At 46.0% G+C, this 72,089-nt stretch overlaps 1 protein-coding gene and 3 pseudogenes across 1 annotated transcript; 3 read left to right on the forward strand and 1 right to left on the reverse strand.

Annotated features, from left to right (window-relative positions):
* Nucleotides 1-18,521: 18,521 nt before the first annotated feature.
* LOC125521382 lies at nt 18,522-25,113 on the forward strand (annotated as a pseudogene).
* A 4,876-nt stretch (nt 25,114-29,989) lies between these two features.
* Nucleotides 29,990-37,906, reverse strand: LOC125521380 (annotated as a pseudogene).
* On the forward strand, nt 37,686-41,239 carry LOC125518100 (cysteine-rich receptor-like protein kinase 44; the record flags this gene model as incomplete). The annotated part of the gene is made up of 8 exons (XM_048683038.1): nt 37,686-37,952; nt 38,668-38,769; nt 38,880-39,077; nt 39,122-39,182; nt 39,926-40,148; nt 40,258-40,381; nt 40,766-40,978; nt 41,054-41,239. Coding segments are annotated over exons 1-8 (1,374 nt in total), but the record flags the coding sequence as incomplete, so codon positions are not given.
* A 1-nt stretch (nt 41,240) lies between these two features.
* On the forward strand, nt 41,241-44,974 carry LOC125518101 (annotated as a pseudogene).
* Nucleotides 44,975-72,089: the final 27,115 nt, after the last annotated feature.

The following is a 72,089-nucleotide window of genomic DNA, read 5'->3' on the forward strand; positions in this document are numbered from 1 at the left end:
AATTTAGACACCCGAAAGTAAGTACTAGCTATAGTAGCATTTTAAGCGCATCTACTAGTCATTCAAGCGCTAGTTTCATCAATACCATTTGGCATTCTTGCTTATCAGTTTGATTAACCTCTATTTCTTGTAAAGTGGTTGTGGCAGGAACAAGGGAATGATTTCTGTGGATACTATGTTTGCGAGTCCATCCGCCACACGACCTGTGAGCGGGGCTACACTGACGAACAATATGAAGTACGTAAATAACAACATTCACAATTTTATTTTATTACCATAATTTGTGTTGAGTTTCATTCATTCATATATATATATATGTATTGACCCCCTTCTTTAAATTAGATGTTTCGGAAGCAGGATGAACTCCTAGCACCAGCTCGCATGCGAGGAATTCAAGAGGAATTGGCGGCATTCTTTCTTGACCACGTGATCCCTGAAGACGGAGAATTCTATGTTGACCCTGAGTCCGTATGATTATATTTGTAAGAGATAATTACTGTATATATGTAGCCGGTAGTGTCAGATAGATATACGAGAACTTGTTGTTCGACCAATCTCTCGGAGAAAGAGAGGTGGTCGATATCACTTCTCTCTGTATGCATATATGTTCATCACGATCTTCTGTTTCCTTCGTTTGCTTACTAGCTAGCCAGCGTGTCTAGTCCTCTCTATACGTATGTATAGTACGTAGCGTCGACCAAGCACGGACATAAGAGAGGACACTTCTCTCTATTAATTATAGCTAGCTAACACAATATATGAAACACCTAAATTAACCCCCCAAAACCCCCAACCCCCCCCCCTTTCAAAAAAAAACAAAAACCCCAGCCACAGAAATGCTGACGCGTGGATGCCTATTGGTCCCGGTTGGTGCCACCAACCGGGACCAAAGGGTCTCCTGACTGGGCTCTGCGCACTGCCCACGTGGAGGCCCATCAGTCCCGGTTCTGGATTGAACCGGGACTAAAGGGTCGGGGCATTAGTACCGACACTTTAGTCCCGGTTCAGGAACCGGGACTAAAGGCCCTTACGAACCGGGACTATAGGCCCTTTTTCTACCAGTGAGGTTGATCAGATTGAATTTGCAGCCGGTTTTGTGAAGCAGAGTTGGCAAAGTCAGTGGCAGCCATAGAAGATCCCGAGCCGACCACAACCGATCCCGAGGCAGATACCTGGGACGGGTCAGCGAGATGCAGCGCTGCCACCCGTGGTGAACTGCCAGTTGGCAGATCCGGGCTGGATGCTGGAGATTGCAGCGGCGGAGAGGCGTCCAAGCCCGCACGCGCCACACCCGAGCCGCCACGTGGGTCGTGTGGAGCCGCAGGAGCAACCCGACCAGGAGCACGAGGGGGTGGCCCGCCTGGCCGCCCGCCTGATGCGTCTGGCGACGCGGATCCCGGGGCAGATTGCGCTGCTGCTGCTGCGTCAAGGAGCGATCCCGAGGAGATACTCCCGCCCGAATCCGTTCCGGGGGCTGCGTCCGGATCCTCTGCAACATGTGATCTTGGCTGCATAAAATCAAGATCATTTTCACCCATTTCTTCACTAATTTCTTGGCCTGTTTCCTGCACACTTTCAACAGAATGATCATCAAGAGTATTAGATATAGACATAGGGCCTGCAGCTGCATCCACTCCTTGGAGAAAATTAGGTGGAAGAAGATGAGAAGGTAAAAGAATAAGTTCCTTGCGGAGTTGTGCACCGGCATTTGAATGAAGTTTAGCAAAGGGAAAGACTTGTTCGTCGAAAACAATGTCGCGAGAGATATAGACACGCCCGGAAGAGATGTCAAGACATTTGTACCCCTTGTGAAGACTACTATAACCCAAAAAAGCACATTGCTTAGAGCGAAACTCAATCTTGTGCTTGTTGAAAGGGCGTAAGTTGGGCCACACAGCGCACCCAAAAATGCGAAGGAAAGTGTAGTCTGGTTTGGTTCCAAAGAGACGTTCTAGAGGAGTTTGATTTTTAATAACACGACTAGGAACACGATTGATAAGGTAGACAGCTGTGAGGAACGCTTCGTCCCAAAACTTGAGTGGCATGAACGCATGGGCCAAAAGGGATAGACCAACTTCCACGATGTTTCTGTGTTTTCTTTCTGTAGCTCCATTTTGTTGATGGGCATGAGGGCAAGGGACATGGTGAGTAATGCCAATGCGCTCAAAAAAAGGGTTGAGCTTTTGGTATTCACCTCCCCAGTCTGTTTGCATAGAGAGAATTTTACGATTGAAAAGACGTTCAACATGAGCTTGAAAGAGGTGAAATTTCTCAAACACATCAGATTTATTTTTGAGCAAATAGATCCAACTAAACTTGAAATCATCAATAAAACTGACGTAGTACTTTTGTCTGCCTACAGAGACGGGTCCATGACCCCAAACATCTGAATAAATAAGCTCTAAAGGAGCTTTGGACTCACTATTGGAACGGGAATAAGGTAGCTGATGGCTCTCGGCCATCTGACATGCATCGCAAACCAAAAGATGGTCTTGTTTATTTGACACAGGAAGATGAAAATCTCGAAGAGTTTTCTGAACTACCGGAAGGGAGGGATTCCCTAAATGCTTGTGCCACCGAGATGTGGATGGTGTAGTTGATGCAAGCACTTGATGTTGAGGAGCACCTTACCGACCAGTAATAGGAAAGAAACGCCATTTACTCTTGTTTTGAAGAATGGTTCTCCGGGTAGTCTGATCCTTGACAAGAAAAGTTTCAGGGTGAAGCTCAATAAACACATCATTATCTTTCATAAGCTGATAAGCAGAAAGAAGACTATGTTCGGCACTAGGGACATGAAGGATGTTGTTTAAATTAAAGGAGCCAGAGGGAGTGGACAAAACTGAATGGCCAATATGTGCAACATCTATATCTTGACCGCTCGCAGTGTGAATTTGTTCGTTGCCGGTGTAGCGATCACAGACGTGCAGTTTCTCTAACTCGCCGGTGATGTGAACTGTAGCGCCGGTGTCAAGATACCAATTGGTATCCACGCCATAGGAGTGGGCTGCATTGGCAGCGCGAGGTTGGCCGCCGCCGCCGCCATTGCTGCCGCCACCACCACCACCAGTGATGTTGCGGACGTTGTTGTTGTAGCTCTTGTCGTAGCGCTTTCTGCAGTGCCACGCCCCATGGCCTTCCTCCTTGCAGATCTGACAGCGTTCGCGGTCACCCCGGTCACCACCATGTTTGCGCGGCGCACCACCAGAGGAGCCACCGCCGGAGTTGTCGTTGTAGCGTGGTGGCCCGGAGTTGTTGTAGCCGCCACGTCCACCGCCGCCGCCACTATTGCCGCCTCCACGGCTATAGTTGCGGCCACGGCCGCCACCACGCGACGCAAGGTTGGCGGAGTGGTTGGGAGAACGCCGCCTGCTGAGCGGCGATGCGGCCTTCAGCCGCCAGGAACAACGAGAAGAGCTCAGTGAGCCCGATCTGTTGGTCCGTGGCAGTGCGCGTGGAGATAGCCGAGACGAAGCCGTTGTAGTCCGAGGCCCTGAAGAATTTGGTCGACGAGATCGTCTTCTCCAAGAGGCTTCCCGGCGGCTGCGAGTTCATCAGCAATGCCCTTCATCTTGGTGAAGTAGGCTGCTGCCGACATGTCCCCCTTGCGTGTGTTACCTAGGGCAGACCGAAACTGGAGAGTACGTGCCCTAGATTGCGATGAAAAGCTTTGCACCAAAGCTTGCCAGATGCGAGCAGAAGTGGTATGGTTCGAGATTTGCATAAGAACATCACGAGAAAGAGATGCAATCAAGAACGTAAGCACCTGTTGATCCTACGTTTCCCAGACGGCGTGCTCGGGGTTTGGCGTGGTGACAGTTTCCTTCTTCCCGTCGGCGATGTCCCTCTCCGTGAGAAGAACGGCGTCCGGCTCCTTGCACGATCCATCAAGGTAGCCCATCATGCCTGCCGCTTTGATGTGCGGCAGGACTTGCGCCTTCCATACCAGGAAGTTTTTCCTGGTCAGTTTCTTGGTGATTGTATGACCAAGGGATGCGAGGGAGGGGGAGGCCATGGCGACGGGGAAGGAGGAGGACGACATGACCTAGATGCGTTGGAAGGGATTGACTCTGTATACCATGTGAAACTTGAGGCTAAAGCGTATGCAATTAAGCACGGACGCGTACGTGTTATATACAGGCAAAGATTACAAGGAGGTTAGGTGGTTAGGGCTGTGGATTGATCTACAAGAAACTTAGCTAAGCAATCTCAACAGCCCTACCTATCCTAACCCTTCGGTTACAATAACACGCACGCCATATATCTACATACGGTTTATACAAACACCGTAGAATACAATGCTTGACACCCCTTGCGTGCATACCAGGCTCAGTCAGATTGTTGCGAGCGGCGGTGCTCAATGCCAAGTCTGCACACTACGGTTCAATTCCACTATGAGTGCGTATTGGCATGCTAGCTGCAGGAAGCAGGCACTGCTCGCTTGAAGCAGGCGCTGGGAGGAACTGAAAATTGAAAAGCTTCAGGCCCTGTCAGAAGCTTCGCCATTTCCGGCCAGTGCCACATAGGTCCCTGCAGGCCAGTAATCTACAAACTAGCACCAAGCTGTTATGTCTCGAAACGTTCATTTCTTTAGGCTTAGGATTATCCTCGATGGAGATTTTTTTAGATGTCTGATATTTAGGAACTAAGGTAGTATTTTTTTATGTGCATAATTATATAGCTCAGCAAGGAATACGGGTCATCCATGGCAACTAAACAAGGTGCACTAGTAGAAAAAGGGTCAAACGTGAACAACATTAGTGCCGGTTTGTAAAAAAACCGGCACTAATATGATCAATAGTACCGGTTCGTGGCGGCGATCAATAGTACCGGTTCGTAATGAACCTTTAGTATCGGTTCGTGCCACGAACCGGTACTAAAAGGGTGGTGGCAGGCTGGCGTCAGGCCAGGGCCCCACGAGCCCCTTTAGTGACGGTTTGTGACACAAACCGGTACTAAAGGTCTAACCTATAGTACCGGTTCGTGCCACGAACCCACACCAAAGGGGACAAGCCTTTAGTGTGGGTTCGTGCCACGAACCCACACTTAAAGGGGGCAATTTTCAACTCTACCCCCCTCCCCATCGTATCGCCATTTTAGTTTTGAAAAAATCAAAAGAAAATGATAAAAACTTCAAAAAAATAAAATCCTTCGAGAGGTAGTTATATTACTACATCTACTAGTTAGGAAAATTTGAAAACTTAAATTTGGACATGTTTTGCAAAAAATGTAGGGAAAATGTAAAACGGCTATACTTTTTGCATACGATGTCGGGAAAAAACGTATAATATATCAAAAAATTCAGCACGAAAATCCGCATCCGATGGAGACCGCCTACGGCCTGTTTGGAATTTTTTAGAATCCTCAAATTCCAAAAGGAAAAAAAGATATGGTCAAATTTTAGTTTTTTTAAATTTTTTGGTTAAATCTGGTCAAACTACTTATTCAAGAAGTATTAATGTTACTACATAATTATTCAAGAATATTAGTGTTACTAAATAATTATTTCAATTTTTTGAATTTTGGTCAAATCTGGTCAAACTATGGTCAAACTATGGTCAAACTTATTCAAAAAATAATAGCGTTACTAAATAATTACTGTTTTTTAGAATAATAGTTTCAAACTCAAACGGTGAAATGTGTGACTTCATGCTCAAGCTAAACTCCTGAGGGTTAATAGGATTGACATCTTACTATTGTTAGGAAAAGAACAAGTGCAGACTCGGAAATGAAGGAGAATAGAACCCGAAAGTTAAGCGTGCTCGGGCTGGAGTAGTGAGAGGGATGGGTGACCGGTCAGGAAGTTAGATGATTTAAAATGAGTGATCCACACTTGAGCAGTTAAGAGAGGTGATTAGAGACTAAATCATCAAATAATTCAGAAAAATTAAAAATCGAAAAAAGATCAAAAAAAATTTCAAAAATTTCAAAAAAAAATTTCAAAAAAAAACCTTTAGTACCGGTTGGTAACACCAGGGCGCCAACCGGTACTAAAGGTCCCCATAACAGGGCGCGAGCTCACGCCACGTGGTGGCACTTTAGCGCCGGTTCGTGCCGAACCGGTACTAAGGGGGGGGGGGGCCTTTAGTGCCCACACTTTAGTGCCGGTTTCATAACCGGCACTAAAGGCCCTTACAAACCGTTTTAAAGCTCCGTTTTCTACTAGTGGTGGTAGCAGGTAGCAGTTTCTGTTTTGTTTGATCTGTGGGAACTTGTAGGAACATGATTGGAAATTTCCTGCTACGAACAAAATTAAAGCCACGTAAAAATTATTACACATGCTGACCACCAGTTTTACTGTTCTGAAACAAACAAGTGTGTTAGTCCAAACATGTCTCTCCATCGGCTCTTTTTATACATCTCAAGTTGCTTCCTTTGCTTTATTTGACTGACTTCATTCCGCGAGGTTGGTGAGTTCCAACGTCTATTAGATTATGGTTTAAGCTAATTATTGAACCTGTGATGATAGCTATCTCCAAGTACTGGCCAACTCTGAACAACAGCAAGTGGGTTGGATTGGGTGGCATGGCCTAATTATTCTATGTCTTCTTCTTCTTCTACCTCTGGAAAACCTCAATGTCAGTGCAAGGATTTGCATGGGGCATATCCGTCGCAGGATGGATCATGTCGCCTATTATCTCCAAGTTTCTGGACAAAGTCTTGTCCTACTGCAAATTCGACAAAGAAGAGACGATTCATCGCCTGTTGACCGACGTTCTTCCTCGGCCGACGCTTAATGTGGAAGCCGCGGAGGCCATTAATCATAGGCTATTCTTCGATGGGGTAGTGAGGAATCTAAAATCTGCTTTATATGACATGGAAGACATCCTTGACGATTTGGAGTATATTCGTCACCAAAAGAAGCTGGACAAACAGAAAAGAGCACTGCTATGTGCACGATAGCAAGCAGACGATTTTTGGACGACAAGTAAATCAGTCCGTCCATGCATAGCAACAGAAGGCAACACACCGCTTGATGGACCATCGTGAGGTGGTCGTGGTCACTGTCAGATGCCCAAAATTGCTTCAGATGCTGAAGCTGTCCCATCAAACCAGGTCCTTTCTTGTTGTCCTAAGTTTTTAGATATATAAATGCATACTTACCCATCCCTGCAATATACCTTTATCCTCCACATGGATTGTGGTTCTACTAATAATTAACTAAGGGAGCGTGCAGGTATGAACGTGCGACAAACATTATTAAGTAAGATCGACTTGCAAATCAAGTGAGTCCCAGTTAAGAAACTCGTCGATCGATGTACCCTTTTGTTCACTCTAACCGAACATGGAGCATTAGTGGAGAGATAGTATAATTAGTGAACAATCAACTGAATGCGCAAATTAATCATACGCAGGCAGGCAGGAGTAGTTTAACAAGGGAGGGCCTCACTCATCTTAAGACGACCGCCCACTCCAGTCCACTCCAGTCCGGATGCCACATGCAAGTCGACTGATACCAACAACCACTCCACCAACCACGGTACTATCGACCGACCCACGCAGGAGATGATAACATGTAAGATGAGATTAGCATTTAGTATTCAAATACCCACATTCCTACGCCTAACGTGTAAACTAAACTATTCATATTTGGATGCAGATCTACATCTCACATCACCTCCCCTCTCCTTCCCCTCCCTTATACTTACTGCTTCAGAAGGCTAGCTTAGATAGGCAACATGTGGAACTCGTTGATTCACTACTAGGCGGATCTCCAGCCAGGTAACTGCCATCCTTCTCTTCTAGCACCTCTCTGCTTAACCCTGTTTAATTTTTTCCAGCTAGTGGCCTCATAAATTATCCGTGTGTTCTTGTTTCAAGCTTAGCTAGAGTAATTACTGTGCGTGATATAACTGGAGTGGTAAATCCATCTCCAAGCTCTCTGCTTAATTGTGCCTATTCAGTTAGGATCCGTGCTCTGATTCATTGTGGGGGCTTCATGCTTGCATTTTTTTCCATCACTTTGCTGCAAAATTTCCTTTGTTATTTAGTTACCTAGCTACATCTTGGTACTAGTAGGACAGTGCTTGACACAAACGGCCAACTAACCGTTAAACTTTTTTTTTCAAAATGGCAATTATCCTGCATTCATTGAGAAGAAAAGAGTTGCTCGGTTAATTAGGGAAAACCGAGTGAAAACCAGATTGCCCAGTTAATTATGGAGAACCGGACAAAACAATCATAACCACTGAGTGGCACATATGAGAAACCCAACGCACACCACTCCAAAGAGGGTCTCTCGAGACAGCACGCACGCGTCATCGTCATCACTCCTCCCCTAAAGCCGTCATCGCCATCCCTACACTCTGAGCGACGACTCCGACTATATGGAAGATATGTCGTTGCCATCTGCACAACAGAAGATGCATCTTGTTTTGTTGGGAAATTGCGAAGTTCATTTGGTGTAGTTACTAGTTAGGGCATCTCCACCATATTCCTTACAAGTTATTTTTGAGGGAAAACATCTTTGTTTAGGGGATTAAGTGGCATCTAGCAGATCTCTTATATGAATTACTCCCCCTCCGCCCCCACCCACTTGATCATTATAGTCCAGCCATGCACATTCTCAGGAAAAGCCGCGCTGCCTCCCGCTCGCCAGCAGCTTTCTCGCTCACTTTTGTTTCAAGCTTTGATGATGGGGACGATGACTTCGTGGTCCGCTGGCTCACAAGGTCTTGCCTCCGAGCTCAAGATGAGCCGGCAGTTCTTCAACGCCACTCCCCTACTTAGCACTCTTCCTCTACCGCCCTTCCGCCCAGCAACACCGGCCACCGGGCCTAGGTGCACTTTCACTACCGGAATAACCCTATATGCCTACGGCCTTATCTATGCCGACGGCTTTTTGTCGGGGCCGTCGGCATAACTCGAGCTATGCAGACGGCCTGGGAAAAGCCGTTGGCATAGAGAAGCCGTCGGCATACCTCCATCTATGCCTACGGCAGCCGTAGGCATAGTTAGGCCGTCGGCATATATCGATCTATGCCTACGGTGGCCGTAGGCATAGTTAGGCTGTCGGCATAGATGTGGCCCTGGTGGCCCAGGGACAAACGGCGGGCTGACGCCGTCAAATCTATGCCGACGGCCCTGACGGCGGCCGTCAGCATAGATATTATCTATATTTTTTTACTAGGAGCTGCCACATGGCAGATCTATGCCGACGGCGAAGCCGTAGGCATAGTTTTCCATCTATGCCTACGGCCTTGCCATAGGCATAGCCCCGCCACGTGGCACCTCCTGGCAGCCCCTGGCGGAGAACCATGCCGTAGGCATAGATATTATTTGTTTTTATTCTAAATTATTTTTATTTTTAAGTTAAATTTTGTTTAATTTAAATCTAACTTATCTAAACTTAAACATACACAAATTATACATCGATTTAGGGTAGAATTTTCCATAGATTATGAATATCCAGTTTGTTTTTGTTTTTGAGTATGTTAGAAATGTGGCCTCCTGTACTTTTGCATATAGGTCCTTCTGCTTTATTAAAATCATAAGTAATTGATACTTGGATTGATTTTGACGAAATTCATATGGTTTTTTATCAGAATCTTGAAAGGATTATGTGCTATACTATGTTTCAAATTTGAACAAACTTAAATCATGTTTGCTTCATCAGACTGTTTCAAGGATTGTGGTGGCGGGTGCAAAGGCAACTGGCTCAGGAGTGTGACCCTTCATGGACGCCGATGCCGTTGTCACTTGGAGGGAGGAAACGGCCATGTCGGGTTGACACGAAGGGAATCTTATGGTGGGTTTGTCCCAGACCTTGTTCTCAAGTGTTCCTATGGGCCGACCTATCACAACCAGGTGAAAACGTCCATTGGTCAAAGATCGTCCGGTGAAAGTCAAAGGCGTAGATTTCCGGGTCAACTTGTCCAGGGTTCGGCTGACCGGGGGCCTTGGGGGGGGGACAATGCCACCAGAGCATCGCGCCGAGTCCTCATACATGTCGAAAGATGTGGTGCCATGTCTAAAGAGGCAATACGCGGCTCCGGTGTGAGGTTTGCCCTCATGAACGGCGATGCAATCGAAGTAATCCTTCTGCGGTTTTGGCGTTGCATGAATATTCCTGAACACTTGAAGCGTAATCAATTCATGAGATTTTTACACAGTGCAGACACATATGATATAATATGTGTGGCAATTTCTTATATTTTTGTAAGATGCAGGAGTATGTGAAAAAATCCCCCACCATGGATTGTTCTTCGCATGTCTACGAGTGTGGTCGGGGGCCTTTGGGGGCTAGCTATGCCATCAAATCTTGCGCCAGGTCCTCTTACATGTCTGGAAGTGTGCTGTCAGGTGCAAACAAACGACACGCGGCTCCGGAATGTGACCCCCTTCACGGAAGGCGCTGCCACCGACACTTGCAGGGGGGGAATGGCCGCATCGGGTCGACAAGAGGGGGGGTCCGCTGGTGTGTTGGGCCCAGACCTTGTTTTGAAATGTTCCTATGGGCTGACCTATCACAACCAGGTGGAAAAGTACGTTGGTCAAAGGCCGTTCGGTGAAAGTCAAAGGCCTAGATCTTCGGGTCAACCGGGCTAGGATTAGGTCGGTCGGGGGCCTTGGGGGTATCAATGGTACCCAAACTTGCATTGTGTCTTAATATATGTATACAAGTGCGATGGAGGGTTGAAATAGCCAATGGAGGAACGGGCAACGCATTTCATTCAGAAACCAGACACGTTCTCTCTCGATAGCTAGATACTAACTCGAAGATGCTGCAGTTTACAAGCGGCCTCCGGTCAGGCTTTTGCGGAACGCGCTCAAACTTTTACCACACCCTACAAGGGGCATATGAAGACATTGTGCCCGGTCCCGGGGATTTCCGGCATCGTATAATTTTCCACAGATTTTTACGGCTTGATCTGGCATGCCACCAAGGTACATTCGTCCCCCAGTTGTGGGGCTCCTCCTTCTTTGGTTGCACTAGGCCTATGCATGCTGCAAAGACATCATATATGATTTTACAAACCACTTCTGGACATCATTTCAGGTGGCCGTCATGCAGATCTGCAATTCCCCGCATTGAAACCCTACGGATGCAGTAAATTTCTCAAATAATCCAGGCGGGCCCGAAAAATGCCATGTCCTGGCACGTGTCATAAAATGGCCCCCTTTGAGAGCATGAGAATTTTTGAGGTCAACGGAGCAACAGGCAGCACAGTTCCTTCACAAACCGAAACATTCTCTCTCTATAGCTAGATACTAACTCGAAGATGGTGCAGTTTACAAGTGGCCGCCGGTCAGACTTCTGCGAAACGCGCTCAAATTTTACCACACCTTACAAGGGCCATATGACGACACCGTGCCAGGTCCCGAGGATTTCCGACATCGTATGATTTTTCGTGGATTTTTACGGCTAGATCTGACATCTCGTCGAGGTACATTCGCCCCTCCCCGTGGTGGGGTTGCTCCTCCTTTGGTTGCACTAGGCCGACGCATACTGCAAAGACATCATATATGATTTTACAAACCACTTTTGGACATCATTTCAGGTGGCCGCTGTGCAGATATGTGATTTCCCGCATTGAAACCCTACGGATGCAGTAAATGTCTCAAATATTCCAGGCGTGCCCGAAAAATGCCATGTCCTGGCACGTTTCATGAAATGGCCCCCTTTGAGAGCATGGAAATTTTCGAGGTCAACGGAGCAACGGGCAACGCAGTTCCTTCACAAACCGAAACATTATCTCTCTATAGCAAGATACTAACCCAAAGATGGTGCGGTTTACAAGTGGCCGCCGGTCAGACTTCTGCGAAACACGCTCAAATTTTTACCACACCTTACAAGGGCCATATGACGACACCGTGCCAGGTCCCGAGGATTTCCGGCATCGTATGATTTTCCATGGACTTTTACGGCTAGATCCGACATGCCGCCGAGGTACATTCGCCCCCAGTGGTATGGCTCCTCCTCCTTTCGTTGCACTAGGCCTACGCATACTGCAAAGACATCATATATGATTTACAAACCACTTATTGACATCATTTCAGGTGGCCGCCGTGCAGATCTGCATTTTTCCACATTGAAGCCCTACAGATGCAGTAAATGTCTCAAATATTCCAGGCGGTCCCAAAAAATGCCATGCCCGGGAACGTGTCATGAAATGCCCCCCTTTGAGAGCACGAGAAGTTTCGAGGTCAACGGAGCAACGGGCAACACACTTCCTTCATAAACCGGACACGTTCCCTCTCGATAGCCAGATACTAACTCGAAGATGGTGCAATTTACAAGTGGCTGGATCCGGCATGCCGCTGTGATCCTCCTCTCCCCTCGCAGATCGCCGGCAGCCGGGTCCGCCGGACCTCATCCTGCCGCGTCCATCCATGCGTCAGGATCCGCTCCTTCCGTCCACCCACAACCCTACCTCGTGGCTAGGGTTTCGATGGCCTCCACCTCTAGCGCTGCTCCGATGGCGGCGAGGCCAGAGGACGCCAGACCCTTCACCGGCGTGGACGCGGTTAGCACTTGCCCTCCTTCAGCGGTCCAAGAGAGTAAAAAAATTTAGAAGAAAAACAAAAGGGAGAACACAATTGCATGAGCTTGATTCCTATTGGTGGAAACGTTTGTGCCACGGATCGATGACGTGGCGCATATCCATCCATCTAGCTCTCCACCCCACATCCATCCAGCCATCCATCCATCCATCTAGAGAAAAGGACAAAAAAAGAGCCACGAGATAGAGCCCACCCAACTCCACCGAACGCCTCCTCCCTCTCTGTCTCGCGACCTCGCTCCTCTCTCCCCCATGAACCCCTCTCCCTCGCCGCCGCCACCACCCACGCCGGCCTATTCCGGTGAGCTCCGGCGACGGGAAGCACTCCCCCGAGCTCCCCAAGCTCCACGCCTCCTTCCCCTCCGTCCAGAATCGGCGCTCCCGCCCTCCATCGTCCCCCGTGCTAGCTAGGGTTTCGGCCACCACCTCACCTCCGGCGACGGCGAGGCCAGCGGGCGGCGGGTCAGGCACCGGCGAGCTCCCGAGCCCCTCTCTCTCGATCCCGAGCCCCTATCTCTCGATCCCCTTCTCTCTTTTGTCGCCTCACATCGCCGCCTCGGTCGCCGGCCGATTCCAGCCTACTCCGGTGAGCTCTGTCGCTGAGCTAGCTACCCAGGGCTCCCCGTTGAGCCGCTCTACCTCCTCCACTCATTCGATTCGCTTCTCCCTGCCGCCCGTGGTCGCCCCCATCGGTTCTCCCTCTCTAGGGTTTCGGTGGTGGGGAGAGGTTTGTCGTCGGCGTGCTCTTGCTCGTGGATCTAGTCGCCTGTGCCACCTCCCGTGCCTCCTTGTGCACCAGCGCCTCCTGGGTTTTGCCTGTGGTGCTACTGCCCCAGATCCGTCAGCCTCGACTACCTTATCGCCTGCCACCGTGCGACGGTGGTGATTTGGCCACGCCGCAACCATGGTGGTGGCATTGCTTATGGTAAGCTCCTCAATCCCTCTGCTCCCCTGCTCGTACTATTCTCTTCGGGCATGTCATGGTCGATTTGATGCTGCTCCGTGTGTCCTGTTAGTGCTTGGTGAAGGTTGGCTCACCTATTATTAGCTCAATTGATTACTGTGCTATCTTTATGGATTTGGCAATGTGGACTTTGGTCTACTTATGCTCCTGCTGCTTTACATGTTCATATTCTAGTTCTAGTTCATGTCTATGGACTGATTACAAGAAATTCTATGCTACTGTTGGTCTATCACTGCAATTATCTTGGTCTTATAGATGTTATTGTTCCTGTCCTATAGCACATGCTAGTTTCTTTATTAGTTGGCTGCTGGTTCTATTTATTCATATGTACAAGTGCTACTGTTTCTTTGTTATCTTATAAAGGATATAGTCCTTCATTTGTATATAGCTGTAACTTTCTTATTGATCAACATATACTGATTCATCTCTTTACTGCAATTACTCTGTGTTGTTCATGATTTGCTCCTGTAGTGGTATAAAATTATAGTTTCTCTTTCAAGCTGGTATGTGTGTTTGATATATACTAGTCTTTATCTAAATACCATGTATTGGTATTTCTTGTATGGTTTAGTACATCATCTACTGGTGGTTTAGTTGTATATTGTACAGGATATAGTCCTCATGGTTGCATGTAGTGTTAACTCTTTCTTTGCTTTAGCTATTTCAGATTTTTCAGATGATTTTGATGCATGCTTATACTCCTATCTATACCAGGTCCATGTGTTGTGCTTGTGTACCTATATACAGAATAGTACCCATGTGTAAGTGTGTGTATGTGTTCTGCACTTCTGCTTACGGCAGATGTTTAGTAAATGTGCTATCAATGGCCTATTTATTCTTGTAGGTTATGGACTGTATCTTTCCTTGCCAATTCCCTCTCTTAAATTTGATTTGAACAGATGCTACACTGGTCTCTTCACTTTCTTTCTCTCTCTCATACTCTCACTGATAAGAACAGGTGCTCCTTAATCTTGCCATGCCAATGATGGTGTCCTGAGGCTCTCACCATTACTTAACAGCAGATGCTGCACTACTTGATCCAATGATGCAATAGTCCTAGCACTACTAGGTTGCCTGAGGACAATCCCTACTTCAAACCCTACCTCTGGGTTAGTTGGTTAGTAGTGGATTAGTTGGATTTCATCTGAAAACTAACCCAAGCTTAATCGAGGGATCCCCTAATCATGGAGTTAGTGCTAATTTGAGTTGATCTTTGGGTTTAGCTTTGATCTATACTTTGCTGGCTTTACTTCTCTATTGGGTTATTCTTTACTGCCAATTGAACCTATTCCTTTTGGCCTTGCTGGTTACTGTTCCATTGGCTCCATTTATGCAGTGTTGGCTCTCTTCTAATGTTTCTTTTATCAACTTAATCTGATTGGGGTTTGACTAATGTTTCCAAACTCCTAAGTGCTAGCTCCTACAGCAAAGGCATTTCCATAAGGGGAATGCTACATTTTAACCTTAATCAAGTTTTTCCTATTTGTTGTTTCTTGTTTTGCAGGTTGATGAACTAGAAGAAAGAAGCAGAAGATGAAGTAGATAGTTTAGTATAGGTTTAGTTTAGGACTTTTCCTTTCTTCTTTTATTTCCTTTTCCTCTAAGTGTAATTCCTGAATGCTTGTAGTTGACATTCATATTAATAAAGTCTATTGTTTATTATTCAGGCCAAATAATTGCAATGCTTCATTTATTATGAATATAGTTTCTTTTATTCAGTTTTTGCAATATCACTTGTCTTATTTATTATGAATATAGACTTTTTATGCCTACAGCAAAGCCGTAGGCATAGCTGAAAATCTATGCCGACGGCTTTGCCGTAGGCATAGCCCTACTGCCAGGAGGAACCAGGAGATGACATGTGGCATAGATATGCCTACGGCAAAGCCGTCGGCGTAGATTCATCTATGCCTACGGCTTTGCTGTAGGCATAGCCCTACCACCAGGAGTACCAGGGGTTGCCACGTGGCAGAGGTATGCCGACGGCGAGCTCTGCGACGTGGCATTGAGTGATTCGTCAGCGCTTTTGACAGCGCCGTCCGTTGCCGTCAGACGAAAAACACTGCCGACGGCTATACTATGCCGACGGCTGACGTCAGGCCGTCGGCATAGGCCCCTATGCCGACGGCTATACTATGCCGACGGTCTGGCAAGACTACGCTGACGACATCTACGCCGACGGGCCTATGCCGACGGCAACCGTAGGCATAGATCTATGCCGACGGCTTAGGGGCCTATGCCGATGGCCCGTGGCCGTAGGCATAGACCGTGAGTCCGGTAGTGTTTATTGGTCACTGCAAAGCACCCCACATGTCCTATGCTTGCTCCCCTGGGGGCGGCCTTGCTCACGCCCATCTCCGCACACAAGCATAGACGCCCCAACCCACTCCCTAGGTTTCCCGGAGGCTCGCCGGTGGTTGCTATGGTCGCAGCCGACGACGACACTGGAGGTTTGAGGTGTTGTGCTGCATTGGGTTGAGGAGAAAGGTTGTGTGACGGTGGGGTGGGGGTGGGCCGACCGGTAGGGTGAAGGGCGGCAATGCCTGGCTGGGGCATGGCGGCGCTTTGTTGGAGTCGGGGAGGAGGTGGAGGAGAGGTGGGGCCTGTGGGGAGGGAGGGCTCCGGGAAAGACGATGGGGCTTGCCTGCTCCCACTGGCGTGCTCCCATCGGTGCTCTCGGCTGCCCATTTTATATCCAACGGCCGCTACAATTCTGCTCCTTATTTCCGTTCAAAGTTTTTTCTGGTCAAAAGAAAACACAACAAAATTCCGTATTTCCGTTCCTTCTTCCTGCGAGGCATTGGCAACCTTGACGTGCACGGCGGTGTGGCCGGCACTTCCACTTCTCGGATTGACGCCGAGATGACTCTAGCTGCGTCAGGAAGACTATTGTGCACAGCCAGAGCGTCATGGCTAGCACAGCTAGCGACGTCACTGTTCCGCGCGTCGATGCCGGAGATACCTGGAACGCCGCGTGCTAGGACGCTAATGAAAGTTGCACTGCGCCATGGATGGCGGCAGCCTGAACCACGTTCGACGCAGTTCACCGCTCGACTGTAAACCGAGCGGCGTCCTTGGTGAAGTGAACAGGGCCAAACCTGAAGTGCACGAGGACGGAGTGCGCGTTGACAACCGCGACGACGTAGTAGCGTGGCTGACATAGGTAGCGGCACCGGCGGTACCGGCGGTCGATGTCCGATCTGACTACGACCGCCGTGCATGTTATGACGTTGATGGAGGCTGCACTGAGCTTAACATGGATCGTGTGACCTATACCAAAGCACCCCGTGCAACACCACTGCTCCGAGCGGACAATGATCCCTCCGAGGGCGGCGGCGGCAAGGCTTCCCGGTGTTCAACGGCAACGGAGGACCGGCCGGGAGAGAAAGGGGTGGTGGTGGGAGGAGATCAGGCCGGCGGCTCGATAGGCGCTACTGCCTTCATCCACTCGAGGAGGAGAATTACCTGACCGTTGGATTAAAAAATGGCAGACGGGAGCATGGATGGGAGCACACCGAGGGAGCAGGCAAGCCCCGTCCCGGGGAAGAAGGCCACATGGGTGGGATGGGACCTTGAGGGGTGGGCCCTCCATTTAATTTAATGGCCAACACCATTTGTTTTGAGAAGTTTATGCCACTCAACATATTAGGCTGGTTGTAATGGGGAGTATCATATACTAGTATCATGCATATGATACTAGTGTATGATACTACCTCCCTAATGCATAGTATCATGTAGTACTCTATTTATTGCCATGCATGACACAAAGTAGCATATCATTTAATATGATACGGTATCATGATATGATACTACATCCTCTTTTCTTTTATTTAATGCTATGACACATCATCAAAATTGCCTAGTTGGCATGCATGATACTAGCTATGATACTACCATTACGACCAGCCTTACAGGCGAGCCCAGTTGGTCAGGATCATCATTAAAATGTGCTAATTGCGTCACTAGTGTTTATTGCAAAAAAGTACACCGATATCGGTTGATTTTTTTACGGTATTTAAAAGTGGTGGTGATTTAAAACCATAGACAAGAATGTTGTGGTTTTATGCTATTCACCGAATCTGGAGTAGTAGCTATCATCAATCGAGATGTTTAGTATGCTAAAAAGAAAAGGTCATAAGATATTGCAAACGAGGAAACTGTTAAAACCAACACACTTGTTTCATAATTAGTACTCCCTCGGTCTCATAATTAATATAAGATGTTACTATATCTAACATGTGAATATATTGGATGATACGAGTAGGACGTTTTGGTGCCCAGGCTCATTTGCACCCGGTTAGAAAACAATTCGTAAAAAATTCAAAAAATTTCAAATAAAATTTGTGTGGTAGACAATTTGATGCATGAGGCCCGGTCCAAATTTCAAGTCATTTGGACATATGAGCAGCTCTCAGCAAAAAAGACAAATCGGGCCAAAATAGTACATGAACAGTCAACATTTTTACAGACCCCCAATTTGTCTTTTTTGCTGAGAGCTGCTCATATGTTCAAATGACATGAAATTTGGAGCGGTCCTCATGCATCAAGTTGTCTACCACACAAATTTTATTTGGAATTTTTTGAAATTTTGTTTTGATTTTTTTCGTCGGCGCGAGTGCAGATGAGCTCGGGTGCAGAAATAGATTTTTATGTAATAATGTCTTATATTATGAGACTGAATGAGTAGGAATTTTTCACCCGTGTTACTACAAGTTCACCACAAGTTCTACCTCTGCTGCCACCTTGGTTTGAACATCCGCCTGGTGGCTACCGGCACCTGATTAAAATACATACCAAGTTCAGCTTTTAGCTATCAACATGCATTATAATAGGTTCTACGTATGGTACGCATCTACAAAGCAATTCCACCCGCATTATTAAACTAGAGACATCTACATGCTACCCTTACCCCACACGGACCATGAACGAATATACTCCCTCCGTCCCATAATATAAGAACGTTTTTAACACTAGTGTAGTGCCAAAAACGTTTTTATATTATGAGACAGAGGGGGTACTCACAAGGTCGAACAGTGGAGTGGACCTGTGATTACTATTGCCAAAGCTCGTCTTCCTCCATTCTCCGCACAGCCTTTCTCCCCTCCCCCTCCGCCTCCTCACCCTCATCCTTTTGCCAAGTTCTTCTCCGGCAAGGGCACCGCCCCCTCTAGGTCGTGAGGTGATCCTGTATCTCCAGCCATCCTCTTCATCGAGCGGCGACCCTGGCGCCGCTTCTCTAGCAGCGAAAGAGACAAAGGTAAGACATGAAGATTGTGATGTAGAATTGTAGACTAATCCTCTGTTATTTAGTGCTAGATTCCTACTGTACCATAGATATAATTAGGGGCAGGGTTATCAAAAGAATTTCGATACCATTTCCGTGCGATGTTTGCTGCTAAATGCTAGTGGAGAAAAGGCCTCTCTCTTTCACACCACCTATAGATAAAGTTTTTTTCGCGCATGGCTAATTAACAACATTAGTACATGATTGTTTAGAAGTAACGCCTATTAACTTCCGCTGATCAGGAGTTGTGTCCAACACCGAGATGGCAGACCGTAACCAACACAGTGAGAAACTTGCTGCCCTGGACAAGGCATTGCTCGACGAGAGTGTGGATCCAATCGATCTACCTTTCTCACTTCTCAGGTCCATCACAGGGAATTTCTCCGAAGCTCAAGAAATTGGCAGGGGTGGTTTTGGAGCAGTCTATAAGGTGACACACGCGGACCCTCCGTTCTGAATTAACGAGACAGCACAATCAAAATTAAAAACAATTGATACCTGACATGATTCATGTGAGCTGCAGGGAGTGCTTCCAAGTGGTCGCTCCATTGCCGTGAAGAAGCTCTTTGAGAGGTTCGAGATCCTGGACAAGAATTTCGAGAGTGAGGTCGCCTGTCTCATCGGAGTCAAGCACAAAAACACGTCGCGATTCCTCGGATACAGCTCTGAGACACAGCTCGTGATAATGCCATACGACGGAAAGCTTGTATGTGCAGAAGAACGGCAGAGGCTGCTCTGCTTCGAGTACCTGCGCAAAGGGTGCCTAGCTGGCTACCTCTCTGGTAGAATCAGATAATCCTTATAGCCCTCTCCTTACATTTCTACTGTATAGTTAGGCTTAGTAGCACATTTCTACCAACTTTAATCTGTAGTAATTTAGGATGCCGATAAGTTCCAAAAGTTCGGGATTTGACCATGGCAATTCAAACGTTTTTTTTGTGGCAATTTATATTTGTTGACATGACCGTGCCAAGCTTAGTTGGTAAGCATGGCAAATCCGTCCTTAGTTAGTTTTTTGCCGGAAAATTGTCATGTGTGCCAACTAAACCTGCCATCGTCGCATCAACTAAAATTGTCATAAAAAACATTCAATTTGCCATTGTCAAAAATCTGACATTCGGATTTTATCATTTCTGAAAATTTGTTTGCCGCTCTTATGAGTTTTGTTAGTTATTTTTGGAAGCTAAATGGTAGTTTTTTTTCTGCGATGGAACGAAATGGTAGTTTTGATCTATACTTTTGTACCACTCAAAATATGCACTCTTCTATCTGGACATATTTTGGATTTCTTGTCCTCTTTGCCGTAAAAGGGAAGATTTCACTAACAAATATGTCACGAAAACATAAGTGACATTTCTGTGTGTGTAGAGCTTAATCAATTGACCAAAAGAAAATTTCGAGCATCTCCAATATGTTGGCAAGCCTACATCTTGGCAACCTACAAATCTTTGGCACACACTTTATTCACTAATCGAAAAACTACACCAATTTTTATGCAGGGGATATATGGCACCGGAATTCTTAAATAACGGGGAAGTCACCTTCATGACAGACATATATAGTTTGGGTGCTATAATCATGGAGATCCTTATGGGACATAAGGAATGCTGCAATGTTAAGAAGGTAATTCTATTATATATGAGTAAGGTTCAAAGAAAAATATTTTAGACATGTGTTTAGCAGAGACCTGAATGTTGTTGAACAAACATGCAAGGGATATTCAATTAGAGTATCTAACTAACAGTAGATTTTGCAAATGACAAGATTTGAATGTTGTCTTTGTTCCGATTTTCCACCAAAAAACTGTAAAATAAAGTTGGTTCTGATTTCTTATGTCATAATCCATTGAAAGATTAATAACACTAAAATTGATCAAGTACTAAGTTAATATGGCTCTGTGTTTTTGTTTTCCTATTCTAAAATGGATGCCGTTCTTTTTCGTGACTCGCTATGGTTGTGAAATTGGCAGGTAGTTGGAAGTTGGACGAACAAGTTTGGGGCATCAAAGAACGAGACATCACTCGAACAAGTAAAAGTATGTGCTGAGATAGGGATTAAATGCATGAACCATGACCCAGGGAACAGGTCTCCTACATGGTTTATCATCCATGAATTTGAAAAACTGGATGTACCAGAAATTACAAGCTGGTCTGTTAGAAGTGATGTAGCTATAACAGAAGGGCAATCTACCGTTCAACAGCGAGTTGGAAACAACAGCATCCTTGATGAATCTCGCTTATTCACAACATATGATATATCAACTGTGTCTGGTGAGTGTTGCTTGATACATCTCCCTACCTTGCATAGCTAGCCCAATGCGGCAGGGTGGTCCGGTAATAGTAATATTTACATAAATTTATTTATTTTCAAGGAATTATATTTTACTATACTATATGTTAGCTATGGAGAAATTCCAGGGTGGCCCATGGAACACCTTGTCAACCCCTAGCTACGCCACTGCCTTGAATTCTCTTAATATCTCTGTTTGTCTTGTGTGTGCTTGATTAAGTAAATGGCCCGTTAGAGTGCTTCGTTGGGCACCATGGGACGCTTGTCATGAAACCCGACATGCTGCTAACTCCTGCTCAGGAATTCATTAGCTTGCCCAAGAGGATCATGGATCGGATGCACCTTCTCAAACATGATATTAAAGAGATAAGCTCCTACCTTGATAAACTTGCAGAGGTGGAGGATCCTCCACGATGGCCAAGTGCTGGATAAATGAGAATCCTCCATTCTCTCATATGTGAGCTCTAACATAACCATAGATCATAACACCAATGCGTGGTTGGCTATTGCACGTGTTTGTATTACCGCAAGGCTTCAAAGCATATCCTCGCAGACCACATGAGGAAGATAACCCAACAACAATTAACTTGGATACACAAGTAGCTATCAGCTAACACCTCCAAATTTGTATCCTAGCGCCGTGCATGATCTCTAGCGCAGGTTGTCAGCAGGTTCGTTGGCTATTCAACTTCTATCCATTCCTGCCTACTATGCTAATTAGTTCAGTTACTTGATTCATCGAAACTGTTTATTAATTTGCTCCTCATTCGTCGTCAAGCTAGGTTAGCTAGATGCTAAAATTGTTGGTGTCTACCCTTAAACCCTAGCTCGCCCTGACCCTCTCTAGCTCCCACTCTCTCTCTCTGTGGCACGAACCGAGGAGGAAGAAGGAGGAAGGAGGAAGGAGGAAGAATACGCATTACACAGGGAGCGCACGAACGCCCGCTGCGCGAACAACTTTTCCCGAGCACGAACTCGACACACCACCGTTACAAGGAGCCCCGCACGTACTCTTGTACCTTGGGCTGGCGCTGGGCACGACCCGCACGCCTCCCACCCAGCCAGGCCACGACCTGGCCCGCTCTAGCCGCGCCCACGACGCGCACGCACACATCTGGGTTGCGCTGAGCCCGCACTGGTCTAACCCGATCACACCGCCCCGGCTCGCCAAAGGCCTCCTACAACTACGGTGCACCACCTGCACACACACGCACACCCATGCACCACACACACACCTATGCCGCGGACCCGACGCGCCCGACGCGTCCGACCCGTCGCCGCGGCTTATTCTGGCCAACACTCACCCCCTTAAGCCACGGCTCAGAGGAAGCCGTCGTCCTCGACGCCGACGTCTGCCAGCAGTGCCCGCTCTGCAGCCGGCGCCCTCCGCAGCCTGGCACACTCACACTTGAAGTGGCCGCGCTCGCCGTAGCTGTAGCAGCGGCCGTGCCGGTTCCCGCCGCTGCCCGACGCCACGCTCTTGCCGTTGTCCTCTTCCCGTGCGTCACCGTGTCGCCGCTCCCGCGCTGCCCACTGCACCGCCGTCATAAGCAGCTGCTCGCTGCCGTCTTGTCCGCGACGCCTCGTCCGCTCATCGAACGCACGCAGCTACCCGAGCGCCTCATCGAAGGCCATCTCCTCGACGTCGCAAAACTGCTCGATCCCGGCGACGGCAGGGTACAGGCGGTCGGGGACGGTGTCCAGGAGCTTCTTCATGAGCGCCGCGTCGTCCAGCATCGCTCCCAAGCTCGTGTACCGCGCCGTCATCCCCGCAGACCTCCCGGCGTAGGCATCCAGAACCTCGCCGTCCGCCATGCGCAACCGGTCAAAGTTGCCGCGCAGCGTTCCAAGCCGGGCCGCCCGCACCCGATCAGCGCCGACGAAATGCACCTTCAGGGAGTCCCATACCTCCCTAGCGGTGAGCTTCGTCGCCACCTGCAGCAGCACATCCTCCGGCAGCCCACCGAGGATCATCGCACGCGCCGTCTTGCACTTCTTTCCGTTCACCGCCGCGTCGCCCGCCGGCGTCACCGCCTCCCAGAGTGTGTGAGCGTCGAGGATGGCCTGTGCCTTGATCGCCCACGCCGTGTAGTTGTCCGGTGTGATCATCGGCATCACCATCGACACCGAGCCCCCACGTGCACCGTGCGGCATGATCGCCATCGCCGTCGAGTAGCTCCCTTAAACCCTAGCTCGCCCTGACCCTCTCTAGCTCTCACTCTCTCTCTCTCTGTGGCACGAACCGAGGAGGAAGAAGGAGGAAGGAGGAAGAAGACGCAGTACACAGGGAGATTTCACCGGCGCACGAATGTCCGCTGGGCGAACAGCTTTTCCCGAGCACGAACTCGACACCCCAATGTTACAATGAGCCCCACAGGTGTTTTTTTACCCTGGGCCGGCGCTGGGCACGACCCGCACGGCCCCCACCCAGCCATGACACGACCTGGCCCGCTCTGGCCGCGCCCACGACGCGCACGCACGTGTCTGGGTTGCGCCGAGCCTGCACTGGTCTGACCCGATCACACCGCCGCGGCTCGCCAACGGCCTCCTACAACTACGGTGCACCACCTGCACGCACACGCGCGCACCCATGCACCACACACACACCTACGCCGCGGACCCGACGCGTCCGACCCGTCGCCGCGGCTTATTCTGGCCAACAAAAATTTCTACCCTATTTGCTGTGGGCGGGTAGCAAAAGTGAAGCAAACTGATTAAAATCTTCTTGATGCATCATAGATATTCAAAACAATGCTTGGTAATTAACAACGAATATTGTTTCATCTGTAGTTAATGTATTCACTGATGTGCGCGTGCCTCTGCCGAATTGATATGTACTAATTGCTTGTGTGTGTGTTTTGTGTGCAGAGGAGAACTTTACGATAAAGGAGCTACTAATTGCTTGTGCTAAAGCCATCGACGACGACAAGGACACCAACATCTTTTGTTCAAGTATCACTAAGATGACAGTCGCAGAGTTAAGGGAAATGGTTTCAGTGTCCGGTGACCCACTCGAGAGGTTGGGAGCCTACATGTTGGAAGCGCTTATTGTCAGGATTTTCTCCTCATGGCACTCAGTCTTCCAAGCCTTGGAGTGCGGTTTTGAACCTGCTGCTACAAACCACACCATTGACTTAATCTCATCCAGGAATTCCTTGTACGAGTGCTGCCCCTACTTCAAGTTTGGTTACATGTCGGCGAATGGCGCGATTGCAGAGGCTGTGAAGAAAGAAGACAGGATTCATATCATCGACTTCTGTATCTCAGATGGGGCTCAGTGGGTTAGCGTCCTGGTCTCCTGGAGGCACTTGCGACACGTCCTGGTGGTGCACCAGGTGTGAGGATCACATGCATAGATGATTCACGAGCCAGCAGCAACCTAGAGATAGTTGGAAGTAGGCTGTCGCATATTGCCCGCACATGCGACCTCCCCTTTGAATTCCATGTGGTTGCCATCTCTACCAGCCAATTGGAAGCGGGCCACCTAGGTGTCATCCCTGGTGAAGCTGTCGCAGTGAACTTCACCCTGTGGTTGCACAACATCTCTGATGATGATGAGTCATCTTTGAGCGAGCGAGATAGGATCCTGAGGATGGTCAGAAGCTTGTCACCCAGGGTGGTCACCCTTGTGGAGCAGGAGCTAAACACCAACGACGCCACCACTTTCGCAGAGAGGTACACGGAGACGCTTGACTACTACACCGCTGTCTTCGAGTCCGTTGACTTATGGCTCCAGAGGGGTGACAAGGATAGGATGGGCATAGAGCAGCACTGCCTGGGGAAAGAGATGGTGAACCTCATTGCCCGCGAGGGCACGGAAAGGGTGGAACGACATGAGCTTTTCAGCCAGTGGAAGGTGCACCTCATCAAGGCTGGCTTCACACCCGCTCCGCTCAGCTCGCTTGTAAATGACGTCATCAGGGAGCTGCTGCGGAGATACAGTCCCTACTACCGGTTCCAAGAGAGGGACGGTGTGCTCTACCTCGGATGGAAGGACAAACCACTGGTGGTTACGTCCGCGTGGCATTGATCTCAATTGACCAGCATGCTTATATATGCACTATGATGGATGACGTTCGTGGCCACACGATGGTACTCCCTCCGTCCCATAATATAAGAACGTTTTTGACACTAATGTAGTGTCAAAAACGTTCTTATATTATGAGACGGAGGGAGTACTAACTAATTCACATTTCCTTCCAGGCTGTATTTATAGACAATTTAAGAATTTTATTATGCTTGGTTGGTAGATTACTACTAGTATCATTCGTGGCTACACGGAGGGAGTAGTATCAACCGCGAAATCATTTATCATGTAAGTAATACTATCTTTCAAATTATTACTTACATGATAAATGATTTCGCTCCATATCCTAGTCTGCCAAAGTGTAGTCAACTTATGTAAGTTATCAAGGTGCATTTACGGCACTTTGATGATATAGCATCTTACTAATTTGCAATCAATTGTTAGTTATTTTTTTCAGATTCTTAAAGAAGAAGCTGAGTTCTATTGCAGGCGAAAAATGCTACAGCTACAGGCAATTGTTTACTGGTTCAAGTTTACGGAAAGATGTGGCACTAAATACTTGGCCTGCTGGAAATCAGGGGGGCCCATAGAGTAAAATCAGGGAGGAGTTATTGGTGGCATAGAGTAAAATCAGGGAGGAGTTATTGGTGGAAAACATCCCGTAACCAGAATCCATAAGTAATTGTCCATAAGTCTAGCAATTTTGATTGCAGGCAGCTGGCCTTTTTGAATTATAAGATATCACAATCCAACACACATGGCACCTACATAGTTCAAATTGTCAACAGCCTATATGTTTTCACATAAAGATATTGCTTCTGAGGAAGCTGTTCAAGTTCTCGCAGAAGTCATGGTGAACCTCACCACGCATGGCATGGAGCTCCACCACATTAGCAACAGAGACACAGTCCGGATCCTGTGAATGGTAATTAAACAGCCAATCGCAAGGACTGCCTAACTAGCTGAAATATCAACTGTCCGCTACGGGCGAGCTAATCTAATTCACTTGCAGGAGAAGACCCATCAACATCCAGCAATTTGGGAAGGTTGCACAAATAGCATATCTCAACATAAACCAGAAACATCACAACTATTTGCAATAAATCATCAATCTGAGGAAGTTGCTATGTGAGTCCACAAACGTCTTTGACTGATAACTAGTGGGTAATTGCACTAGAGAACCGAGCATTCACCAAAACCTTCATACTTTCTGTGTATTCAAACCAATATAACCTCACCAGAGCACGCTTAGCCAGGTTGGTGGAAGATCAGAGAAATATATGCATGCATGAACAAATTTACTCCCAAGAGGGAATTGCTTTAGCTATTTAGAAACGGAGGGGAGTAAGACATCACAACAGCCAAGATAGCTTCAACAGAGCTGACGAGTGTATTCCGATCTCCATTCTTAGTGCAAAGGTAATCATCAGGCTGGCTGAGCACACGATGTTCCTGATTTGATTAATGAGATATTCTTGTCTTGCTTCTCATCATCTGCTAATCTTGCTCGTGTCAAAAGATGTAAAGTACTTTAATTCACGAATTCGTCATGCCTTACCTATGAAAGGACTGATCAGATTCCAACAAATCTATCCAAGATGGTTTGAAGAGCAAAACCTCTAGCAGTAAACCATGGATAGTGTGAAGCCTCGAACTAATACATAGGGCCATCAAGCACAGCGGGCTAATGGGATTCAACGGAGAAGTAGATTCAGATCTCTGTTCTTGACGCTAATCATCATCAGGCTTGGCAGCTCAGTGTACCCCCCCCCCCCCCCTACATGAACAACTGTCAACTGTCAAGTGCCTCAGATTAAGCATTCTTATTGCAAAAATGCTTCTATCTTATTCAACACAGTTAGTTACAGGCACCAAAATCAAAATAACATAAGAGTGGAGACAAACAAAATGCAAGAAAAAAAACATAAAAGGGAAGTGAGAATAGCATCGGAAATTCCCCTACAATAATGTATCATTCGTGTCTCTGATTTGAAATCGGGAACGGTGCAGTCCCTATCTTGCTTGTCGTCATATAATCATCATGCCACCAGAAATAAAAACTAGAAACTCTGAGCGATCAAAAATGAAATATAACCACACTGAGATGATTTCAGCAAAAACATGAAACGAAGTAATAACCCATGCTTACATAACTACACCCATCATTAAAAAAAAGGAGTACCCAGTGCCGAAAACTCCAATCATCGTAAGACAGATTGAGAGAATAATCAATTGATAAATAAAGTTGCATTTTCACTAATGTAGTGAACATGCATGGTGGATGAAACAAACAGAAATAAGGATGCATTCATTCTGAAACAAAAGAGCAAGATCACCAATATACGCTTGCTGGAGAAGAACACATGAAAGCATAAATCGCACTGCAAAAAGACCCATGACAATTCGGCATCAGTGTTGCGCAAAACAATAGAAAAATGTACATAGCTCAATATATAAGATGGTAAGTTGAGGCATGCTTCCGATCTGCCAAGCGTTCGTACTTCCAACAGCATATTTGTTCCCTGGGGCCCACTTAGCCAGCCCGGCACAGGGAAATTAAGAGTTCAGGGGGTCTCTGACTCACTATTTTTTAACCTTCGAAATTATGTGCAAAAGCATGCAACAATGCAACATAGAACTACAAACCAGCTATAGCTACAACTCATTCATAGATTCATTTATTCATAGATTAAACAAGCTAGAACTACATCCAGGAATAAAATTTACATATACCACAAACTAATCTATCTGCTCCTTGTATGAGGGGATCGGGATCATCGCTTTGCCGAAACAACCATCCACGTGGTCATTGGCGGCATGAGGCATCTGCCCATCCTCATTTGCAAAGGTCTTCTCCCGCTATCGGTCATGAATGAAGATCTTCGGCGGTTCGTCAACACCACCCGCTCATCCTCGATGGACTCAATGATGGCGTAGGCTTCGCCAATGAGGGACGTGTTAGCATATAGCTCGACGAGGGCTATAGTGTCCGACTGCACCGCCTCAAGCTGCACCTCCCCCTCGAGGTGCTCCTTCCACCATCGAGAGGCGGAAGTGCTCCCGCGCGTCCTCCATTAAGAGGTGGGGGTGATGTCGGCCCGTCGACAAGGGCGTCCACCATCTCCATCCTGGGGCCAATTAGGTCAACTGCCAAGACCACCTCCTCTGAGACATCTCCCTCCGAACCCGAGCCTTCTCTAGAAGTTTTTTCCACATCGCTTTTGAACTTTCCACAAACTGGTTTTTCAATTTTCTTCTGTTTTATTTCTTTTTGTTTTTATTTTTCTTTCTTTCTTTTTTCACATCACAAACTTTTTAAATTCGCAATTTTTTTAAATTCAGGTACTTTTATGAAAATCGTAAACAATTTTCAAATTTGTGAACATGTTCTAAAGCTTGTGAATATTTTCTTGGAACTCACGAACAAAATTTTGATATTCGTGAACAATTTTCAAATTTGTTAAGATTTCCAAAACTTATGAATATTTTCTTGGAACTCACAAAATAATTCTTGATATTAGTGAAAACTTTTTAAACATGTGATCTTTGATGTTAGTGAACATTTTTTGAACTTCATGAAATTTTTAAAGAAGTGAACAGTTTTTGAAATTGTGAACATTTTCCTAATTCATGAATATATATTTTCAAATATTGAACACTTTTTGAAATTTCAGGACCTTATTTTTAAATTCATAAACATTTTTTCAATTCTTGATGTTTTATCCACAAACAGGTTTTTGCTGTTGCAAACATCTTTTGAAGTTCTTGGACATTTATTGAATTCGTGAACATTTTCTCAAATAGCCAAGCATGTGTGTTGAATTTGGGAACTTTTTTTGAATTCACGAATATTTTGGAAAATCACAAATAATTTTGAATGCACTGACATTTTTTGAAGTTCAAGAACATTTTTTTTACTCACGAGCACTTTTTCAAACAAAGAGCATCTTTCAAATTATTAAACATATATTTTCATTTTTTTTTTGGGTTTGAAATCCTGAACAATATGAAGCCAAACAAAAAAATAGAAAAAGAAAAGAAGAACAAACAGGGGCGCAACTCGCCCGCACATGGGCCAGCCCAAATTTTGTGCGGGAGGGAGCGAGGGGTGCGCCTTTGTGCACGAGACCTCCCGCGAGAGCTATGTCTCGCATTAAGCGAGATGGAAGGAGCTCTCACTGATGGATCCCCACGCTCGCCACAGTACATACAGGGCCAGACCCATTCGTTCGATCACTCATGTTTTCTTCACTGGTTCTTAGCTTCGGTTTTTTCTTTTTTCGCTTTCTTTTGTTTTTTTTTTCTGTTATTTTCTGTATTTCGTTATTGTTTTTCTTAGGTTTTTATTTTCTCTCCACTTGTTACAAACAGCCGTGATCCAATGCAGATCATGAAGCGCAGTCTCAGTCTGTGAAAACCGCGCCCCATTCAACCGGGTTAACGACACTCTGTCTCTATGAACTCTTTGTATTGACTTCCTTCACATGTTTTATTAACATAACACCCAAGTCCTTGCATCTCGGTCTGCTTCAACTGTTTGGCCAAAGTTGAATGGGAAAATGAGATGTTCTTGTTCGCAGCTTTTATTATTTCCAGCTTTTATTAGGTGATATTTGAACTGAACCCGGTTGTGAGATGGCAGCAAAGTACTACAAAGAAAGGGGTGGACTTAAATATGCAGGGCAAATCGAGAAAATAGTTTCTGCTCTCATCGTTTTCCGCCTCGCTTTGTAATTCTGAAGGGATTACTAAGATCTATGTACTACTTTGTGTTCTTTGCACTTGACTACGGATAATTAACATGTGATGTCAATTCTTCTCTCCAACAAAAATGCAGCCTGAATCCTAGGATTACCTTTTTCAGGGCGATTAGGAGGAGCATTCATTAATCATCAGGATTGCAGCCATTACAGAGAGGCAGATTACAAGAAAAACAGAGATCTTGATCCATAATCACCATTAGCTGTCAAAAACAAAGATTCAGAGGACACATTGGCAGTACAACCACATCAGGAAAAGTTAAATACATTCGTGGCAAGCTCCTTGATCCAGCGGACACACATAAAGATCAGGAGCACCTTAATCAGCTGCCCCTTTTCACTTCTCCGGCAGGGCTATGAAAGATAGACATAGTACGATGCATGCAGGAATTATGGTCTGCTATGAACTTCGACGGAAGGGCGGTTCGGGTGCATCAGCAAGGCCTCCTTGAACACATCCTGGGCCTCATTTAACGTATAGCTATAGCAGTAACGCAGGAACACATGGATCTCTTGGAGGTGTAACAAGTGCTCCATGCCGACTGGTACAGTGCCGCCCCAGTCAGACGCACTGAACAAGAGTGTTCGTAAACTGGGCACAGCACCTGCCTCAAAGCCCAGGTACGCCGTAGTGTCTTCCATAGACCAGAATTCTAGGTACTCCAGAACTGGGAATAGCCCTGTGCCTAACATAGCTCTTTCATCAGGGATTTCACATGCTCCGAATTCGAGGTGGACGAGAGAGGGAAGCTCTCCAAGCAGATAAACATCCTGAGTTGATGTCTGTTCAACAGATAGCTTAAGGAAGCGCAGGCAATGGAGACCACACAACCATTTTGGAACTCTCCACAACCGCCACCTATGCAATTCAAGACGCTCAATATGTTGAAAAGGATTGGATAATGAGCCCAGCTGCTGGCTATCCTCACACTCAACATGAATGCCAGAGATGCTCAGATATTCAAGGTTGCCGAGCATTCCAATGGAGCGGGCCAAAGCATCAACTTTTGGCAACCCCAAACTACAACCTACTTACATATCCAGTTCCCTCAGATTGGTCAGCTCGCTGAGACCCATAAAACACTCCAGCGAGCTCTTTTCCATCTCAAGCCCTCGCAGAGTGTGCAATGATTTCATATTCTCGATACCTTCAGGCAGGTATGTAAAAACTGGAAGAAGCAGAGACGACAGGCGGGGCAAATGAACTATAGCTGAGGGAATGCTCTCCATCAGTTCACAGTCACACTCATTTATGTCCAGCGTCTCCAAGTAAACAAGCCCACCAAGTTCAGTAGGGAGCTCTACCCACGAAGCTCTAACCATCAGATACCGCAGCAGAAACAATTGGCTAGCAGCGGTGAGGTCAACTATCTCCCCGTCCCAGTCATTAAAAATGATTAGCACCCTGAGGTACTTGAACCACAAAATAGGGAGTATAGTGTTCTCTAACAGTAATGATAGAACTTGTGAAAGCCTAGTAGCAATAGCAGTGTCATATGTTGCTCCACCAACAGCCACGGAGCACAGGGATAATCGGCGAACCTTGTATTTGCAGAGATGCAGCAGTCTTGCCATGTCCTCAGAATTGTGTGCCACACTTACAAAATTATCTTCTACACACTTGCTTAAGATCAAATCAAGCATCATATCGTGTACTCTGCAACACAACACCTCTCCATACTCATTTTCATCATTTTCTGCCGGCTGAATCATGCTTCTATTGATAAGCTCATTGAAATAACTCCTGCCAACATGCTCCAAATCTGGTCCATGCAAACTGCTGACAAAGCCTTCACCTATCCATTGTTTAACCAGATCATCCCGTGGTATGATGTGGTCCTCAGAATACATACCAAGGTACAGAAAACATGGCCGGAGATGAAGAGGAAGATGGGTGTAGCTAAGGTTTAATATACTATTCATCTCTTTCAATGAAGGATTTGTAGCAGAATGGGCACCCAGAGATTTCCTTATGCTCTCCCAGTGTTTCCTTGATCTCACTTGAGTAGCTAGTAGGCTAGCTATAGTGATAATTGCAAGCGGCATACCACCACACTTCTTCAGAATTTCAGCCGCAACATCTTTAAGATGGGGTGGACAAACAACTTCAGACCCAAATACTCTATTGGAGAATAACATTCTTGAGTTCTGATCACTGAGGGGCTTCATTGTGTAAATGCACCCACGGTCATTGTGACAGGCCATGCCAGCCACATCTTCCACTCGTGTGGTTACAATTATTCTACTCCCGTTTCCATTTTCTGGAAAAGCGCAACTAATAGTATTCCATGCCGATTGATCCCACAAGTCATCAACTACAATAAGGTACCTGTTGAAATGTTTGCACATGTTATATCATTGCAGAATATGACTGTAAGTTGAAGACAGAAGCATACAAAATAAAAACAAACTTGATGCAAGCAAATCTATTGCTCGGATGGTTGGTCCCTCCCTCTCTCCCCCTCTCCCTCCCTCCGTCCCTCCCTCCCTCACTCACAAGACTATTCCAATAAACATCTTAGCAATTTTTTTACACTTCGTGTAAAAAGTGCAATACTTCAATCAGTTTTTTTCCAAAGATGTATAGAGTGGGATCTGCTAAAGAAGCATTATAGAATAGCACCCTTTGATGAGAGATATGAGCAGGAGGCTTCAAGAAAACTTGTGTTTTCAGAATTATGTGAAGCCATTAAAGAAACAAAAAATCCATGCGTATTTGAACCCGAGTACCCGGGAAAAAGGCAGAGTTTCTGCTCCAACATGTTTTTGTAATTTTGAATCTATATCACAAACGTAAAAACAAGAAAAAAGTCAAACCTCCCACATGCATGGACAAACAAGCACAACCAGAACATGCACTGACCAATTACTTGCTACTTCAAATTTAAGATGAGTAGCCATTGCAAATGAGTATAAAACGTAAGTAATTACCTTTTATCCGTGAGATACTTCCTTAGCTCTTCAATGATGTCGTCAAACCCACAATCGTGAGAAGAGACATTTATCCCAAGTTTCAATTGTAGGCGATTGAGAAGCACTCTCAAATCAGGCATCTGCGAAACTGAAAAGAATGCCACACAATCAAAATGCCCTTTGACCTTGTCAAACACCTGTTTGGCAAGTGTAGTTTTACCCAGGCCTCCAAAACCAACAACGGACACAACCTTTACTTTTTTCTGAGTATTCATCAACCAACTGATAACCTCTTCTCTCGGGCCTTCAATGCCCACAAGGTTGACTGCCTCCTGGTAGACCGCTCGCAGGCGAGCGTCGACAGCCACAGGGCCAAAGCTAGGCTTGCAATCATCAATCTTGTAACTCTCACGTCGAGCATTTGCTTCTACCACAAGAGTCCTAAGCTCTTCCATCTGGTTGGAAATTCGATGAAGCTCGCACAACCTCTTGTGAAGTTCAGCAGCCTCCCAGAAAAAACCAACCTCAACATACTCACCCCCGAATTGGCGGATGAAGTCATCAATGCAATTTTCCATGTCATAGGAAATCTCCCTGAGATCATCCCTCCAATTTTTTACCCCTGGAGCAAGCTCATTCATGAGCTCCGGCAGCTCAAGAGCAGCGTGTATGGCGCTCAACTCCTTCTCAAGGAACGACGCCTGCTTCCTTACCTCTTTGCACTTATTGTACTCATCGTTGATGAAAGTGGTAAGCTTGCCACTAAGGGTGCTCATCACCCCGGTCGCCACACACACGGTTGATGTCCTCCTCTTCTTCTGTTGGCTCACTTTGCCATCCTCCTGCTCCACCTCCAGCGATGATGGTTGCAGTTGGAGTGGTGCGACATAATCATCCATCAACTTTAGTTCATCCGCCATCTTGGAGAAGCTTATCTGCAAAAAAAAATTGAAAACAAGATTAGGAGAAATCGCTAAATAGAACATATTGTACAAGCTGCCCAAGAATGTGGTAAGCTTGCCACCGAGGGTGCTCATCACAACAGTAGGCAAACTCATGGTTGATGCCTTTCTCTTGTTCTCTTGTCTCACCTTGCCATCCTCCTTATCCACCTCCAGTGCCAATGGTTGCAGTTGGTATGTTGTGTTAGAATTATCCATCAGCTTGCCACTAGCGACAGAATTACCCATCAACTTCAGCTCATCCGCTAGCTTCGAGAAGCTTATCTGCAATAAAAATGAAAACATGTTTAGAAGAAATCACTAAATAACGCGTATTGTACTCGGTGCCCATGAACGTTGTAAGCTTGCCATGGAGGATGCTCATCACCCTAGTCGCCACACTCACGTTTGATGCCTTCCTCTTCCTCTCCTGGCTCAATTGGCCATCGTCCCGCTCCACCTCCAATGTTGATGGTGGCAGTTTGGATGGTGTAGCAGCAGGACCATCCATTAATTTCAACTCATCTGCCAGCTCGGAGGCAATGCTTGTCTGCAACAAAAATGAAAAATGGCCATGACACATCACTAAATAATTACTGGTAGATCATATAAATTTACTATTGAGTGATTGTACCCTAAAAAGCACGGATACGGGGACACGGACACGGCGACACGCATACGGGGACACAGGATACAGCATTTTCCAAAAACAGCCCATCAGGGACACGGCAAGTATATATAAAAATAAATAAAAATATGCCATGTAATATAGAGTTAAAAGACGAAAAAATAACGAGAAAGAGATCGCCCCATTCAGCAGTAACTGGGCCACAAAGAAGATGATCCATTAGTAATTGGGCCGGCCCAGCTAGTGCCATTTCAAGAGCAACTGGATGCTACAGGTTAATCTGCACCGTCAAAACTCAAGCCCTATCTCTCTCTGCCCTAACGCTCTGACCAAGCCGCCACTCTCCTCCCAGCAATGGATCTCTCATCTACCCCGCAGCAGCTCTCGGCCTCTCGCCACCGCCCTAATCCCAGCGTGCTCCTCTTGCCATAGCAGCAGCGGCGGCCAGCGCTGCAGCGGGGGATGCAGCAGCAGCAACGGCGGCGTCACGGGCGCAGCAGCAGCAGCACCACGGCGGCGAGGGCAGCAGCAGCGCGGCGGCGGGAGGGTGCTCCAGATCCAGCGTTGCCTCGTGTCCCTTCCGTGTCCCAGCCGTGTCCTCCCTTTTCTTTCTTTCTTTCTTTTAATTCTTAATTCGGGGAATACGGCGGGATACGCGTATCCCCGTGTGTCTGAGCGTGTCCCCGTGTCCAGCCGTGTCAGCACGGGGATTCGGCAACTTCTGCCGTGTCCATGCTTTGTAGATTGTACCTGCCCTTCTGTTGAGGCACCTACGTCACTTGTAACAGGCCAATTTGAAATTTCCGCGTCACCCTGTATTCCACGGATGATAAACCATGTAGCCGGCCTGTTCCCTGGGTAATAGTTTGTACATTGTATCCCTATCTCGGCACATGCCTTTAATTGTTCCAATGGCGTGTGACTATTTGATGTCCCAAACTTGTCCGTCCAGCTTTCAATTACCTGCAATTTGATAACCATGGTTAGTTATAAAGAAGGACGACATGCATTTAGAACAGAAAAACAAAAACACAGCCGTATTGATCAGGACCAGAGGCCAAATGCAAGGATAACTATCACAAACAATTTTGAATTTCTCACTTGATTATTTTTGTGTTATTAATCTTTCGATGCACATAATGAATTTAGAAATCAAAATCAGCTTTATTTTACTTTATGTTTTGGGTGGAAGATCGCTGCAAAGACAACATTCAGATATTGTCATTTGCAAATTCTAATGTTAATTTGATACACTAATTGAATATACGTTGAATTTTTTTCCAACAAGATTGTGGTTTCTTCTAAACAAGTTGTCTACAAAAAAAATTGTTGAAACTTCACATACAATATAATTACCCCCTTAACACTGGAGCACTCCTTATGTCCCATAAGGATCTCCATTACAATAACACCCAAACTATATATGTCAGTCTTGAAGGTGATTTCTCCGCTAATTAAGAATTCTGGTGCCATATATCCCCTGCACAAATTTTGGTGTAATCTGTTCGATTAGGTGAATGAAGAGTATGCAAAAAAAATTGGCGGATGACTGATGAAAATGTTAAGTTCGCAAAGAAAATTGCTAGCCTACATTGTCCCAAGCTTGTAATCAGTAATAGCCCGACTCTGGCTTCCACTTAAGCGCCGTGATAGACCGAAATCCGCAATTCTGGGCACCATGTTATGATCCAATAGTACATTCTGAGGTTTTAGGTCCATGGAATAATATGCTGTTTTTGAAGATAATGTACACCCTCACAGATACCCTTGATTATTTGGTAACGTGTTGTCCACTGAAGTCGACAAGATGCATCTGCGAAGAGTATACAATATAACAAATAGTTAGTACTATATGAGGTGGAATAAGCAGTCCAACGAAACAAAAGAGGCCTTCGAGAATAATTGCCCGATTTTGAAAGTTAATAAATATGCTAAAAAGTTCAAAGGAAGTTCTCGAAACACCCATCTCATCGTCAAAACGTGGGTGTGACAATTGTGGGGGGGGGGGGATAAGTGGCACTTCATTTCAAAATTGACATACACTGAATTTTTTTTGGATGCTCGATTAAGCTCTATCCACAACAGAAAAAGATATCTGTTAGTGTGCTCTTCTCTCTGAGGCAAGAAGGATGAGAAATCACAATATGCCCAAACCGAAGAGTGCATGTTCTGCAGCGGTATAAGAACAGAGCTGAAAACTACCATTTAGTGTGCAAAAGGAATTAACAAAGCTCGGAAGAGTGGCAAACAATAAATACTCTGGACTGCAGCTGGTAGACATTTGCTACTACTATAGTAGAAATGCAAGGAAAGCTATAACCTATAAGGCTAATCTGATTTTACCGGAGAGATAGTCAGCAAGGCACCCTTTGGGCATGTACTCAAAGCAGAGCAGCCTATGCCGCACATCTGCCAAGACATGCTTCCCATCATATGGCATCAGTACTTGCTGCGTCTCAGAGCAGTACCCGAGAAATCTCACGGTATTCTTGTGCTTGACCCCCGTGAGACAGGTGACCTCACTCTCGAAATTCTTGTCCAGGATCTCGTACCTCTCGAAGAGCTGCTTCACGGCGACAGTACGACCACTTGGAAGCACTCCCTGCATCTCACATGGAATAGCATCAGCCAGATTGTCTCTGGTAAATTCAGTTCAGGGTCGAGGGTCTGCTTGCTTACCCTGTAAACCGCTCCGAACCCGCCCCTGCCGATTTCCTGAGCTTCAGAGAAATTTGCTGTGATGGAGCTGAGCAGTGAGAAAGGTAGATCGACTGGATCTGCGGTTTCATCGAGCAAGACTTTCTCCAGAGCAGCAAGTTGGCTGCTTTGGCCGCCATCCGTCATCTTGGCTGCAAAAGTTAGGTGTTATTCTCCTGAAGCATAATTAGTGTTGTTCATTAGCCATACATGCAAATAAGGTGAAAATTGGGGCCTGCTATTATTCAGTTGCCTGGAAGATAATCAGGTTAAAATATTTGACTTAAATCGATACTATATTGTTTGGGTAACTGAAGAAATATCTATCTGAAGTCTGAAGTCCATCTAAAAAGTCTGAAAGAGACGGACGGACTTTTTCTCTCGATTGTAGCAAATATAAAAACAACATCTATGTGAAGAAAAAGCAGTATCTATGTGAAATCTGAAAGAGACGTGGATCTGAAATGTAGGACTATGAAATAGACGGTCGGCCGGACTCTTTTTTTTCCTCAAGTGGCAGCAAAAAAGAATACTAAAAGAAAGAGGATCCCCTGATTTAGAGCTATGGAGGATCCGGATCTAGCACTAGCTAACAGGGGATGAGTCCCCATCAATCACCATCTTAGTGGCTTACGGTAGGTACCTTTCTCTGCAGGGGAAGCGGCGCCGCGGACCAAGGATGTCAAGCGTCAAAGGATGGCCGCGGTCGGGTGGGCCGGAGAAGAACTTGACGGGAAGGGTGGAGGCGGCGCTCTCGCCGGAGACAGTGAGATGGGAGTGGAGGGGCGGAACGCGGAGGGGGGAAAGCGGCCGTGCGGACAATGGAATGGAGGACGACCAGAGCAGGCTTGACCTGGAGTGTGCGGGCGGAGACTCACTGGAGAAAGATAGCACACCACAGCACGTGGGTGCCGACAATGGCGAATGCCACGCACTGTTTGGCCACGTGACTCCGCGTCTGTGTTTACCTTTCCGTGATGCTCGTGAGCCAAATGTTTTTGGAAATTTTATCATAATCCGGGTTTCCTAGAAAAACACCCGCGCCGTCCGCCTGCTAGTAATACCGATTTGGACTCAATTAACTTTTCTGATATTCAAACAAAAATCCACACTACAACTACAAGAGAAGGATATTCACAACAGGAGTAAATATCACCCCCACCACCAATGTCCGCAATATTTGTTCTTTTCAACGCAGATAACTTCTATTTCATCACGAACTACTGTATTTATTACATCCTCTTTTAATACAAAAAGGTTAACGTTGTTACATGGCAATGCCCTGAAGACTTTTTTTGTCTGAAGGTGTTACATGGCAATCCGGGTTTCACATAGGTGAGACGAAGTCGACGCTGCCGTGTCAGGCTGGCATCACAAGGAAAGGCGAGTTCCGGTGCGGGTTCAGGGGATTTACCTGCGCCGGAGAAAGTGGGCGGAGGTGTCGGCTTGGGCAGGGTGCGGCTTGGACTACGGGCGAGCGGAGGAAATCGACTGAATTTTCAGGCAAATGAATAATACTAGGTCCCATTTTCTTCTTCTGTATTTGCACGTACGGCTAAAGCAACAATAATTATGGTTCGGGAGAATTAACACACAACTTTCTTAGATTGAGGCACGAGATGACGGACAATGATCAAGACAGCGAGCTTGCAGCCCTGTAGAAAGTGTTGCACAATATATCTTTTTCACTTCTCAAGTCCATCACAAGGAATTTCTCTGAAGCTCAGGAAGTCGGCAGGGGCGGGTTCGGGGTGGTCTACAAGGTAATAAAGGCAGACCCTCCACTCTGAAATGAATTAAGCAGAGACAACCAAAGTCCAAACCAGCTGATAATGGCAATTTAGCTGACAACGAAGATTCATGTGACATGCAGGGAGTGCTTCCAAGTGGTCGCACCATCGCCGTGAAGCAGCTCTTCGAAAGGTACGAGATCCTGGACAAGACTTTCGATAGCGAGATCGACTGTATTGCAGGTCTCAAGCACAAGAATACGGTGCGATTTCTCGGGTACTCCTCTGAGACGCAGCGTGTACGAAGACTGTGCGACGGGAAGCTTCAGTGGGTACGCAGCGTGTACGAAGGCTGTGCGACGGGAAGCTTCAGTGGGTAGCCAAGCGGCAGAGGCTGCTCTGCTTTGAGTACCTGCCCAAAGGGTGTCTTGCTCCCTATCTCTCCGGTAATAATCACATCAGCCTTATAGCTTTCCTTCCATCTCTACTACTACTATATAGCAGCACGTACATGTCCACCAACTTTAATCCAGAGCATTTATCGTTCTCACTCTTCCTGCTCTAAATGGTAGGTAGTTTCAAGCTCTGTTCTTATAACGATACAAAATATGCACTCTTCTGCCAAAATAATGTGATAGGCATGGCCAGCTCCATTATTTTAGTAGATGGAGGTAGCCTCCAAGCTAAAAGGTGAGGCTTGGATTTTTCTTTTGTTAGAGGCAGCAAGCTGCAATATATGATGGTTGTCTTCAAGAAGAGAGAGTGTGTTTAGAGGCAGCAAAAAGTTCACACTTTGGATGCTTCAAGTGCTCTCTTCTAGTGTAAAAGAGTGGTGGATCAAGCTTGGTCGAGTCAAGTGGTCAACAGAAAAGTCTGAGAATCTCAACTTGCCAAGCCAATATGTTGGCAAATCGACATATTTGAACCTGAATGACTATAAATTTCACCGATCTGGAAAATGATGTGATCTAACGGTGAGTTGATCTATCATACCAAAGTCGTATGGAAGAGTATCATATGCATAGCAGTGCTCCAAAGAAATAGGTGTACTGACAAATTTCTTTGAACTTGTAATTATATTGACTTTGCAAAAGGGGCAAACAATCAAGTAGGCCCTTTTCCCTTTCATTGGACTGCTTATCCGACTCATATGGTACTAACTGTTTGTTGTACTCTACACTCTCCACAGATGCATCTTGCGGACTTCATTGGACCACACGTTATCAAATAATCAAGGGGATCTGTGAGGGTGTACATTATCTTCACCAGCACCGTATTATTCACAGGGACTTCAAACCTCAGAATGTACTATTGGATGATAACATGGTTCCCAAAATTGCGGATTTCGGTCTATCGCGACACTTAAATGAAAGCCAGAGTCGGGATATTACTGAAAACAAGTTTGGGACAATGTAAGCTAGCAATTCTATTTAAGAACTTGGATGTTTTTATTGGTCATCTACCAGCTTTTTTGTATGAACTTTATACACTAATCGAACAAACTATACCATTTCTATGCAGGGGATATATGGCACCAGAATTCTTCAATAATGGAGAAATCACATTCAAGACAGACGTATATAGTCTGGGTGTTATAATCATGGAGATACTTATGGGACATAAGGAGTGCTCCAATGTTAAGGAGGTAATTACATTATATACGAGGTTCCAGCATGCTTAGCAGAAACCACAATGTTGGTAAACAAAAATGCAAGACATATTCATTCAGAGTATCTAAGTAACAATAGTGTTAACAAATGACAAGATATGAATGTTGTCTTTGTAGCGATCTTCCACACACAAAAAAACCTAAAATGAAGATGGTTCTGATTTCTGAAGTCATTATCTGCATCAAAAGACTAATAACACTGAAATTGATCAAGTGAGAAATTCGAAATTGTTTGTGGTAGGTAGCCTTGCATTTGGTCTCCAGTCCCAAATCAATATGGCTGGGTCTTTTCGTTTTTCTGTTCTAAAATGATTGTTTGTTGTCCTTTTTTGTAACTCACTATGGTTTTCAAATTGGCAGATAGTTGAAAGTTGGACGAACAAATTCAGGACATCAGATAGCCATACAACCTTGGAAGAAGTAAAAGTATGTGCTGAGATAGGGATAAAATGCAGGAACTATGACCCCCGGAACAGGCCTGCTACATGGTCTATCATCCGTGGAATACTGGATGAAGCGGAAATTTCGAACTGGTCTGTTACAAGTGATGTAGCTACCTCTACAGAAGGGCAGGTGCAATCACTCAAGTAAATGTATATGATCCACCAGAAACTCTAGCCTCCTAACCTTGTTTTCATTTTGTTCCAGATAAGACTTGCCTCCAAGCGGTTGGATGAGCTGAAGTTGATGGATGATTCTGCTACACCATCCCAACAGCAACCATCAACGCTGGAAGTGGAGCAGGAGGGTGGCAAAGTGAGCCAAGAGAGGAAGAGGAAGGCATCAACCGTGAGTGTCGTGACTGGGCTGATGAGTACCCTCAGTGGCAAGCTTACCATCCCAACTGCAACCTTCGGCACTAGAGGTGGAGCAGGAGGATGGCAAAGTGAGCCAAGAGAAGAAGAGGAAGGTATCAACCGTTAGTGTGGTGACCGGGGTGATCACCCTCAGTGGCAAGCTTACCACGTTCATGGGCGATAAGTACAATAAGTGTTGTTTAGTGCTTTATCCTAATCTTCTATTCATTATTGTTGTAGATAAGCTTCCCCGGGTTGGCGGATGAGCAGAAGTTGATAGATTATTCTGCCGCACCATCCCAATTGCAACCATCAGCGTGGGAGGTGGAGCAGGAGGATGGCAAAGTTAGCCCAGAGAGGGAGGGGAAGGCACCAACCGTGAGTGTGGCGACTGGGGTGATATGCACCCTCAGTGGCAAGCTTGCCACATTAATGGGCGACGAGTACAATAAGCGCAAAGAGGTGAGGAAGCAGGCGTCCTTCCTTGACAACGAGTTGAGCAGCATAAACGCTGCCCTTGAGCAGATGGAGCTCATGGATGAGCTCCCTCCAGTGGTAAAAAAATGGAGGGACGATGTCAGGGAGATTTCGTACGACATGGAGAATTGCATTGATGACTTCATGCGCCAATTTGGAGGTGAGGATGCTGAGGCAGGCTTCATCGGGGAGGCTGCTGAACTTCACAAGAGGTTGTCTGAGCTTCATCGAATTGCCAACCAGATGGGAGAGCTTAGGACTCTTGTGGTAGAAGCAAATGCTCGGCGTGAGAGTTACAAGATTGATGACTGCAAGCCTAGCTTTGGCTCTGTGGCTGTGGACGCTCGTCTGCGAGCGGTCTACCAGGAGGCGACCAACCTTGTGGGCATTGAAGGCCCTAGCAAAGAGGTTATCAGTTGGTTGATGAATACTCAGAAAAAACTAAAGGTCGTGTCCGTTGTTGGTTTTGGAGGCCTGGGTAAAACTACACTTGCCAAACAGGTGTTTGACAAGATCAAAGGGCATTTCGATTGTGTGGCATTCTTTTCAGTTTCGCAGAGGCCTGATTTGAGAGTGCTTCTCAATCGCCTACAATTAAAACTTGGGATAAATGTCTCTTCTCACGATTGCGGGTTTGACAACATCATTGAAGAGCTAAGGAAGTATCTCACAAGTAAAAGGTAATAACTTACGTTTTATAGTCATTTGCAATGGCTACTCATCTTAATTTTGAAGTAGCAAGTAATTGGTCAGGCATGTTCTAGTTATGCTTGTTTGTCCATGCATGTGGGAAGTTTGACTGTTTTCTTGTTTTTACTTTGTGATATAGATTCAAAATTACAAAAACATGTTGGAGCAGAAACTCTGCCTTTTTCCCGGGTACTCGGGTTCAAATACGCATGGATTTTTTGTTTCTTTAATGGCTTCACATAATTCTGAAAACACAAGTTTTCTTGAAGCCTCCTGCTCATATCTCTCATCAAAGGGTGCTATTCTATAATGCTTCTTTAGCAGATCCCACTCTATACATCTTTGGAAAAAAACTGATTGAAGTATTGCACTTTTTACACGAAGTGTAAAAAAATTGCTAAGATGTTTATTGGAATAGTCTTGTGAGTGAGGGAGGGAGGGACGGAGGGAGGGAGAGGGGGAGAGAGGGAGGGACCAACCATCCGAGCAATAGATTTGCTTGCATCAAGTTTGTTTTTATTTTGTATGCTTCTGTCTTCAACTTACAGTCATATTCTGCAATGATATAACATGTGCAAACATTTCAACAGGTACCTTATTGTAGTTGATGACTTGTGGGATCTATCAACATGGAATACTATTAGTTGTGCTTTTCCAGAAAATGGAAAGGGGAGTAGAATAATTGTAACCACACGAGTGGAAGATGTGGCTGGCATGGCCTGTCACAATGACCGTGGGCGCATTTACACAATGAAGCCCCTCAGTGATCAGAACTCAAGAATGTTATTCTCCAATAGAGTATTTGGGTCTGAAGTTGTTTGTCCACCCCATCTTAAAGATGTTGCGGCTGAAATTTTGAAGAAGTGTGGTGGTATGGCGCTTGCAATTGTCACTATAGCTAGCCTACTGGCTACTCAAGTGAGATCAAAGAAACACTGGGAGAGCATAAGGAAATCTCTGGGTGCCCATTCTGCACAAATCCTTCATTGAAAGAGATGAACAGTATATTAAACCTTAGCTACACCCATCTTCCTCTTCATCTCCGGCCATGTTTTCTGTACCTTGGTATGTATTCTGAGGATCACATCATACCACGGGATGATCTGGTTAAACAATGGATAGGTGAAGGCTTTGTCAACAGTTTGCATGGACCAGATTTGGAGGATGTTGGCAGGAGTTATTTCAATGAGCTCGTCAATAGAAGCATGATTCAGCCATGCAAAATTAGCTATGGAGAGGTGTTGTCTTGCAGAGTACACGACATGATGCTTGATTTGATCCAAAGCAAGTGTGTAGAATATAATTTTTTAAGGGTGGCATACAATTCTGAGGTCATGGGAAGGCTGCTGCATCTCCGCAAATACAAGGTTCGCCGATTATCCTTGTGCCCCATGGATGTTGGTGGAGCAACATATGACACGGCTATTGCTGCTAGGCTGTCACAAGTTCGATCATTACTGTTCAAGACCGGATGTAATCCTATACTCCCTCTTTTGTGGTTCAAGTACCTCAAGGTTCTAATCCTTTTGGATGGGCGCTATAGGTGGGAGATAGTTGACCTCACCGTTGTTAGCCAATTGTTTCAGCTGAGGTGTCTGACGGTAAGTGCTTTTGTGGAGATAAAACTCCCTACTAAACTTGGTGAGCTTGTTTACTTGGAGACACTGGACATGGAAATTTGCGAACAGATGGAGAGCATCCCCTCAGATATAGTTAATTTGCCCCGCCTGTCGTCTCTGCTTCTTCCAGGTTGGACACAGCTGCCTGAAGGTATCGGGAATATGAAATCACTGCGGACTCTGCGAGGGCTTGACATGGAAAAGAGCTCGCTGGAGTGTTTTATGGGTCTCAGCGAGCTGACCAATATGAGGGAACTGGATATGGTAGTAGGTCGTAGTCTGGGGTTGCCAAAAGTTGATGCTTTGGCCCGCTCCATTGGAAAGCTCTGTAACCTTAAATCTCTGTTTATCTCTGGCGGCAATCATGTTGAGCATGAGGATAGCCCGAAGCTGGGCTCACTATCCAATCCTTTTCAACAAATTGAGCGTTTTGAATTGGATGACTGGGGGTTTTGGAGAGTTCCAAAATGGTTGTTTGGTCTCCATTGCCTGCGCTTCCTTAAGCTGTGTGTTGAAAAGACATCAACTCAGGATGTTCATCTGCTTGGAGAGCTTCCCTCCCTCGTCGACCTGGAACTCAAAGCAGGTGAAATCCCTGATGAAAGAGCTATGTTAGGCACGGGGCTATTCCCAGTTTTGGAGTCCCTAAAAATCTCGTCTAGGAAAGACACTACAGCGTACCTGGGCTTCGAGGCAGGTGCTATGCCCAGTTTACGAACACTCTGTTTCAGTGCGTGCGACTGGGGCGGCACTATACCAGTCGGCATGGAGCACTTGTTACACCTCCAGGAGATCAAAGTGTATTGTGTCCCCAATGCCAAGGATGTCGGGGACACACTCAAAGAGGCCTTCTGATGTACCCGAACCACCCGTCCGTCACCCTTGTAGCAGTGTATTATTCCCGTCATAGTTTCGTAGCCCTGCCGGAGAAGTGAAAAGGGGCAGCTGATCTTTAAATATATAGCTGTGTATGTTACTTGAGCAACTAATAGTGGTGATACTGGCATCAAGGAGCTTTAGGACGAACACCTTATATTTTGAGCAGCTAATAGTGGCGATACTGACATCAAGGGGCAGCTGATTAAGGCGCTGCTTTTTTTTCGACAGCTAATAATGGTGGCCATGGATCAAGATTTGTATTTTACTTGTAATCTGCCTCTGTAATGAATGAATGCTCCTGATCTCCTCGAAAAAAAATAATCCTAGAAATCCTATAATGTCTAGCGCGTATGCTTTCTTACTTAAACCTGATAATGTTGGCTTTTGATCGCTAGATCAGTTCACCGGAGCAACAGCACTCGTAGGTGCAAAGCTAGCTAACAGTCACCTTGATTGATGAACAGTAGCCATGCACATGCACAAATACTTCACGTACGTATGTGAGCGCGGTAGAGCTGGCTAGACTTTTTCCCTATATTGTATATCTAGGTGGGATCTATACGAAACTCCAGTAGTATGGATCAAGTAGAGATTTTATTCAAGCAGAGTTTTTAATAGTTTCAAGCAAAGACCCCCCCCCCCCCCCCCTTCCCAGTCTTATATTTTGGCTGGGAGGTCTAGTGGTTTCAAGTTAGAAAATGATTCTTTGTTTTAAACGCAACAGAATTGTTGTTAGTCAATGTAGAGTTTATGTTAGTTTTCAAGTAGCGATTCCAGTAGTATGCGTGTATGTATGTTTTTTCTGTCTAGTTTTCGAAATGCTTCTCTTTTAAAAGCAATAGAATTTGTTTGTTAGTCAACAGAATTTGTGCATTTTCAATTTTTGTGACTACATCCTGTTAATATATCTACTTATACATTTTTGCTAGTATTGTTTTTTTGTATATTCATCTATGATTATATGTTTGCTTTTTTTTTCATACGTCATAAAATATGTCTATTGCATATCCTAGTTAACTTATCCCCATTGACTAGGCATGCAACTACAAGTGTCGCCCTCGACTGCAACCGACCTTTGTTTTGTCGGAGGGCAGCGAGAGAGATGGGCCAGTTGCATGTCTGACACTAGGCATGCAACTGCAATTGTCGCCCTCGATTGCAAGTGCATGTCTACCCCCAACGACTTATAACTGACCCTTGTTTTGTTGGTGGGCGGCGGGAGAGGGGGATAATTGCATGTCTGAGACTAGGAATGCAACTGCAAGTGTCTCCCTTGACTGCAACAACATGTCTACCCACCCGAATGCTGCTGAAATTTTTGTTGTTTCGGAGGACGGCTGGAGAGAAGGGGCATAGCTGCATGTGTGACACTAGGAACACAACTGCAAGCATCGCTCCTGAATGCAATTGCATCTCTACCCATATGACTGCAACTAACCTTTTTTCGTCAGAGGGTGGCTGGAGAGGGGTGGGAGTTGCATGTCTGACATTAGGCATGCAATTGCAAGTGTCGCCCTTGACTACAACCGCATGTCTACCAACCTGACTGAACTGACCTTGTTTTGTCAGTGGGCAGCGGGAGAAGGGGCCCGTTGCATCTCTGACAGTAAGCATGCAACTGCAAGTGTTGCGCTTGATTGCAACTGACCTTTGTATTGTCATAGGGCGGCGTGAGAGGGTGGTGATGGTGGGGGGGGGGGGGGGTAGTTGCATGACTCACACTAGGCATGCAATTGCAAGTGTCCCCCTTAGCTGCAACTACCTGTTGACCCACTGCAACTGACTTTTTTTTTTGTCGGTGGGAGGCGGTTGCATGTATGACACTAGGCACGCAATTGCAAGTGTCGCGCCCGACTGCAACTGGCCTTTGTTTTGTCAAAGGGTGGTGGGAGAAGGGGAAGGCAGTTGCATGTATGACACTAGGCACGCAATTGCAAGAGTCACCCCCGACTGCAATTGCATGTGCACCCACCCGACTGCAACTGACATTTGTTTTGTTGGGGGCGGCGACAGGGGAGGGAGAGTTGCATGTTTGACTAGGCATGTAACTACAAGTGTTGCCTCAACTGCAATTGCATGTCCACCCTCTCAACTGAAACTGACATTTTGTTATGTTGCAGGATGGTGAGAGAGGGATGGGGTAGATGCATGTCTAACACTAGACACACAACTGCAATTGCATATCTACCTATTCGACCGCAACTGACCTTTTGTTTTTTCAGAGTGTGGCGGGAGAGGGGGAGGGTAGTTGCATGTCTAACACTAGGCACGCAATTGCAAGCGCCACCCCCAACTGCAATTACATGTGCCCCCACCCGACTGCAACTAACATTTGTTTTGTTGGAGGGCGACAGAGGGAGAGGGGGAGTTGCACATTTGACACTAGGCATGCAACTGCAACTCTCGTCCTTGACTGCAGATGCATGTCCACCTTCCCGACCGCAGCTGTTTGTCTGACACTAGGCACACAATGTGTAGTGTCACCACCGACTGCAATTGTATGTCTAGTTATCAGACTGCAACTGACCTTTGTTTTGTCAAAGGGCGGCGGCGGGAGAGGGGCGCAATTGCATGTCCTTTTTTTACGAAGAGTGTGGAGGGACCATTTTCATTGTTGTTTTTATTATATTACAGAAAAATATAGTATCTTCTTTTTTTCATTTCCTTTTTTGTTTTGTTACTTAAATCAGTTATAAAGTCTAGCTTTTGTGTGTGTGTGTGTGTGTGTGTATCTAAACTCTAAACTGTCGATGAAACTAATAAAGTAGCCAAAGTTTTCTGTCTATTTTTGTTGTCCAGTCCCCTTGTTTACATCTAAGAGTTAGAATATTTTTGTCAGGCTTTTTTTTATCTGCCAGACAGTATATTTTCAAACTCTATACGAATTCATTTTTTGTATATTTTAAACTCTGTAGAAACAGGTTGACTGAGGTTTTAATTGATTGGTAAGTCATTTTTTGTCTTGCAAATTTGTTCAGGCATCATAAATAGTAGCTGCTGGTCATTTGTTCCCATTATATATTTTTGTTCAGATTTTGATTTTTGAAATGTGCATCTGTCCAGTATCAGAGTAGTGTTGCTAGCAAATTGTGTGCCAGTGCATGATATGTTGAATTACTATCAGTTATAATCAGTAGTAGTAATTGTCTTTTGTCAAAAAACATAGCAGCTGTTTTATTTTTTGTTTTTTTGTTTATAAACACTTGTTTATAGCTGCTGGGAATTAGCATAATCACACAAATTTTACAAAGCTACCGAAATTTTCCAGCGAACCAGCACACATATGCATAGGTGATGCTTTTTTTTTTTCCCAAGCGTGCCAAACAAGCGCGCGCGCATACACACACACACACACAACGAGCTGACAGCTGAGTGCTTCTTGGTACAGAGACCCGAGTACTTAAACACATATCGCCTGGGCCTGTTCCTTTTCTGTTGAGTACCTTTTTTGCTGTGTCAAAGAAAAAAATGAACAAGCTAGTCCAAATACACAAACACAGTAAGAAGCCCGGCCCAAAATAGCAAGAAAACAAACAGAAAAACAAAAAAAGGCCCAGAACCTAAGCCAGATATAGTCCAGCAGACAGCGACCTAGGAAACAGGCCTAATCTTGCTTAGATGATGTCAGCCGACTGAGACTTCGTGAAGTCTCAGTCGACTGAGTCTTAGACAGACCCATTGGGAATATGAAATCACTGCACACTCTGCGAGGGCTTGACATCGGAAAGAGCTCGCTGGAGTGTTCTATGGGTCTCAGCACGCTGACCAATCTGAGGGAACCGAGTATGACAACAGAGTATGGTTTGGAGTTGCCGAAAGTTGATGCTTTGGCATGCTCCATTGGAATGCTCGGCAAGCTTGAATGTCTGAGCATCTCTAGCGGCAATCATTTTGAGCGTGAGGATAGCCAGCAGCTGGGCTCATTATCCAATCCTTTTCAACATATTGAGGGTCTTGAATTGCATTTTTGGCAGTTATGGAGAGTTCCAAAATGGTTGTGTGGTCTCCATTGCCTGCGCTTTCTTAAGCTGCATGTTGAAAAGAGATCAACTCAGGATGTTCATCTGCTTGGAGAGCTTCCCTCCCTCGTCCACCTCGGATTCGGAGCATCTGAAATCCCTGCTGAAAGATCTATGTTAGGCACGGGGCTATTCCCAATTCTGGAGTTCCTATATTTCTGATCTGAGAAAGACGCTGTGCCATACCTGGGCTTCGAGGCAGGTGCTATGCCCAGTTTACAAACACTCTGGTTCGGTGTGTTCGACTGGGGTGGCACTGTACAGTCGGCATGGAGCACTTGTTACACCTCCAGGAGATCCAAGTGTTTGGAGCCGGCAATAATAAGGATACGGAGGACGCGTTCAAGGAGGCCTTGCTGATGCACCCGAACCGCCCTTCCGTCACACTTTTGTAGCAGTGTATTATTCCCGTCATAGTTTGGTAGCCCTGCCGGAGAAGTGAAAAGGGGCAGCTGATCCTTAAATATATAGCTTTGTATGTTACTTGAGCAACTAATAGTGGTGATACTGGCATCAAGGAGCTTTAGCACGAACACCTTATATTTTGAGCACCTAATAGTGGCGATACTGCATCAAGGAGCAGCTGATTAAGGCGCTGCTTTTTTTTGACAGCTAATAATGGTGGTCATGGATCAAGATTTGTATTTTACTTGTAATCTGCCTCTGTAATGAATGAATGCTCCTGATCTCCTCGAAAAAAATAATAATCCTAGAAACCATGTCATGTTTTGGTTATTTTGTGACCAGACGCTCATGAATGCTAGGATTCAGGCTGCGTTTGGTCTAGCGCGTATGCTTTCTTACTTAAACCTGATAACCCCCCTGGCATCATTTTAATTGCTAGGTTAGGTAGTTAATACTTTTAAGCCTGTGTACTGAACTGGAATTGGGCGGGAATTGACACAACCTTTTAATTCTGAATGAAAGTGAATCTCTATTATCTCTTTTTTCAAACTTTTAGACAGAATCTCGTCAAGTGAAAGCTAGTTCAATCTATTTTTTTCCTGAATGTGAATATGCATCCTTTTGAAGCGTTGGCAAAAGCTTTGCCTTATTCTGCAGTGTTAACAATGGGAAGATGATGGTAACTGCAAGAAACTAACCGACTGTGCAAACACTGTTGTATTACTGTCTCTGAACCTTAACCGTCATTTGTCCCTGTTGGAACAACCCATGCCAGCGGGTGGAGCGGCAGAAGCTCCTTTGAGAGAAGAATTGACATCCCCTTTTTGTTGGAGAAAATATTTGTCATGTTAATTATCCATAATCCAGTGAAAAAGAGTGTCTAGAACACAAAGTAGATCTTAGTCATTTGTTGGAACAGCCCACTCCATGGCGAAGGCTGTCTCTCTGCCCACGGGAGAAGGCAGGCAATCTATTTGAGCAGGTGGAGCGGCAGCTGACCCCTCCCGTTGTAGCAGGTGAAGCTCCTTTGAGAGAAGAATTGACATCCCATTTTTGTTGGAGAGAAGAATTGACATCAGATGTTAATTATCCGTAGTCAAGTGCAAAAGAACACAAAGTAGTACTTAGATCTTAGTAATCCCCTCAGAATTACAAACAGGTGCGCCTCCCGCACAAAATTTGGGCTGGCCCATGTGCGGGCGAGTTGTGCCCCTGTTTGTTTTCCTTTTCTTTTCTCTTTTTCTTGTCTGGCTTCATATTGTTCAGGATTTCAAACAAAAAATGAAAAAAAATATGTTTAAGAATTTGAAAAATGCTCTCAGTTTCAAAAAATGGTTGTGAGTTCAAAAAAATGTTCTTGAACTTGAAAAATTGTTCGTGCATTCAAAAATTATTAGTGATTTTCCAAAATATTCGTGAATTCAAAAAAAGTTCTCGAATTCAACACAAAATTTTGGCTATTTGAGAAAATGTTCACGAATTCAATAAATGTCCAAGAACTTCAAAAGATGTTTGCAACAGCAAAAACATGTTTGTGGATGAAAAATTAAGAATTAAAAAAATGTTTATGAATTAAAAAATAAGGTCCTGAAATTTCAATAAGTGTTCAATATTTGAAAATATATATTCATAAATTAGGAAAATGTTCACGATTTCAAAAAATGTTCACGAATTCAAAAATTTCATGAAGTTCAAAAAATGCTCACTAACATCAAAGAATGCTCACATGTTTAAATTTTTTTCAATAATATCAAGAATTATTTTGGGAATTCCAAGAAAATATTCATAAGTTTAAGGAAATGTTAACAAATTTGAAAATTGTTCACGATTATCAAAAATTTGTTCGTGAGTTCCAAGAAAATATTCACAAGTTTTAGAACATGTTCACAAATTTGAAAATTGTTTAAGATTGTCATAAAAGTACCTGAATTTAAAAAAATGCGAATTAAAAAAGTTTGTGATGTGAAAAAAGAAAAAAAGAAAAATAAAAACAAGAAGAAATAAAACAGAAAAAAAATCGAAAAACCAATTTGTGAAAAATTCAAAAGCGATGTGGAAAAAACGTCTAGAGAAGGCTCAGGTTCGGAGGGAGATGTCTTAGAGGAGGTGGTCTTGGTGGGTGACCCAATTGGCCCCAGGTTAGAGATGCTGGACGCCCTTGTCAACGGGCCGACATCACCCCACCTCTTGATGGAGGACGCGCGGGAGCACTTCCGCCTCTCGATGGTGGAATGAGCACCTCGAGGGGGAGGGCAGGTTCCAGTTGAAGACACTGATTTGTTGGACCAGTTCCAGTTGCTGTGACAACTGTACGTCTGGTTAGGGCGGCTAGGTATTTAAACCTGAGGACACACAGTCCCGGACACCCAGTCCTGAACACGCAGCTCAGGACACCTAGTCCTCACCGTATTCCCCTTGAGCTAAGGTCACACAGACCTCGCCCAATCACTCTGGTAAGTCTTCAAGGTAGACTCCCAAACCTTCACAGACTTCGTTCACCGGCGATCCACAATGTCTCTTGGACGCTCAGAACGCGACGCCTAACCGGCTGGAGGATTCACAGTCCTCAAGTGTAATAAGTCTTCAGATCACACAGACAAGAAGACTTAAGTGATGCCTAATTCTCTTTGGCTCTGGGTGGTTAGGGCTTTATCCTCGCAAGGAATTCTCTCTCAAAGGCTTCGAGGTGGGTTGCTCTCAAATGACAAAAGCCGTACTCTAACTCTGAGCAGCCAACCGTTTATGGTTGTAGGGGGTGGGCTATTTATAGCCAGTAGGCAACCCGACCTGATTTGTCCGAAATGACCCTGGGTCACTAAGGAACTGACACGTGTTTCAACGGTCAGATTTCAAACTCACACGGCAACTTTACTTGGGCTACAAGCAAAGCTGACTTGTCCGACTCTGGACAAGATTTGCTCTCATAGTCTTCGCTCGAAGACATAGGTTTTGGTTAAGCATCACTTCAGTCATTCTGACTGGTTCTCTTGGACCCCACTTAACAGTACGGTGGTTCCTATGACTCAACAAAGAAGAAAAAAGAACTATGAAAGATCTAAGTCTCGAGCTCCATAGGCTTCATGCGATGTCTTCTCTTGTCATAGTCTTCAATGTGAATATCTTCATATACCACCTTTGACATCAATGTCTTCATACATTTTTAGGGGTCATCTCTGGTAGGAAAACCGAATCAATGAGGGACTTCTACCTGTGTTATCCTGCAATTCTCACAAACACATTAGTCCCTCAACTAGGTTTGTCGTCAATACTCCAAAACCAACTAGGGGTGGCACTAGATGCACTTACAATCTCCCCCTTTTTGGTGATTGATGACAAACTAGTTGAAGTTTTCAACGGGGAATATAATATGTGAAATTGTATAGGATAAGGAATTGTCTTCATAAGTTGCAAGGGCTCCCCCTGAAGATGTGCATATAAGTAATTTGCTTTTGGAATGCAAATGCACATGGCAGGTTGTGCTTGTGGAGATCCTCTTCAACTTATGATGACAATCCACTATGCATGTGAAGGTATGTGAAGATAATGACATGCGTAATGGAAAATGGACGTCTGCAAAATGATCTAAGTGCGGAATTTATCGTCGCACATGCGGAATTTATCATCGCATCACAAGGTGGCAAATAAGTAGCAGACGACCATCGAGTTTAAGTGTTACAACTCAAAGAACCAAATGTATCAAAACGAGAGTTGTAAACACGAAGCAAAATATAAAGCACCCGCCCATATGGACCCGCTTGAAGACTATCAAACTCATATGCTTCTCCCCCTTTTGTCAGTAAGGACCAAAAAGGTTCGAAGACACAGAGCATCTACTCGTTCCCATGAAGAGTAGGTGAAGCAGCAGGGTCGTCGGTGGTGTACGGTGGTGCAGTAGAGCTTGGAGCAGTGTCAAAGTGGGCTGAAGGAGGTGGCGGTGAAGTAGCATCGTCTTCATCCTCGATCACTCTGGCATTCACAGTTGCAGCAGAGGAAGAGAACTCAGAGTCTTCAAGAGATGGAGTTCGTCGCAGCACTGCCTTTCGAGGAGGTGTGGAGTCAAACTTGAAGCGTTCAGAGAAGCCATCCTCTTGAAGATCATCTTTAGAGCACATCAGCGTCAGCCCTTTCCATGTGCGGCGAGAGGTTTTATGGGCAACAAAGGCATTCTTGGTGGCAAGATTACGAATGCGATTAACATCCACCAAGAGGCTTTGCATTTGACGCTTCAGCCAGTCATGATGCCTATCCTGTTTCTGATGAAGAGCCACAAGAAGCTCTCGGTCATTGAGAACACGAGTGCGCTTCTTGGGTCATTGGGCAATTGTGCTATCAGTGGCTTCAGTGAGAGCAGAATGCGGTGCACGTGTAGTTCCAGCCAAAGGATACACACGAGTGACTGCTTCAACTCCTTCAATGTTCTGAGAAAAACTTTGATGCTCCGCATTCTGAAGACTTAGAGGTTCCTTGGAAGGCTCAGGATAAATTGCGTCAACAGACATATCCACATCAGGCAGAAAGATCCGATGATTGCAAGCAGAAGGCTGATATGAGATGGCGGAGTGGAGTTTGATCAGCCGCATTATCCATGGAGCGTAGAACTTCAAGCCAAAAAGACCAGAGCCTGATGCAGCAAGTTGGCGGATGAAGAAGTCCTGTGCACTGAAGCATTTTCCATGAAGAATATAGAAGACCAAAGTCTTCATTGCACCTTCCAGCTTGGCATGTGGAGAATGTCCTTTGATTGGCTAGAGAGTTCGCCTTATGATGTGATAAATAGTCCTTGGCAGATACTCAAGGTCTTCAACGAAGAACTCCGTGGGATATGCAGCATCTTGGGGCAATGGCTTCATCATACTGAGCATCTGACTCATGTTAGGTTCAGGCTTCTGAAAGATGCTCTCCACAGCTTCACTGTGAAGCTGGCAGCCATGTTCGTAGAGATCGCCAGGAGTGGGCAGACCAGTGAGCTCAATGATGTCAAAGGATTTGGCTTCTTGATGAACATGTCCTATCATCCACTCCAGGACCCAAGTCTTTGGATCTTTGTTGTACCCACGGATGTGAAGTGTGGCATAGAATTGGAGCAGCAACTCTTCATTCCAATGCTCTTGGTCGATGACGAATGGCAGCAATCCAACCTCTTTGAAGCAATCCAGAGCTTCTTCCAGACAGGGCAGACCAGCTATTGCTTCAATGTCAAGACGCTTATGTGGGAAGATGCGACCTTGATTGTATAGAATGCAGGAGTAATAGCTTCGCTGCGGATAGCTCCAGAACCGATCAGATGATATTCTTTCCCTTGAGTAGGGGTTCCTGGAGCTATTGAAGAAAGTGTTGTCTGCTTTGAAGCCATTGATATTGAAGGATCCAGGTGCTGATGCAGGACCTGGAAACCTGGGCAATCTTGGGATTGGCTTCTGTACCTGAGGCCTGTGCTCAACATGATAGTCGAACTGAGGACCAGCAGCAGGTGCAGGAACAGAAGTAGTGGGATCAGTGACTTCGCTGACTTCTGGTGCTTGGGTTGGTGAAGGCTCCACATTAGGTTCAGCCATGACAGCGTCAGTGGCTTCATTGGTGTTGGTGGTGGCAGCCTCAGGATTCTCAACCTCCACTTGACGAGCTGGAGGGTCGGTCACAGTCATGTTCTCCTCGAGAACAGCTTCTTGGTGAGACGGGGGTGTAGCAGCGCTTGGTGTTTCTTCTTCATCGGCTCATGCAGCCGGAATGTCTTCAGTAGCTTTAGCTTCAGACTCAGAGACTGGAGGCCTTGGTCCTTTGCGAAGCCTGCGTAACGCTGGCGACGCCTGTGGAGTTGGAGTTGGCTGGGCCTCAAAGTCTTCTTCCTCTTGTGCTTGTGGGCGATCAGCCCATGATGCATCCTAAGCAATTGGCATCAGAGGACGACCAATGCTGATGAGTTCGCTGTGCGTTAGCACAGGCGATGATACCTGTTGGTGCTCGAGCTGAGGAAGAACTGCATCATCTTCAACATGGTCATGATGACCAATGTCTTCAGCAGCGATGGGATCAGCTGCTGGAATGTCTTCAGCTTCATGAGCCCCTGTGAAAGAAGGCTCATGGACAGTCAGTTAGCGCTCTTGAGGTTCAGCGTCAGGGTGAACCATGGAGATGGGTTCAACAATCAAGGGCTCTGTGGGAGCAGCCCATTCCATCTTGGTCTTTCTCTTCTTCTTGGAGGGGGCAGTAGCAGAGGCTTCAGGATGTTTCCTCTTCCTTGCTTCAGCCTCAGCAGTCCTCGTCTTCTTCAGTTCTGAAGCAGTAGACCTGGCTTTTGGCTTCGAGCCAGTCATGCTAGTTGGGAAGACAATGGGAGCTGCTTCCTGCCTTGGTGCGTCGGGGTCAGCCATAGCAGGCTTCTTTTCTTCTTTACAACCATCTTGGGGTCGATGCCAGGACGCCCAAGGGCCTTGCGCTTCTCAGCCTCATTGTAGGCTTGCACACACTTGTCAGCCAGGACCTTCATGCGCTCACGAGAACCTTGAGCTTCTACACGTTTCTTGAGAAAGGCTTCTTTGAGCTCGTGCAGCATAATCTTGAAGTTCTTCACCTCTTGCACGCTGAGCTTTGCCATATGCTTCTTGAACTGAGATTTCTCAAAGTCAATCTTCTGCTTCAGTTCAACTATGCGCTGGGCGATAGCTAGCTCTGAAGCAATGGCGCCATGGAAGGCGACACTGAGGCCAATGGGTAGTTGCAGATCTTCGAAGCTGATATTGGGCGTGTCAAACCATTCACCAATGAAGTTGTGGATGATTGCCACGTCAAAGAGAGGCAGATTATTGAAGATTTCTGCTTCTTCTTTGCTCTTGATCAGTTGCTCAAGAGCGTCATCTGCAAGATCTTCATCATTGGACAGATTGATGGCATCATTACGCAGAATGGCAGCAGCGGTCAGTTCTTGGCCGGTGTGTGGCAGAGGCATCTTGACTTTCTGAGGCCTGGAGATGCGTGATAAATCTTCAGACTGCACACTGTCTTCAGGAGGTGCAGTGGCCAGTGGCTTCGCCCGTGAGATTTTTGGAGCAGAGGCAGGCTTTGAAGCTTTAGGCTGCTTCTTTGGCTTCGGCGCTGCAGACGCTTCATCTGATTCAGCGTCATCTGCAGGCTCATTCACGGCAGTCCCTTGAACCAAGATATGGGTGATGAGACCTTCAAGGTTGTAGAAAGGACCGACGACATTGGGTTCTGCATCTCGTGTGCCGTCAGCCCTTGGAGCAGAAGGACCAGGGTTGAAGTCTAGTCCCAATGACTTCTTGTTCTGCTTTGCTGAGTTCTGGGCAAACTAGAAGTTGCGCTTGAACAAAATGTCGTCACGACACCATAGTAGTGACGATGAGTGTGCATCTGCAGGCTGTGGCCCACGGACCATGCAGGGATAGAAGCCTTGTTCAATGGCTTCATCTCTGGTCCTGGTTTGAAGATTTTTGTAGAGGATGTCTCCCCATGGTCGCTTGATGGCATTCTTTTCAGCATATTCCTTTGTCACAAATCTGTACTTGAACCACTGTTCTGCCCAGTAGCGTCGAATCCATTGGATTCGTGTCTTGCGCTGATTGTAATCCTCTTCAGGATCTGTCTTGTACAGTTCTGAGAGGTCATCGGGCATATCTCTTGATGTTTCTCCACGACGCTTTCTGCCACCCTTCCTTGCTGATTTCTCTGAAGCCATGAACTTTAAACTGAAAGGCTTCAATACGTTCAAAGGCTTCAAAGGCTTTCGCTTGCTGGACAGACAGGAACTGGCTTCGGGAGAATTTATGTGATACTGTAAGAATTCTGCAAATGAATGCAGACTATGAGAACCAAGGGATTCTCCCACGGACATGTACCTGTGACAACATTAAGGTGCGAGGGAAGGGGAAGAGGTCATATGCATTCTCAGAAGATTTTGAAGATAAATCGGTTTAGAAGACATTGACCTCATCGTGCGAAGACATTCACTCATAGATAAGGAGTTGGTTCCAGATTTGTACGAATCCACGGATCAGTACAAGTGAATATACTAGGCATGTTATGAGATGTAGTATGAAAGAGATCCAACTTGTGTGAATAGAAACTGCTTGTGGTAGAAAGTGATAAAGCTAAAGGATCAACGGGGCCGTAAAAAGGAAGTTTTATTTACCACACGAAGAACTTCTAGACGGAGTGGAAAAGGAGGCCGAGCAGTTCGATCTTCCATGCCCTAACTTGGCGACGGAGGACACCTACGGCGACGGCGGAGAAGACGATATCCGCGGTCGGCGTGAAGACGGCGTCGGAGAGGTTGCGGCAGCGAAGCGCTTCGTCGCCGGCGTCGTCGAGGGCTAGCGGTGGCGCTAGGGTTCGTGCGAGAGTGGAAGAAGAGATAATGACTGTGATGAGGCGTGTATTTATAGGTACAGGGGCGGCACTGCGTTATTACATAGGTGCCCCTGGCGATTCACATCTGAGGGACACGTGGCTGTCATGCAGCATATCAGGGGTTGTTCCACGTCCCACGCATGCCTGGATTGTCGGGTGGTCGTTCCTGCTTCTCCGGGTTTCAGGTGAAGGAATGAGCATTGAAAACGAACTTAATGTTTGTCTCTGTATCTTCTGCTGACAAGGATGCCGAGAAGACATTCGACAGTTTCAATAGAATGCATATGATTTGGAGAGATAGAGTTTGAGATAGAAAGCATAGAGAGGTTAGGGTCCGATCACATTCACTTAGTTCAAAAGATTCAACAAGAAGACATAGCTATAAGTGAATGCTGTAGAGGACAGAACACTAGTATATATATATAATCAACATAGTGAAGATAATCATGAAGACATGTTGAGATTGAAGTCAAACCAAATGTGAAGACATAGCAAATGTAACGCCATGAGTGAAACACTTCAAACAGAACATTTGGTGGTGGCATTACCCACCGTATAGGAAGTATTAGACCCAGACACGGCGCACAATTATCGTGGTGCTCCGAAGTCAAATTCCACATTAATGTATTCACACTTAGAATGTATGTCTTCATTGATTGAAGATATACTTTACTTCGTGTGTTTCACATCTAAGTCATCAATATGCATAAGTGTTAGGATGTGTGCCTGATCACAGGACATTTGAGGATTCCAAGATATTTAGCTCACACCGTAACTTGCAAAATCTCTTCTCATCCAAGGTCTTGGTGAAGATATCTACCAATTGCTCTTCAGTGTTGATGTGTATGATATCAATATCTTCCTTCACAACATGATCTCTGAGAAAGTGATGACGAATTTCAATGTGCTTTGTCTTCGAGTGCTGAACTGGGTTGTTGGCAATCTTGATGGCGCTTTCGTCGTCGCAGTAGAGTGGCACTTGCTTCAGATGAATGCCATAGTCTTTGAGTGTTTGCTTCATCCACAGAAGCTGAGCGCAGCAAGATCCAGCAGCAATGTATTCAGATTCAGCAGTGGAGAGAGATACACAGTTCTGCTTCTTTGAAGACCAACATACAAGTGATCGTCCCAGAAAATGACATGTGCCTGATGTAGACTTGCGACCCACTTTGTCACCAGCATAATCAGCATCCGAGAATCCAACCAGATCAAACTCTGAGCCCTTTGGATACCATAATCCTAGAGTTGGGGTGTGAGCCAAATATCGAAGAATTCGCTTCATAGCTAAGTGATGCGACTCCTTTGATGCCGCTTGAAATCGAGCACACATGCAAACACTAAGCATAATATCTGGCCTAGATGCACATAGATAAAGCAAAGAACCAATCATGGAGCGGTATACCTTTTGATCGAACTCTTTACCATTGTCGTCAGGACCCAGATGATGCTTGGCTGGCATTGGCGTCGTGAAGCCTTTGCAGTCTTGCATACCGAACTTCTTCAGGCAATCTTTGAGATACTTCTCTTGAGATATGAAGATGCCGTTGCGTTGCTATCGTATTTGAAGACCGAGGAAGAACTTCAGCTCTCCCATCATGGACATCTGATATTGCTCTTGCATCATATATCCAAACTCTTCACTATACTTCTAATTGGTGCAGCCGAAGATAATGTCATCCACATATATTTGGCACACAAACAGTTCACCATCATACGTCTTCGTGAAGAGAGTGGGGTCGAGGGAACCAGTTATGAAGCCTTTGCTCTTCAGGAAGTATTTGAGTGTGTCATACCAGGCCCGAGGGGCTTGTTTGAGGCCATACAGTGCCTTGTTGAGCTTGTACCATGTTAGGATGTTTTGGATCTTCAAAGCCAGGCGGTTGTGCAACATACACTTCTTCTTCAATCTTGCCATTGAGAAAGGCGCTCTTCACATCCATTTGATATAGAAGTATGTTATGATGATTTGCATAGGCTAGCAGTATGCGTATGGCTTCAAGTCTAGTCACAGGAGCAAATGTTTCATCGAAGTCAATGCCTTCCACTTGAGTATATCCTTGAGCAACGAGACGAGCTTTGTTTCTGACAACTTGACCATGCTCATCTTGCTTGTTGCGGTATATCCATTTGGTGCCTATAATGTTGTGCTTCCGAGGATCAGGACGCTTAACCAGTTCCCATACATTATTCAGCTCAAACTGTTGAAGCTCTTCTTGCATAGTTTGAATCCATTCAAGTTTCATGAAGGCTTCTTCAACTTTCTTGGGTTCTGTTATTGAGACGAATGCGAAGTGCCCACAGAAATTTTCTAGCTGAGTTGCCCTTGAACGAGTGATCGGACCGGGTGCATTGATGTTGTCAATTATTCTCTCAATCTGCACTTCATTGGCAACACGAGGATGTACAGGGTGAAGATTTTGCTCTTGCTGATCATTGTCGTTGTTAGAGGGATTGTCTTCAGGATGAGCATTGTCTTCAGGTTGATCAGGTGCGGAGATGATAAGTTCCTCTTCAGGTTGAGCTTCAGAAGGTATGATTTCTCCAGTTCCCATTAGCTTGATTGATTCGCTGGATGGAGCTTCATCTAGCACATTTGGCAGGTGTTCTCTTTGTGAACCGTTAGTCTCATCAAATCGCACATCCACTATTTCAACCACTTTATAATGAAAGAGATTGAAGACTCTGTAGGAGTGCAAATCCTTTCCATATCCAAACATAAAACCCTCATGTGCTTTTGGTGCAAATTTTGAAGTGTGATGTGGATCCTTGATCCAGCACCTGGCGCCAAATACTCTGAAGTAACTGACATTTGGCTTCTTGCCAGTAAGGAGCTCATAAGATGTCTTGTTCAGAAGCTTGTGAAGATAAACACGATTGATTGTATGGCATGCAGTATCAATGGCTTCAGGCCAGAATTTTCTTGGAGTCTTGTATTCATCAAGCATCGTTCGGGCCATCTCAATGAGTGTTCTGTTCTTGCGTTCGACGACGCCAATCTGCTGTGGCGTGTACGGGGATGAGAATTCATGTGTGATGCCCAAGGTATCAAGACATGTATCAAGGGTAGTGTTCTTGAATTCAGTGCCATTATCACTTCTGATGTGCTTTATCTTGGCGCCATAGTTGTTCATTGCTCGATTGGCGAAGCGTCTGAAGACATCCTGCACTTCAGTCTTGTAGAGGATTATGTGCACCCAAGTATATCTAGAATAATCATCAACAATGACAAAGCCATAGAGACAAGCAGTAGTAGTAAGAGTTGAGTAATGAGTGGGACCGAAAAGATCCATGTGGAGCAGTTCGAAGGGTCGAGTAGTAGTCATGATTGTCTTCGAGGGATGTTTGGCCCTCGTCATCTTTCCTGCTTCACAGGCACCACATAAGTGATATTTCTTGAACTTGACGCCCTCGATGCCTATGACATGCTTCTTCTTTGCAAGGGTGTGGAGGTTCCTCATGCCCCAGTACTAGGTGGCGTCGAGGTTATCTCACCAACGAACTGCATAAAAGAGATTTTCGATGTCGGCGTACTAAACTTAGGTATACCAGAACTGCAACGATAAAATTATGATGACAACACCTCAGAGCTCAACTCCCCGGGACACTTCCACTAAACCCCTGACAGGAGGCACCAAGACAATGTTCTCATCATAAAACCATCGGAACGATTCCAAGATACCCGCGTGATCCTAAATTTTTTTAGTGAAATTTGAGAAGAGAAGAGTCAAAACTCTACGTCAGGATGCCTTACCAGAGCGATGAGGAGACTGGGAAGTAAAAAGAATTCCTAAACTCTCCGATATATAATTCCAAAATGACTCAAAACATTTTTCTAGACACAACTCGGCTGCTAAAAACGATCAAGCAATGGGGCTCCTAAGGTCAGGGAAGGCTCTGATTACCAACTTGTAACACCCTCGATGCGACTATATCTCCCACGTGTCGAGGCACGACTTAGAGGCATAATCGCATTGAAGGCATATGTCGCAAGTCAGGTAATCATCACAAACATCCCATGTAATATAGATAATGAAAAGGGATAACATAGTTGGCTTACACTCGCCACGTCAATCAAGTACATAAATAACATACATCATCCAAACTCTCATGACCCGACTACGGCGCCAAAATGAAAGATAACCCAACAAGCGACATGGTCCCGATCACCCCCAACTGGGCACCACTACTGATCATCAGGAAAGGAAACATAGTAACGTTGAGAGTCCTCGTCGAACTCCCACTTGAGCTCGAATGCGTCACCTGGAGCGGAATCACCTGGACCTGCATCTGGTGTAATAGTAATCTGTGAGCCACAGGGACTCAGCAATCTCGCACCCTCGCGATCAAGACTATTTAAGCTTAATAGGTAGGGTAAGGTAAATATATGTGGAGCTGCAGCAAGCGACTAGCATAAATGGTGGCTAACTTATTCGCAAAAGAGAGCGAGAAGAGGAGGCAAAGCACGAGCGAGAAACTAGAGAGCAACCTGCACAAGCATTACTCCAACACCGTGTCCACTTCCCGGACTCCGCCGAGAAGGGGCCATCACGGTAACACACACTGTTGATTCATTTTAATTAAGTTAAGGTTCAAGTTATCTACAACCGGACATTAACAAATTCCCATCTGCCCATAACCGCGGGCACGGCTTTCGAAAGTTTAAATCCCTGCAGGGGAGTGCCAACTTAGCCCATGGCAAGCTCTCACGGTCAACGAAGGAATAGACCTCCTCCCGAGACGTTCCGATCAGACTCGGTACCTCGGTTCTTCAAGACAACTCCGACAATGGTAAAACAAGTCCAGCAACACCACCCGCTGTGCCGACAAATCCCGATAGGAGCTGCACATATCTTGTTCTCAGGGCACACCGGATAAGCTAAGCGTACGGGAGCCAACGTAACCCAAGTTGCCAAGGGACGCCCCCGCACGGTGCTCTAGGTTGGACCAACACTCAGAGGAGCACTGGCCCGGGGGTTTAAAATAAGATGACCCTTGAGTCCGCGAAACCCAAGGGAAAAGGGGCTAGGTGGAAAATGGTAAAACCAAGGTTGGGCATTGCTGGAGGAGTTTTATTCAAGGCGGACTGTCAAGGGGTTCCCATTATAACCCAACCGCGTAAGGAACGCAAAATCCAGGAACATAACACCGATATGACGGAAACTAGGGCGGCAAGAGTGGAACAAAACACTAGGCGAGAGGCCGAGCCTTCCACCCTTTACCAAGTATATAGATGCATTAAAATAACATGGCAATATAATGATATCCCAACAAGTAAATAAATGTTCCAACAAGGAACGGCCTTCAAACTTCACCTGCAACTAGCAACGCTATAAGAGGGGCTGAGCAAAGTGGTAACATAGCCAATCAACGGTTTGCTAGGACAAGGTGGGTTAGAGGTTTGACATGGCAATTTGGGAGGCTGACAAGCAAATGGTAGGCATCGCAGCATTGGCATAGCAAAAGAGCGAGCAAAGCTAGCATAGCAAAGATAGTAGTGATTTCGAGGGTATGATCATCTTGCCTGCAAAGCTGTCAGAGTTGACTGGATCCTCGAAAGCAAACTCAACGGGCTCCTCGTTAGCGAACTCGTCTCCCGGCTCTACCCAAACAAGACAAACAAGCAACAAGGGCACAATCAACCACGTGCAAGGATTAAACAATAAGATGCAAACATGGTATGCTATGCGGGATGCGATGCGGGATGCATATGCAAGATGTGACAGGAAATGCATGAACCTGGCCTCAACATGGAAATCCAAGTGTTCCACTGGAAAGATGAGATGAAATCGCTTGAAAACGATATAAAGAACGCCGGAATCGGAGTTACGGTTTGGAAATGGCAAGCGATTCAAAATTGGCACCGGTCTGCGATTTACAGCAAGTAGGCATCTAAATGCAATGAGATGAACATGCTACAACACTCAAACATGGCATCAAAATACATGGCAGGGAAGCATTCAAGATGCTTAACAAAAGTCTAGCACTGAGCTACGGCCAATTCATCCATTAACAGGTTCGAACAAGCATGGCAAAAATGCAAATGGCAAACAGATCTCAGACTTAGTGAAATCAACACTTGTCTGGAATTTCAGACCAAGTAGCACTCTTCGGAGCAACAAAACAACATGCTACAGGACCTGAACATGGAAAAGTAAAACATGGCATGGAGCTACTCAAATAGCTTAACAAAAGTCCCTTAGTGACCTTGAGCCAAAAGGGATCAGAAAATATACTAACAAGCACGTGAACATCGCAAAAACATAATCAGTTTTCAGACTTGGTGAAAACTGACACATGCTGAAACATAACTCAAGTAGGCATGTTTACGAGCTCGATGCACTCACTACGGAGCAAGTCATGGCAAGACAAGCATACATCCATTAAGAAGGCACAAAATTCAAGCTAGACATGGCAAGAACAATGGCATAGCATGCACGGATCAACTACAACATCATCGGCAAAATTGCAAACAAGTTGACAATCTGCCCAGATTCACAAAGTAGCAAAAGTAGAGCTCGATTGACTCAAGCTAGGGTGCTCCATAATTGCAAACAAAGGCATGGATGGACAGAGCACCACAATATTAACGAAACTCCTTTACTGATCATCCTCAAAAGAGGCACAGATCACTAGGAAACAACATGAACATATGACATCATGAGATAAACGATCCCAGGACTTAGAAATTACTAAGTCCCTGAAAACAGAATTACCAAGTGCAACACTTTGCAAGCTTGCACTAGCCACCACACACATCACAAAAATACATGAGTTGCACCTCTGGAAAGATGACAAAACCCTTAACAAAACATATGTAAAGCATCAGGGCATATCATGCACACATTAATCATGGCAAAAATGACAAATGTCTAAGATGGAGTAGCAGATCTGACAATTAACTCAAGTAGCCCTCTTCTAACAGCATTTCGGGCATCAAGATGAACTCAAATGAAAATGATGCAATGGAATGAAATGATGTACTCTCTGAGATGAACATTTTGATATCCTATATGCATGAATCGGAGCTACGGATGCAAAGTTACGGGGCCACGAACATAGCAACTTGGATCTGCAATTTTTAGGGACTTAGACGAAATTTCAACCTCCCAGATCTAGGGTTTGACCCGAGGCATGCAGATCGAGGCGGTGGCGCGCACTGTTCGCCGGCGGTCGCCGGGAAGAAGAAGCAGCGGCCGGCGAGAGGAGGCGGTGGCCGGATCCGGTGGCGCGGCGACCGGATTTGGCCAGGCGGAGTCGGCGGCGGCGGCTGCGGTGGGGCGGCGCTGCGGAGGCGGCGGCGTCGCGGTGGCGCCGGGCGGAGGCGGCTGGAGGCGGCGGGCGGCTCCGGGTGGCGGGCGGCGGAGGACGCCGGGCGGAGGTCGCCGGGGCTCGGGAGCTCCTCTCCCTGGAGCTTGGCGCGGAGGGCGGAGGGGAACGGGCCCCGCGGGCCGCCGGCGGCGGGCAACGACGAAGTGGGCACAGCACCACGTGGCAGCGTGGGAGTGGGCGCGGGCGGTGGAGCGGACGCGTCCGGCCGGGGCGGACGTGTCCGGCCGGTGCGGGGGCGATTTCTAGGGTTTCGGGGGAAGGAGGAGATCCGAAAAACGGGGGGTCTTTATATAGACATTGGAGGAGCTAGGAGAGTCCAAATGAGGTGCGGTTTTCGGCCACGCGATCGTGATCAAAAGCTCTAGATGATGGAGCAGAGTTAGGTGGGTTTTGGGCCAAAATGGAGGGGTGTTGGGCTGCAACACACACGAGGCCTTTTCGGTCCCTCGGTTAACCGTTGGAGTATCAAACGAAGTCCAAATGATACGAAACTTGACAGGCGGTCTACCGGTAGTAAACCAAGGCCGCATGGCAAGTCTCGGTCCAATACGGAAATGCTTAATCCCCACACACGAAAGAAAGGTAGAATTGACCACCGGAGGAGAACGAAGCGCCGGAATGCAAAACGGACAACGGGGAAAATGCTCGAATGCATGAGATGAACACGTATGCAAATGCAATGCACATGATGACATGATATGAGATGCATGACAACGACAACAACACACGGAGACAAAGTCCCGAACCCGAGAAAATAAAATAACTTAACACCGGAAACGGCAAGAGTTGGAATACATATTGGGAAAGTTACATCCGGGGCGTTACAACACTCCACCACTATGAAAGGATCTCGTCCCGAGATCTAGGACTGAAAGAACGCCGGGTACTCAGAACGGAGGTGATCCTCGCGTTCCCAAGTAGCTTCACGGTCGGAATGGTGTGACCACTTGACTTTGAGAAATTTGATTGACTTGTTGCGAGTCTTGCGTTCAGTCTCTTCAAGAATAGCAACTGGGTGCTCACGATAAGAGAGATCTTCTTGGAGCTCAATGTCCTCGAAGTTGACGGTGCGGTCAGGAGTCTTGAAGCACTTTCGGAGCTGAGAGACATGGAACACATCATGAACATTTGCAAAGTTTGACGGAAGCTCGAGTTGATAGGCGAGGTCGCCTCTCTTGCTGACAATCTTGAAAGGTCCCACGTATCTAGGGGCAAGCTTCCCTTTGATACCGAAGCGACGAGTACCTTTCATAGGAGAGACGCGGAGGTAAACGTGATCTCTGATCTCGAAAGCCAAATCACGGTGCTTACTATCATAGTAGCTCTTCTGGCGGGATTGGGCTGCTTTGAGGTTATCATGAATGACTTTGCATATTTCTTCTGCTTCTGTGATTAAGTCATTGACCAAAAGCTGACGTTCACCGGTTTCAGACCAGTTGAGAGGGGTACGACACTTCCTGCCATACAGAATTTCAAATGGGGCCTTGCCCGAACTTGCTTGAAAACTGTTGTTGTAGGAGAATTCAGCATAAGGAAGACAATCCTCCCACTTCATGCCGAAGGAGATCACACAAGCCCTGAGCATATCTTCAAGAATCTGGTTGACACGCTCGACTTTACCGCTTGTTTGAGGATGGAAAGCTGTGCTGAAGCGGATGTTGGTGCCCATGGCCTTCTGAAAAGAATCCCAAAACTTAGAGGTAAAGATGCTGCCACGGTTTGAAGATATCACTTGTGGAATACCGTGTAGAGAGACAATTTGAGAGGTATAGAGTTCCGCCAATTGAGCTGCAGTGATTGACTCTTTGATAGGTAGAAAGTGAGCCACTTTGGTGAGTTTGTCGATGACAACGAATATAGCATCATTGCCACGTTTGGACTTTGGAAACCCAGTCACGAAGTCCATTTCAATGTGGTCAAACTTCCATTCTGGAATGGCAAGATGTTGGAGGAGACCTGCTGGCCTTTGGTGTTCTGCCTTCACTCTTCTGAAGATATCACATTCATTCACGAATTTAGCGATCTCGCGCTTCATTCGAGTCCACCAATAAGCTTGCTTAAGGTCCTGATACATCTTCATGCTCCCAGGGTGGATGGAGAGGAGAGAATTGTGAGCCTCGTTCATGATCACTTTACGAAGTTCACCTTTGGGCACGACAATACGATCCTCGAAGAAGAGAGTGTCCTTGTCATCAAGGCGGTAGCACTTGTACTTGGGTTGACTCTTGGCAATCCCAATCTTCACCTTTTTCACCATAGCATCAAGAAGCTGGGCTTGGCGAATCTGGTCTTCCAAGGTAGGAGAGACTTGAAGGTTGGCGAGGAAACCTTGAGGAACAACTTGCAGATTAAGTTTGCGGAAAGCTTCACAAAGCTCGGGTTGACAAGGCTTAAGAATCAGACTGTTGCAATAAGCCTTCCTGCTCAATGCGTCAGCAATCACATTGGCCTTGCCTGGAGTATACTCGATACTTGGATTATACTCTTGAATCATTTCGACCCATCGAGTTTGCCTGAGGTTGAGATTAGGCTGAGTGAAGATGTACTTGAGACTCTTGTGATCAGTGAAAATGCCCACTTTTCTTCCCAATAGAAGATGTCTCCAAGTCAAAAGAGCATGCACAACTGCCGCCAACTCGAGATCATGAGTGGGGTAGTTCTTCTCATTAGGCTTCAACTGGCGAGAGGTATAAGCAACAACTTTCTTCTCTTGCATCAACACTGCGCCAAGACCTTGAAGAGAGGCATCACAAAAGATCTCGTACGGTTTGGATTCATCAGGCGGAGTCAGAACTGGAGCAGTGATCAATTTCTCTTTCAAAGTGTTGAAAGCAATGCCACACTCCGGAGACCAAACGTACTTGACGTGCTTCTGGAGGAGATTAGAGAGAGGCTTCGCGATCTTAGAAAAGTTTTCAACGAATCTTCGGCAATAGCTTGCGAGACCGAGGAAGCTACGGAGTTGCTTCACGTTGTGAGGAGGTTCCCAATTTACAATTGCAGACACCTTCTCAGGATTCATGGCAATGCCCTTGGCAGAGATGATATGACCAAGATAAAGAACCTCATCGAGCCAAAATTCACACTTGGAAAACTTGGCGTAGAACTGATGTTCTCTGAGCTTATCGAGCACCAAACGCAAGTGCTTGGCATGATCTTCCTTGTTCTTCAAGAAAACCAGAATGTCGTCGAGATAGACCAAAACGAAGTCATTGGTGTAGGCGTTGAAGATGAAGTTCATCATGCGAGAGAACGTCGGAGGAGCGTTGACGAGGCCAAAAGACATGACAGTGTATTCATATGAACCATAGCTTGTCCTGAAAGCCGTCTTGGGAATATCTTGCTCACGGATTCGAATCTGATGATAACCCATACGGAGATCAAGCTTGGAGAATACTTGGGCACCTTTGAGTTGTTCGAATAGCTCATTGATGTTGGGAAGTGGGTATTTGTTCTTGATGGTCTTCTTGTTCAATGGACGGTAATCAACACAAAGTCGGTCCGTTCCATCCTTCTTCTTCACAAAAAGAACACCACAACCCCACAGAGAAGAACTAGGCCGGATGAGACCCATTCTTTCTTGAATATCGAGTTGTTTCTTCAGCTCCTTCAACTCTTCAGGTCCGAGCTTGTAAGGACGCTTGCACACAGGTTCCGTACTAGGCTCAAGATCAATAACGAATTCAACTGGTTGGTGCGGAGGCATTCCTGGATGCTCTTCTGGAAAGACGTCTTGATATTCGCAAATGACTGGAATTTGCGAGATGGCATCGAGTTCACCCTTCTCATTGAGAGAAAACAGACGGATTGTGTCATCATTAGCGGCAAAGACAATTACATCCTCAGACGAATGAGTCAATTGAATCTGCCTGGCTGCACAATCAAGCTGAGCCTTGTGCTTAGAAAGCCAATCCATTCCGAGAATAAGATCAATATCCGAGTTACCAAGAACCATTGGAGAAGCCAGAAACTTGAAATCACCCATCATGATAGAAATATCCGGGACTATTGAAGTAGCCCTCATAGACTTAGCCGGAGAAACTACTCCCATGGGTTTACCCAACATTTGTGAAACGAAGTCATGCTTGGAAGCAAATGATCTTGACATGAAACAATGCAATGCACCCGTGTCAAAAAGAACTTTTGCGGGAAAAGAGTTAACTGGAAAGTTACCCATGATAACATCTGATGAGTCGTCTGCCTGAGCTGCATTCAGCAAGTTGACCTTGGCGTGCTTGGGGTTATGCTTGACCACAGCTGTACTTGCCGATCTCACAGGAGGATGAGGAGGAAGACGCCTCTGGTTGAAACACTTGTTGGCATAGTGACCCTTTTCTTGGCACTTGTTGCACGTGACCTCTGAAAGCGGACGGTGGTACGAAGCACTCGATCTTGGAGGTTGAGACGAAGTCTTGTTCTGAAAGCCAGGGTTGGGTGGGTGGGAAGAACCACTGCCACCTTTGCTCTTCTGCTGATACGGCTAACGGAACAGAGGAGGAGGGAGCCAATACTTCTGCTGCTTGGCCACTTGAGTAGAGGAAGAAGGCGTAGTGTCTCTGACTCGCTTCTTGGAAGCATCACACCTCAACTGAGCGGCCTCTTGCTTCAGTGCCATGTTGTAGAACTCATCGTACCTCAAGGGCTCAAAGAGGACAAGAGCGAGCTGGATTTCTTCTCTGAGACCACCCCTGAACTGGTATATCATGCTCTTCTCATCAGGTACGTCCTGCTTGGCAAAGCGGGCGATCTTCTGAAACAACTTGTTGTAGTCATAGACAGACAAAGAGCCTTGCTTCAAGTTGTGGAATTCCTCACGCTTACTTTCAACCACGCTCTTAGGGATGTGATGAGCTCGGAAATCTTGACGGAATTCATCCCAAGTGATCAGACGTCCACCTCTGGAATCCTTGTACTGCTGGAACCATTCTGCAGCTTGATCTTTGAGTTGGAAAGAAGCGAACTTGACGAAATCTTCAGGCCTGATGTTGCTGCACTCAAAATTCTTACACAGATCCACGAGCCAATCGTCAGCATCGGTTTCCTCAACACAATTGCTGAACGTCTTTGGCCCATTAGCAAGGAACTGGTTGAGTGTAGCAAAGTGATTCTGATTGTTGCCTTGATTCCCCTAGTTGCCTTGATTGCGCTCTTGGAGAATTTGCATGATCAACTGTGTGTTTGCATTGGTTGCGGCCATCACAGCTTGCCATGCCTCCGGAGGAGGTGGAGGTGGTGGCGGATCAGGATTCGGAGTCGTGCGCGTTGGAGGAGCCATCCTGAAGAGGTTGACATCCATTAGCACATTGATAGACAAATATTGAAGCTGAATCCAACGGAATGAAAATTGCAACATAAAGTCTTCACATCCGAACAAAATGAACGAATGCATTCCTCTTGAAATGGTCACACATCCATAAATTGCGAAGCCACGTAGAATGAAGGTAGATACATAAATCAACAAGGTACGGCTCAAGAACGAATAATCGGTAAGAAATCCCCATCTCAAACCAATATCCGTGGAAGAAGAAACTAGAGCTACAAGAATTCCCACCTATGAAACTCCTGAACCTTTCCGGTTATGCAATCAGGTGTTGGGGATACAGGGGAAGCATAATATCTCACCCAAACTAGCAAATCCTACATCCAGTTGTATCCATCCTTCAACACATAACCGAGAAACCTTCGGAAACCATCTACCTCAACCTTCGAAAAGCATCCGTTATACAAGTTATGGCGATACTCCCGAACTCCCGCCCCAGTACTAGGTGGCGTCGAGGTTATCTCACCAACGAACTGCATAAAAGAGATTTTCGATGTCGGCGTACTAAACTTAGGTATACTAGAACTGCAACGATAAAATTATGATGACAACACCTCAGAGCTCAACTCCCCGGGACACTTCCACTAAACCCCTGACAGGAGGCACCAAGACAATGTTCTCATCATAAAACCATCGGAACGATTCCAAGATACCCGCGTGATCCTAAATTTTTTTTAGTGAAATTTGAGAAGAGAAGAGTCAAAACTCTACGTCAGGATGCCTTACCAGAGCGATGAGGAGACTGGGAAGTAAAAAGAATTCCTAAACTCTCCGATATATAATTCCAAAATGACTCAAAACATTTTTCTAGACACAACTCGGCTGCTAAAAACGATCAAGCAATGGGGCTCCTAAGGTCAGGGAAGGCTCTGATTACCAACTTGTAACACCCTCGATGCGACTATATCTCCCACGTGTCGAGGCACGACTTAGAGGCATAATCGCATTGAAGGCATATGTCGCAAGTCAGGTAATCATCACAAACATCCCATGTAATACAGATAATGAAAAGGGATAACATAGTTGGCTTACACTCGCCACGTCAATCAAGTACATAAATAACATACATCATCCAAACTCTCATGGCCCGACTACGGCGGCAAAATGAAAGATAACCCAACAAGCGACATGGTCCCGATCACCCCCAACTGGGCACCACTACTGATCATCAGGAAAGGAAACATAGTAACGTTGAGAGTCCTCGTCGAACTCCCACTTGAGCTCGAATGCGTCACCTGGAGCGGAATCACCTGGACCTGCATCTGGTGTAATAGTAATCTGTGAGCCACAGGGACTCAGCAATCTCGCACCCTCGCGATCAAGACTATTTAAGCTTAATAGGTAGGGTAAGGTAAATATATGTGGAGCTGCAGCAAGCGACTAGCATAAATGGTGGCTAACTTATTCGCAAAAGAGAGCGAGAAGAGGAGGCAAAGCCGCGAGAGAGAAACTAGAGGGCAACCTGCGCAAAACATTACTCCAACACCGTGTCCACTTCCCGGACTCCGCCGAGAAGAGGCCATCACGGTAACACACTCAGTTGATTCATTTTAATTTAGTTAAGGTTCAAGTTATCTACAACCGGACATTAACAAATTCCCATCTGCCCATAACCGTGGGCACGGCTTTCGAAAGTTCAAATCCCTGCAGGGGAGTCCCAACTTAGCCCATGACAAGCTCTCACGGTCAACGAAGGAATAGACCTCCTCCCGAGACATTCCGATCAGACTCAGCATCTCGGTTCTTCAAGACAACTCCGACAATGGTAAAACAAGTCCAGCAACA

This window comes from Triticum urartu, chromosome 7, assembly GCF_003073215.2.
Source record: "Triticum urartu cultivar G1812 chromosome 7, Tu2.1, whole genome shotgun sequence".
Lineage (NCBI taxonomy): Eukaryota > Viridiplantae > Streptophyta > Magnoliopsida > Poales > Poaceae > Triticum > Triticum urartu.